The sequence below is a fragment of the Lolium perenne genome, chromosome 6 (genome assembly GCF_019359855.2).
Source record: "Lolium perenne isolate Kyuss_39 chromosome 6, Kyuss_2.0, whole genome shotgun sequence".
NCBI lineage: Eukaryota > Viridiplantae > Streptophyta > Magnoliopsida > Poales > Poaceae > Lolium > Lolium perenne.
The window spans coordinates 126218883-126289946 of NC_067249.2; the positions used below are offsets into that span (position 1 = coordinate 126218883).

The following is a 71064-nucleotide window of genomic DNA, read 5'->3' on the forward strand; positions in this document are numbered from 1 at the left end:
CCCCGTCCGGCAGCGTGCGGAACAGAGACTCCTGTCCCCCAGATCTTGGCGTCGCGATGGCGGCGGCTCCGGAAGGTTTCGTGGTTTTCGTCGAACGCCTGTGGTTTCGATCCAGGGGCTTTATATAGGCGAAGAGGCGGCGCAGAGGGCTTCGGGGCCCACACCATAGGGCGGCGCGGCCCCCTCTGGCCGCGCCGGTGTGGTGTGGGGCCCCAGGGCTCCCCTGGCGGCTCTCGGGTGTTCTGGATGGTTCCGGGGAAAATAGGAACCCGGGCGTTGATTTCGTCCGATTCCGAGAATATTTCGTTACTAGGATTTCTGAAACCAAAACAGCAGAAACAGAACTGGCACTTCGGCATCTTGTTAATAGGTTAGTTCCAGAAAATGCACGAATATGACATAAAGTGTGCATAAAACATGTAGATAACATCAATAATGTGGCATGGAACATAAGAAATTATCGATACGTCGGAGACGTATCAGTATACTTTGATGATATTCTGATTTATAGCAAATCTTTGGAGGAACATTTGGATCATTTACGTGCTGTTTTCAATGCTTTACGTGATGCACGTTTGTATGGTAATCTTGAGAAGTGCACCTTTTGCACCAATCGAGTTGCGTTTCTTGGCTATGTTGTTACCGCGAGGAATTGAAGTTGATCCAGCCAAGATTGAGGCAATTGAGAGTTGGCCGCAGCCAAAGACGGTCACACAAGTGAGGAGTTTTCTTGGCCTCGCTGGTTTCTATAGGCGCTTTGTGAAATATTTTGGATCCATTGCTGCGCCGCTGAATGAGCTTACAAAGAATGATGTGCCCTTTGTGTGGGGCGATGCACAACAAAACGCCTTCATGATTCTGAAAGATAAGTTAACACATGCTCCATTACTCCAACTTCCTGATTTCAATAAGACTTTTGAGCTTGAATGTGATGCTAGTGGAATTGGTTTGGGAGGTGTGTTATTACAAGAGGGCAAACCTGTTGCATATTTTAGTGAAAAATTGAGTGGGCCTAGTCTGAACTATTCTACTTATGATAAAGAATTATATGCGCTGGTTCGGACATTAGAAACTTGGTAACATTATTTATGGCCTAAAGAATTTGTTATACATTCTGATCATGAATCTTTGAAGCATATTCGTAGTCAAGCTAAGTTGAATCGTCGCCATGCAAAGTGGGTTGAGTTTATAGAGTCTTTTCCTTATGTTATCAAACACAAAAAGGGTAAAGATAATGTTATTGCTGATGCTTTGTCGCGCCGTTATACTATGCTATCTCAACTTGACTTCAAGATTTTTGGATTAGAAACCATAAAGGAACAATACTTGCTTGATGCTGATTTTAAAGATGTGTTGCTGAATTGTAAAGATGGTAGAACATGGAACAAATTCATCCTCAATGATGGATTTGTGTTCCGTGCTAACAAGCTATGCATCCCAGATGGTTCCGTTCGTCTTTTGTTGTTACAGGAGGCGCATGTAGGAGGATTGATGGGTCACTTCGGTGTGAAGAAGACGAAGGATGTACTTGCTGCACACTTCTTTTGGCCACGTACGCGTCGAGATGTTGAGAGATTTGTGGCACGCTGCACTACATGTCAAAAAGCTAAGTCTCGACTTAATCCACATGGTTTATATATGCCTCTTCCTGTTCCTAGTGTACCTTGGGAGGATATTTCTATGGATTTCGTTTTGGGTTTGCCTCGTACACAGAAGGGGAGGGATAGTATCTTTGTTGTTGTGGATAGGTTTTCTAAGATGGCACACTTTATTCCATGTCACAAAACTGATGATGCTACACATGTTCACTGCATTCTACCACTAAGATGTGCCCATTTGAGATTGTTTATGGTTTTGTACCACGTGCACCTATTGATTTGTTGCCTTTACCATCTTCTGTGCAAAATAATTTGGATGCTACAGACCATGCTGAATTGATACTAAAATTGCATGAAACTACTAAAGACAACATAGCACGCATGAATGCTAAGTATAAAATTGCTGGGGATAGAGGAAGAAAGCATGTTGTGTTTGATGTTGGTGATCTTGTTTGGTTGCATTTGCGCAAAGATCGTTTTCCTGAATTGCGCAAGTCTAAGCTAATGCCACGCGCTGCTGGTCCTTTTAAGGTGTTAGAGAAAATAAATGATAATGCATATAAACTTGAGCTTCCTGCAGAATTGGGTCCGGTTAGTCCTACATTTAACATTGCAGATTTGAAGCCTTACTTTGATGAAGAAGAGGAGCTTTCGTCGAGGACGACTTCAATTCAAGAAGGGGGCATGATGAGGACATCCCATCTCTTGATACAACCGTTGTACCTACAGCCACACAAATACAAGGACCAATCACTCGAGCTCGTGCCAAACAACTTAACTATCAGGTACTTTCGTTTCTTGGAACTATGCCTCACATACATGAGAATATGATGCTGCCTAAGTCAGATATGTTTGTTACTCTTAGGAATGATGGACCAAGCATGGATGAGGAGGACAAGCATTGGAGCATGATCACGCATGGAGGAGATGGCAGCAAGCGTTTGAGGATTGAAGATGACGCCGCAAGTGGAGATTTCAGAACTTTGAAGCCACCATAAGAAGAGATGAAGACATCCACGAAATATAGAGTTTCCCACTTCATAATTTCGTCCATAGCATGTTATGGTGATGCGTCACCTTTAGTTTTGGGCCAGGCCCATGTCATTTTCGCAGGAATTAAGTCAGCCACTTTTTAGAGTCCGTATTGAAGGGGGAAAGACCTTCTAGGGTTTGGTTCGACCACCATACGTATGGTTGGCCGAAACCCCACCTTTTCCTCCTTTAAATACCCCCATAGCCGTCACGTTTAGACTCGGATTTTGATTAGATTAAAAGTTAGCCATCGCTGCAACTCTCGTGTACTTCTTTTGAGGCCAACGCCCAGAACAAGACCGACTATTCGGAATCCCACCTTATTCAATAAAGCTTTCATCTTTCATCCGCAATATTCTGATTGCATCATTAGTTCTTACTTGTTCTCGATTTCAGGTAGGAATTAAGACCCTCGCTGGTTAGGCTGATCGTGCATCCGCAAGATCAGTAACTCCCGGAGATTGTCCTAGCGATTGCATTGGCGCACGAGCTTTGCACGTGTAGTCGGATCGTCAAGCACGAACTCTACCAACAAATCGATCTATCCACTTCTCATCTAAAGATCGGCCACCTTTGCCCAATCACCATACACCCAGCTTCTGGTGTCTTGGGAATAATATTCCCTCTCGTGTCTATTGACATAAAAGACATGTCGAGGTTTTGAACCAAGTGCTCTCTTTCTCCTTCAGGTATGTTTTGTAGCCTTGATCTTGCTCTGTTCCGAGCTTCCCTGTGGCTATCTCCCGAAGTTCCAGATTGTCGACTTAACTCTGCTCTTCGCCTGCTTGATGCAGAGGCTGCCTCCTTTTCTTCTGTTTAGAGCAGCTGTCTGTTTTTCCAATTCCCTTGCAGCTCGCGCGAGCCTATATTGATATGCTTGCAACTCTTCTGGCGTGGCTGTTGTGGCCATTGGTTCTGAGCCATCCATAGCTCTTGCGGCTCTATCCCATGCTGCTTGTGGGAGTTGAACCCTCACGCGAGGTGTAGGTCCGACATATTTGTTGCCTAGACCTCGTCGTAAATCAGAGGGATCGACGTATGGATTTCCCAAATCGTCGAAAGCCTCAGACGTTTCCTCCTGATCGCGGCTTGGCTCTCCGATGGCATAAATCTGATGGTATTTTGTATTCAGATCTGTGCTGGGTTTGGTGACACCATCATAAAGATTGGTGAAGACCTTGCCCACTGTAGTGGATTTGTCGATGAAGTTGAAGCTGTCGACACTGCTCGAGTCATCGCTTATATAGGAGTCCGCGGATGACTCGAAGGACATGTCGCTGAAGATCTTGGCGAGCTTTTCGCTTGCCCCGGTGCTGATGAATCGTGGCGATGAAGTCTCCTCTTCGCCTGACTCGATTGGCGATGTTGAGCTCGAAAAATCGGAATCGACCACCGACAATCCCGAGGAGATCGGAATTTCGAGACGATACGCTCCCTCTTTCTCGACGCGAAAGTGGAATCTTCCGAACGTCATCTCCATAGGCTCCTCCAGATACGCATATGCATCCAAACGGGAGGGCGGGTGAGGAACAAAATCGACAGGACCAATTGCGATCTGTTTACCTCGATCCATCGCGTTGCTTGCTGTTGACGAAGTCGACGATCTTGAACGTGCCATCGAGATCAGATCCTTGACGCCTCTAGTTCCCACAGACGGCGCGAATTGACAAGGGATTAACTTGTCAATGCCTACGGGTTGTAGACTAGGGTTTAGTTAGAAGTAGAGGGCAAGTAGATCTCGAAGGTTTCAGCCGAAAAGTACTCGACGATGTGAAAACTAGGGTTTGTGAGACAATGATTCGATTCTTTCTTTGTCCCTCGACTCCCCCTTATATAGGAGGTGGAGCCAAGGGATTCGTATTGTACAAGTTACAGAGTCCGGGGGGGTTTCCAACTCATCCCGCAAGATTACAAATATTATCTCCTAATACAACTCTAGCTTTCCTTAATAACAACTTGGGCTTGCGATTCTTCTTATTCTTCGAGTCGTGGGCCTTCAGTAAACCCCGGGTACTATCTTTGGCAGGCCTATTGGAGATGCCTATGTCAGACGTCAATATTAAGGACCCGATATGGCATACCCATGTCAACCGTAGCCTTAAACTGAGCCGTTGTGGTCTCAGGCAACACAGCCACAACTATGAATCGCCACCACCTGGGCCGAGATTAGCCGATTGAAGCCAAAGTGCTGCCAATGTAGTGTATAACGACCGGTGTGTCGTTCTCTATGTAATTTGATAACTAGCTAGTGTAGCTGTTTGGAGAACCCGAATGACATGCAAGTCGACATCTGGCAGCCTGGAGTAAGGCGACGCGTGGCAAGAGTTGTTCGCATTTCCACTTACAACTTTGTGGACATAGATATCACTATGAAGAGACCTATACCACTTCACATATTAATATGATTATTTGTGTTATGTCTTTGCTTTTACCTCTATTAGATAGACGGTAAAAATTAATCCCTCAAAGAAAGTCTATTCAATTTTCCCGCGAGTGGTTGACTCATTACAAGTCGAATGTTCTTGGTAGTATAGGCTCATAAAATTTGGTTGTTGATTCTTTTTTACTAGGTGGGCTCGAGTTGTACTTTTACAAAGGAAGCACACGAGAGTCGAGGCATTTGATGCCACCTGACCAACAAGAGTCGTAAGAGATGCGATTGACAAGGAGTTTTCTAACTAGATCACTTGGCAGTTAGCGGTGATGCTAAAGCTCACTAGCCTACTTGCTTATTCCGGTCCAGCTCCCTTACACAAGATGCGAGCGGTGCCGTCGGAGAACATGTCGTCGCCCCACAACATGTTTGAAGAAACGACTGCGGCCTGCCTGACGATGGATGATACGTCTCCGACGTATCGATAATTTCTTATGTTCCATGCCACATTATTGATGATTTCTACATGTTTTATGCACACTTTATGTCATATTCGTGCATTTTCTGGAACTAACCTATTAACAAGATGCCGAAGTGCCAGTTCCTGTTTTCTGCTGTTTTTGGTTTCAGAAATCCTAGTAACGAAATATTCTCGAAATCGGACGAAATCAACGCCCATGTTCCTATTTTTCCCGGAACCATCCAGAACACCCGAGAGCCGCCAGAGGGGAGCCCTGGGGGCCCCACACCACACCCTGGCGCGGCCAGAGGGGGGGCCGCGCCGCCCTATGGTGTGGGCCCCCCAGAAGCCCTCCTGCGCCGCCTCTTCGCCTATATAAAGCCTCCGTCGCGAAAACCCTGATGCGTACGGCGAAAACCACAGAAACCTTCCAGAGCCGCCGCCATCGCGAGGCCAAGATCTGGGGGACAGGAGTCTCTGTTCCGGCACGCTGCCGGAGCGGGGAAGTGCCCCCGGAAGGCTCCTCCATCGACACCGCTGCCATCTCCACCGCCATCTTCATCACCGCTGCTGCTCCCATGAGGAGGGAGTAGTTCTCCATCGAGGCTCGGGGCTGTACCGGTAGCTATGTGGTTAATCTCTCTCCTATGTACCTCAATACAATGATCTCATGAGCTGCTTTACATGATTGAGATTCATATGAGTTTTGTATCACTACTATCTATGTGCTACTCTAGCAAAGTTATTAAAGTAGTTCTATTCCTCCTGCACGTGTGTAAAGGTGACAGTGTGTGCACCGTGTTAGTACTTGGTTTATGCTATGATCATGATCTCTTGTATATTGATAATTTAAGGATTGGTATGATAATATTGATGTGATCTATTCCTCCTACATATGCATGAAGGTGACAGTGTGCATGCTATGTTAGTACTTGGTTTAGTCTGTTGATCTATCTTACACTATAAGGTTACTAAAATATGAACAGTAATTGTAGAGCTTGTTAACTCCGGCATTGAGGGTTCGTGTAATCCTACGCAATGTGTTCATCATCCAACAAAAGTGTAGAGTATGCATTTATCTATTCTGTTATGTGATCAATGTTGAGAGTGTCCACTAGTGAAAGTGTAATCCCTAGGCCTTGTTCCTAAATATCGCTATCGCTTGTTTCTTGTTTCTCTGTGTTACTATCGCTGCAATACTATCACCATCAACTACACGCCAGCAAGCTATTTTCTGCACCGTTGCTCTTGCTCATATATATTCATACCACCTGTATTTCACTATCTCTTCGCCGAACTAGTGCACCTATTAGGTGTGTTGGGGACACAAGAGACTTCTTGCTTTGTGGTTGCAGGGTTGCATGAGAGGGATATCTTTGACCTCTTCCTCCTTGAGTTCGATAAACCTTGGGTGATCCACTTAAGGGAAAACTTGCTGCTGTTCTACAAACCTCTGCTCTTGGAGGCCCAACACCATCTCTGAGAAAGGAGGGGGAACGTAGACATCAAGCTATTTTCTGGCGCCGTTGCCGGGGAGGAAAGGTAAAAGGTACTCACACTCCGGATCTCGGCTACTAAGCTATTTCCCGGCGCCGTAAGTACTCGAAGCTATTTCCTTTAGATCCTGCAATTGCAACTTTTTGTTTCTTGTTTACACTAGTTTGGCATAATGGACAAGAATGATCTTCTTACTCTATTTCCTGATTTAAAACATGGATTGTTTGATGCGAAAATTAAAAAACCTATGGAATCTTATTTGCATGCTGGTAGTAATATTAGTATGAACGCTTTGAACACCATTGTTGATAATAATATAGAAAGTTCTAAGCTTGGGGAAGCTGGTTTTCATGATCTTTTTAGTCCCCCAAGCATTGAGGAGAAAATTTTCTTTGATGATACTTTGCCTCCTATTTATGATGATTATAATGATAGTGGTCTTTTGGTACCACCTACTATGGAGAGTGAATTTTGTTATGATTATACTATGCCTCATACACTTGATGAGAATAATAATGATAGCTACTTTGTTGAATTTGCTCCCACTAGTACTAATAAAATTGATTATGCTTATGTGGGTAGTAATAATTTTATGCATGAGACTCATGATAAGAATGCTTTATGTGATAGTTATATTGTTGAGTTTGCTCATGTTGCTACTGAAAGTTATTATGAGAGAGGAAAATATGGTTGTAGAAATTTTCATGTTACTAAAACACCTCTCTATGTGCTGAAATTTTTCAAGCTACACTTGTTTTATCTTCCTATGCTTGTTACTTTGCTCTTCATGAACTTGTTTATTTACAAGGTTCCTTTGCATAGGAAGCATGTTAGACTTAAATGTGTTTTGAATTTGCCTCTTGATGCTCTCTTTTGCTTCAAATACTATTTCTTGCGAGTGCATCATTGAAACTGCTGAGCCCATCTTAATGGCTATAGAGAAAAGAACTTCTTGGGAGATAACCCATGTGTTATTTTGCTACAGTACCTTGTTTTTATTTTGTGTCTTGGAAGTTGTTTACTACTGTAGCAACCTCTCCTTATCTTAGTTTTGTGTTTTGTTGTGCCAAGTGAAGCCTCTAATCGAAGGTTGATACTAGATTTGGATTTCTGCGCAGAAACAGATTTCTATCTGTCACGAATCTGGGATTTTCTCTCTGTAGAAAAATCAGAAAAATATGCCAATTTACGTGCGTGTTCCTCAGATATGTACGCAACTTTCATTAGTTTTGAGTTTTCTGATCTGAGCAACGGAAGTATTTATTAGAAATTCGTCTTTACGGACTGTTCTGTTTTGACAGATTCTGCCTTTTATTTCGCATTGCTTCTTTCGCTGTGTTGGGTGGATTTCTTTGTTCCATTACCTTCCAGTAGCTTTGAGCAATGTCCAGAAGTGTTAAGAATGATTGTGTCACCTCTGAACATGTGAGTTTTTGATTATGTACTAACCCCTCTAATGAAGTTTATGAGAAGTTTGGTGTGAAGGAAGTTTTCAAGGGTCAAGAGAGGAGTATGATATACTATGATCAAGAAGAGTGAAAGCTCTAAGCTTGGGGATGCCCCGGTGGTTCACCCCTGCATATATCAAGAAGACTCAAGCGTCTAAGCTTGGGGATGCCCAAGGCATCCCCTTCTTCATCGACAACATTATCAGGTTCCTCCCCTGAAACTATATTTTTATTCCGTCACATCTTATGTGCTTTACTTGGAGCGTCTGTATGCTTTTGTTTTTGTTTGTGTTTGAATAAATTGGATTACATCATGCTTGTGTGGGAGAGAGACACGCTCCTCTGGTTCGTATGAACACATGTGTTCTTAGCTCATAGTATTCATGGCGAAGTTTCTTCTTCGTTAAATTGTTATATGGTTGGAATTGGAAAATGATACATGTAGTAATTGCTATAATGTCTTGGGTAATGTGATACTTGGCAATTGTTGTGCTCATGTTTAAGCTCTTGCATCATATGCTTTGCACCCATTAATGAAGAAATACATAGAGCATGCTAAAATTTGGTTTGCATATTTGGTTTCTCTAAGGTCTAGATAATTTCTAGTATTGAGTTTGAACAACAAGGAAGACGGTGTAGAGTCTTATAATGTTTTCAATATGTCTTTTATGTGAGTTTTGCTGCACCGGTTCATCCTTGTGTTTGTTTCAAATAAGCCTTGCTAGCCTAAACCTTGTATCGAGAGGGAATACTTCTCATGCATCCAAAATACTTGAGCCAACCACTATGCCATTTGTGTCCACCATACCTACCTACTACATGGTATTTTCCGCCATTCCAAAGTAAATTGCTTGAGTGCTACCTTTAAAATTCCATCATTCACCTTTGCAATATATAGCTCATGGGACAAATAGCTTAAAAACTATTGTGGTATTGAATATGTAATTATGCACTTTATCTCTTATTAAGTTGCTTGTTGTGCGATAACCATGTTTACTGGGGACGCCATCAACTACTCTTTGTTGAATTTCATGTGAGTTGCTATGCATGTTCGTCTTGTCTGAAGTAAGAGAGATCTACCACCTTATGGTTAAGCATGCATATTGTTAGAGAAGAACATTGGGCCGCTAACTAAAGCCATGATCCATGGTGGAAGTTTCAGTTTTGGACATATATCCTCAATCTCATATGAGAAAATTATTAATTGTTGTTACATGCTTATGCATAAAAGAGGAGTCCATTATCTGTTGTCTATGTTGTCCCGGTATGGATGTCTAAGTTGAGAATAATCAATAGCGAGAAATCCAATGCGAGCTTTCTCCTTAGACCTTTGTACAAAGGCATAGAGGTACCCCTTTGTGACACTTGGTTAAAACATGTGCATTGTGATGATCCGGTAGTCCAAGCTAATTAGGACAAGGTGCGGGCACTATTAGTATACTATGCATGAGGCTTGCAACTTATAAGATATAATTTACATGATGCATATGCTTTATCACTACCGTTGACAAAATTGTTTCATGTTTTCAAAATCAAAGCTCTAGCACAAATATAGCAATCGATGCTTTCCTCTATGGAGGACCATTCTTTTACTTTCAATGTTGAGTCAGTTCACCTATTTCTCTCCACCTCAAGAAGCAAACACTTGTGTGAACTGTGCATTGATTCCTACATACTTGCTTATTGCACTTATTATATTACTCTATGTTGACAATATCCATGAGATATACATGTTACAAGTTGAAAGCAACCGCTGAAACTTAATCTTCTTTTGTGTTGCTTCAATGCCTTTACTTTGAATTATTGCTTTATGAGTTAACTCTTATGCAAGACTTATTGATGCTTGTCTTGAAGTGCTATTCATGAAAAGTCTTTGCTTTATGATTCACTTGTTTACTCATGTCATATACATTGTTTTGATCGCTGCATTCACTACATATGCTTTACAAATAGTTTGATCAAGTTTATGATGGCATGTCACTCCAGAAATTATCTGTGTTATCGTTTTACCTGCTCGGGACGAGCAGAACTAAGCTTGGGGATGCTGATACGTCTCCGACGTATCGATAATTTCTTATGTTCCATGCCACATTATTGATGATTTCTACATGTTTTATGCACACTTTATGTCATATTCGTGCATTTTCTGGAACTAACCTATTAACAAGATGCCGAAGTGCCGGTTCTGTCATTGCTGTTTTGGTTTCGAAATCCTAGTAACGAAATATTCTCGGAATCGGACGAAATCAACGCCAGTGTTCCTATTTTTCCCGGAACCATCCAGAACACCCGAGAGCCGCCGGAGGGGAGCCACGGGGCCCCACACCACACCCTGGCGCGGCCGTAGGGGGCCGCGCCGCCCTATGGTGTGGGCCCCCCAGAAGCCCTCCTGCGCCGCCTCTTCGCCTATATAAAGCCTCCGTCGCGAAAACCCTGATGCGTACGGCGAAAACCACAGAAACCTTCCAGAGCCGCCGCCATCGCGAGGCCAAGATCTGGGGGACAGGATTCTCTGTTCCGGCACGCTGCCGGAGCGGGGAAGTGCCCCCGGAAGGCTCCTCCATCGACACCGCTGCCATCTCCACCGCCATCTTCATCACCGCTGCTGCTCCCATGAGGAGGGAGTAGTTCTCCATCGAGGCTCGGGGCTGTACCGGTAGCTATGTGGTTAATCTCTCTCCTATGTACCTCAATACAATGATCTCATGAGCTGCTTTACATGATTGAGATTCATATGAGTTTTGTATCACTACTATCTATGTGCTACTCTAGCAAAGTTATTAAAGTAGTTCTATTCCTCCTGCACGTGTGTAAAGGTGATAGTGTGTGCACCGTGTTAGTACTTGGTTTATGCTATGATCATGATCTCTTGTAGATTGCGAAGTTAACTATTGCTATGATAATATTGATGTGATCTATTCCTCCTACATATGCATGAAGGTGACAGTGTGCATGCTATGTTAGTACTTGGTTTAGTCTGTTGATCTATCTTACACTATAAGGTTACTAAAATATGAACAGTAATTGTGGAGCTTGTTAACTCCGGCATTGAGGGTTCGTGTAATCCTACGCAATGTGTTCATCATCCAACAAAAGTGTAGAGTATGCATTTATCTATTCTGTTATGTGATCAATGTTGAGAGTGTCCACTAGTGAAAGTGTAATCCCTAGGCCTTGTTCCTAAATACTGCTATCGCTGCTTGTTTATCGTTTCTTGTGTTACTATCGTCTGCAATACTACCACCATCAACTACACGCCAAAGAAGCTATTTTCTCGCACCGTTACTCGCTCATATATATTCATACCACCTGTATTTCACTATCTCTTCGCCGAACTAGTGCACCTATTAGGTGTGTTGGGGACACAAGAGACTTCTTGCTTTGTGGTTGCAGGGTTGCATGAGAGGGATATCTTTGACCTCTTCCTCCCTGAGTTCGATAAACCTTGGGTGATCCACTTAAGGGAAAACTTGCTGCTGTTCTACAAACCTCTGCTCTTGGAGGCCCAACACTGTCTACAGGAAAGGAGGGGGAACGTAGACATCAATGGACGATCCAGTACACTCTCGATCTCACCGCCCCGTGTCCTTTATCATGCACCGTCATCGTCTAAACGCTCGTAGGCCTACCGGGAGACGCGAAACGAGGCATAAATTCAGGCGATAATCTAGGGCGGTGGCTTCGTCATCGAGTCAGAGACATAGGATCCCGCAGCGAAGACGAAGCAGCCATGGACGGAGACAGATCATCACTGCATGCAGACAGACATCGAGCGCGGCCCGTTGTTCTACACCGCCAACGGTCGTGTACCATGACGATGAGGAGGGCGAGGATATGTTGGGGCTTGATCAAGCCGTGTCTACCGATGCTGGCGATGGCGGTTGCAAGAAGAAGGGAGATACCCATAGGACCGCCGGCTTCACCGACAGGGAGGATGAACTGCTCTGTGTCTCTTGGTTGCCTGTTAGCCAAGACGTAATAAATGGTGCCCAACAAAAAGTCATGGTGTATTGGTGCAAGGTCAGCCAAGATTACAATGAGAGGAAGTTTCACAAGCCCTTTAATTAACATTATCAACAATCGCAATATTGAATCCATTAAAAAAAGATGAGCCTATATAAAGAAAGAGATGCACAAGTTCTGCGCTGCGATCGACAATGTCGCTCTCCACCCGGAGAGTGGCACATGCGTCATTCAAGTGGTAAGGGCACGGGCACTGTCACTTACATCAATGTATACAATTTGTCAAATCCTAACAATTTGCATTTGCCCGTGCTTATGGCCTTGGATTTTTTTTCAAGGTCAAGCACAAAAAGGGCTTCCACATGGTCCATTGTAGAATCGGTTGAAGGAGACTCCCAAGTGGAAGATGGGCTATGCGGCCCACAAGGAAGCCCTCAAGAATGGCACGACTGCGGTCCTTGTCGATGACGGAGATGATGCCCTTGGCCAGAATGCGCTTCCATTTCGTCCTAGGGGCAAAAAAGCCACCAAGGCCGATCTCGCCCGCCAAGCCCCATCCATTGTTTTCAACGAAAGGTTGGAGAAGATGTTGGTCGCGTCTCAAAACGCCATGGCCAAGCAGGACGAGATGAAATGGCTAGAGAAGGAGGCATCGGCTGCCATCTACATCAACCTCAACAAAGAGGCCATAAAGGTAAAAAGGCTAGACGCCGAGGCCAAAAGACTTGACGCTGAGGCCAAGTGTCGAGCGGAGGACAACATGATCATGCTTGCCGACTTGAGCAACATAGATGCCCACCATCGCGCATGGTTCGGGAAGAAGCGAGCCGAGATCTGGCTCCGTGACTCCTGATCACTCTTACCTACATCATGAGCACTATGTCCTCTTTCTACACTTCGTACTCTTGGCCCTCTGCCCTTTTGGTTTAACTTCTACTGTATTGTGTACTGAACTACATTAGACGCAATTTGTGGCACTCATTCCGCGGTTTGAATCATCTAAATATGGATTGAATTAAGGCTACAAACGATCGATTTGACTAGAAAACATCCTGAGCCAGACGAAATACGTCCCACCGTTGAGTTCACCTCGAGACTCAACGGCCATTACCAGCCCAACGACCATTTCGGCGTCCACGGCCGAACGTAAATGTAGTTATTTATTGCATCGGGCCGAAGGTGTTGTCTTCATGCACGGGGGAGTTGGGCAGGAGTGAAGAGCCCTGCTCAGCTGCTCCTCCCCAAAGGAAGTTGAGGGGTTATATTCGGGTTTTTCCTACCTTAGGCCCGCCGAAACCTATATTCAACTCATGTATATTGGTCCCATCTCTATACATACGGACATATGATATCTATACGATGCGTTAGAAAAAAGAGGTCACATGACCAGGTAACGATTCCAGTTGCCTAACTACCGTTCCATATTGTGCATGCTTGGTTTTGAAATCTGTTGGCTGCGTACGCATCTGCTAGGATCCGACGACGGCGTCGTCGGACGACGGAATCGCTACGCCGTCGGGATCTTGCTAATTAAGGGTGCTACGTGCGCCGGTCATCTCCACCATCGCCGTGATATCGTGACCGCTCCAGATCAGCCAGTCCGTCGACGGAGGGTACCCTCGTATAAGACAACGCGGATATACGAGCCACTACAAATCTCCACCATCCTTATTTTTATGGCGGAGAGAGTTTTGTCGAGGGGAGCACTGGAGCATAAGAGCATCTCCAACAGGCGCGCTAAATTTTGGCGCTGTAAAAGCGCGCTCTATCCATGTTTTGTGCGTGAGGGTATATTCACCTCCAGCAGAAGCTCTAAACCTTGGAGCTGTAAAAATTTGTACTGCTTTCGCAACGGATACTGTAGCGCTTCTTTCAAATAGCGGTAGATATAGTGCACGACATAGCGCTTTTGCCCCAAGTTGTATTTTACAGCGCGGGATAGAGCACCTGTTGGAGCATAATTTTACGCCCGCGTGCTAAACCAGCCGCTTTTTTTGATACAGCACGGGATAGAGCGCCTGTTGGAGATGCTCTAAATGAGGAGTGAAAGCTTTCTCCAGAAAATCTGGTGTGGTGAAGCGGAAAATCTGTGTGATGAAGCAGGAAGCACACGTCGGGAAGGAACCGCCCCTTCTCCACTCCCTTTCCGACTCATTACCACCACAAGCCTACGAGGACACCACAATTCGCTGCCGCCGAGCCGAAACCACTCAAAATGGCATTCCCCTGCTCCTACACCGTGCGGCCGCCGCGCGCCGTCCGACCCCGAGGCCAACGCCCCCGTGGTTCGCGCCCCGCGCTGACGGTCGTGGCCGCTGGCGCCCGCGCCAGCGGCGCCGAGGCACGTTCATCCCTGGTGCTGGCTCTCGCCTCACAGGCCCTCGCCGCCTCGCAGCGCCGCGCCGTCGACCTCGTCACCGAGGCCACCAAGTACGCCTTCCCTTCTAGCCGCTTCGAGCCGCGGACGCTCGAGGAGGCCCTCATGTCTTGTCAGTGGTGATTTTATCACCAGGCCCAAATGCCTTTCTTTTTCTTGTCCCAAAACTCAACTCCTGGGTTTTAGCACTTGCTTACCGAATCCAGCGTTTTCGCAGTTCCGGATCTCGAGACGGTCCCGTTCCGCCTACTGAAGCGCGAGGTGGAGTACGAGATCAGAGAAGTGGAGGTGATTGATTATTTTGTTATCCAGCGAATTTCTCTTTTCTACTACTGTAGTAGGAATTGAATTATGCATTGGAAGAAGTGAGATCAGTTCTGTACTTTATGACTACTACCCTCTTATGTTGTATATTCTGATCAGTCGTATTATGTTGCCGAGACGGTGATGCCTGGAAGATCTGGATTTGATTTCAATGGATCGTCTCAGTCATTCAACGTGCTGGCCTCTTACTTATTTGGTAAGGTAATATATATAAATGTTTCCTCTTTGTGATGTGCCAGGAATTCATTTGCGTGTTTCATTGTGTAATGAACTGCTTAGACTGAAGATGGTGGTATGCTTCCTTTCAGAACACGAGGTCCGAGCAAATGGAAATGACAACCCCTGTTTTTACTCGGAAGGGTGAAACGGGCGGTGAAAAGATGGACATGACTACCCCAGTTATAACAAAGAAGGCATGCTCCATACGACTTCCTCACGAGCCATATTCTTCTGGGATGTCTCTATTTTCTTGATTAGTATTCGATGTGCTTACGGGTTAGCACATCTTGAAAATTACCGCATTGAATTTTGATTCATATATGTCTGTCACCTGCAGTCAGCTGATGACAATAAGTGGAAGATGTCCTTTGTGATGCCATCAAAATATGGTCCGGACACGCCTCAGGCAAAAGACCCATCTGTGACTATTAAGGAGGTGCCCAGCAAAATCATAGCAGTTGTCGCCTTTCCAGGTTCCATCTAATAACCTTTTTACTCCATTTCCAGTTATCAATTTTATATGAACTTTGAGGAGGTGTTTGGTTGCCTTGTATATTTTATCAAGCAAGATTGTATTTAAATTTTGCAGCAAGTTGATGGTTATTAGCGCAATCTTTCTCGCAACTGTGACATTACTCCATTTTTTAACATCTCTACTTTATTTCCAAATTTACATATTTATTTCAACTTGGAGGATGTATTTGATTGCTTTGTCTTTGATCGAGCAAGAATATGTTCAAATTTTGAAGCAAGTTGGTGGTTATTGGGGCAATGCTTCTCCCTGTTTAGTTCATTACAATTCCATGTTCTGTCCTTGTATTTCTTTGCTAAGCAGATGATATATTCCCTGAGGGTCTTGCATGTGTGATTCCATCGGATATAACTTACGAAGATTCGAACTGTCGCTGCTTCTTGAATCCTGAGCTCTGAATCTGTACCAAGTACTAGTCACCAGCAATAGCAAGATTTTGATATGGGCTTATTTCCATGACATCACAAAAGAAACCTCCAAGCTGTCTGAAGTAGTCAGTTCAAAAGAAGGTCCACCTGGTTAATTTTTCTAACTTAGCAGATCATTGCATAAAAGATACAACAAATTCAGTATTACTACTCCATCTTTCAACTTCAGTCCTCGATAGAGAAATTTAAGATGGTTTATCTCAACCTATAAAGTCAACACTCTCCTAAATTTATGTGAGATATTCAAACTCTCAAATGTTTTGGAAGTCATTACATTTGAAGGAAGGTAGTAACAAAGACCTACCTTCATTCTTTATTAATTTTGTACTTCCGTATGGAATGCCTAGTTATAAAATCCTATCTGTATTGCAATCATTTTGCACCACACTAACAGTCATTTATAAATTTGGTAAAACAGGCTTGGTTTCAGACGATGACATAAGCAAGAGGGAGTCCAGACTACGGGAAGTTCTTCAGAAAGATACCCAATACAGAGTGAAAGAGAATTCAGTGGTGGAAGTTGCGCAGGTAAAGGTTGTTTTGGTAGTCCTAGATAACAAAGTCTGATCCATATTTTGATGTATAGATTAACAAATATTGATAATATCCTGATCCTGTTTTTTATGAATATACAGTATAATCCCCCTTTCACACTTCCTTTCACAAGACATAATGAAGTAGCGCTTGAGGTCGAGCGGCTTGGTGGAATCTCCTGATGTCCAACATTGACAAATAAGTTGTTAAAATTTCAGTGTGTATGCAAACACACTTTGCCCGTAATGTATATACATATAATTTTGTTGTTTCTAGTGCAGAATGTATAGTATATGTACATATCTCATTTATCACGTATAATAGTGAACGGTAAAATCTTACAGGCTAAACTTTGGTCTCTTTATTTGTTTTATGAATGTATGATAGCATCCGTTTAGAAGACTGTTGTATCTTATGATTTCTTTGTCCACACTCAATTTTAGTGTGTTTTTCAATACAATTTAAACCTCCATGGAGCCTTTTACGGTTGACACAGTTCTAGCAAAGTTTTCAGTTGCCCTATTCTTATGTGCTTTATATTCTCGACATTGATGGATCACTTTTTGCACCCAACTGAAACAGCAGTTGGTGCGAGCATGCTAACAGTAGCACTTGTGAGTTGTGACTTGTGATGATATGTATGAAGGCATGGAGCTCGTATAGGCGTGCACGTGTTATATCTCTGTTAAATGATTTGGCTTGTCACTTACAGTTGCAGATTTATAGGTGACATATTCCTCTAGAAGGGTCTTAGATGCCAAAGATTTGTGTATGAGACAAGATTAAAACATTCTGGATTATAATTAAACTGATGAATAGGGCTAACAAAATTAATTTCATAATTTCATTCAAGAAGATACCATTATAAGAAGATGGGATTCAGCTCTTACAATTTAAACTTGCCGTTAAAAAAAGAAAAAAAAACCTCCAGAATAAGTCCGTCCACTGTTTATGTTCATAGTTGTGAGTTGTGACCTCAGTCTTAGTAGCCTTTAGTGACAAAATGAAAAGTGGCTCATTTTGGAGATAAACCTTGTATGTGTTCCCTCAAATTTGGTCTTTCAGCACACAAACAGCACGCGAGTAATATATATATATATATTCGCTAATTTAACTTGTGGAGAAGTTTGGATTTTCGTGGTAGTTTATATGTCCTCTTTTTTCATTCACAACTGTTCGTTTGTCCCTAATTGCCAACATATAATCTTATAGAACTGGTTTTTAATGTACAGTGGCAAAAGGTCATGCAACGTAGCTCTACCCGTCATGTGCATGACTATGAATAAGATGCTTTCGCCTGGCGTAGTTTCATATGATGCCAAATTTTGTGTGTGAACAGCATAAAGTTATTTTCAGGTGTTGTTGCCATCATATCTGATGTCAATTTCTATTCTAGAGGGCAAACTGTAAAGGCATCGCTCTGACAACTGTAGGATTCTTTTTATAGCACAAATAAAGTTTTGTCTTACTCTACATCTGGTTAAGCTGGCACTGCAGTAGACTGAGAAATTGATGCAACCATCCAGCGGTTCTGCAAGGAAGGCCTTGTAAGTTTCAGCTACGTAAACAACAAGGACACCATATTGGGTTACCGGCCAAAACATCAATATTACCGAATTGACCGGTTCATCATCTAGGGTGATCATGGCTCATAATATATGGACACACTTCCTATATGTATGTGCCTTCTGCAGTTGTGCTTACAATGCGAACTCAATTCCTTCACATTTCCCTGCATCTATAAGCGGAGCTTATATTTCTCAAAGAGGACGAAGGCAAGATGTTGACTTCTGAGAAAAGTGCAATTTTTATTGCGCTGCTGTATATGAGCTTTCTTGTGACCCATGCATGTGACACTGGTAAGTGTTCTATGGTCCTGCATTCCCCAATGTGAGTTCCTCCCAAGCTAGTTTATTTCTTCTGTTGCATAGTAAGTACTCCAGTTGATTTATTGTGAACCGTCCATATGACTCTGGCACAAGTTTTGTCTTCCATTGTACATTCTTTTCAACCTTTTCAAGACTCTCAGTTTGGTTCTTAAGGTTCTTAAGCTGCTTGTAATTCAGCTGCTTTTGTAATGGTCCTTTTCTGACCTAGTAAAAAGATCATCTGCCTACTATTTATGCTAAAACATAAAACCTGTAAGGTCCTTGCTATAATTCTGGTTTCTTTTCATACTTCTACTGAATGGTTTTTCACTGTCAGTATGCCCCTCTTTTTATTGTCAACATGCCACTCTTTTCATTCTTGTGTTGAATGGATCAGTAGAGCCTAAAATTGAACAAAGTAATACAATCTCTTATAAAAAAATAGTACTCCTCCATCAGGAAAAGGATGTCGCACGGGGTTAGACCAGTAGTACTTTTTTTTGCAACACATACATCGCGACATCCTTTTCCGGACGGAGGGAGTACTAAAACACATATGCTTGTTCCATCATCCAGTTTATAATCATTGCAGGATATATTCAGAGCAACATTTTGTACTAGAATCCCACAAAACCAATCAATAAGAAACGAGAATGTTGGGAATAAATATGATGTAGCCACCTCAGGAATTTATCAAGTGAAAAAAAATCTAGCAAGCCACAGAACTGCGGAAACGTTGGAAAATATGCAAATCAGGGAGTTAATATTTGACTAGTGCTGACATATATTGCACGAAATTCCTTGATGATATATGATTTCTGACCTACCCTTTCTGCCTTGAAGCAACTGGTGTGAGATTTGGTTACAGTGGGAAAACTGGTCCGAAGCATTGGGGGAGCTTAAGTCCTAATTTCACACTTTGCTCAAAAGGAATCTACCAGTCTCCAATCGACATTGTGAAAGATTTTGCGGTCCACAACCCGAAAATGGAGCCCCTCGAAAGGGATTATACTGCTGCAAATGTTACAATGGTTGACAACGTCTTCAACATTGCGGTTTGCTCTGAGCCTCTGAACCAGACAGTTATTTATGTTAACGAACAGAAAATCCATAATAAAAGAATGACAAGACGTGAGTTAATATCATGCTCTTAATAACTTAGATAATGCATATTATTTAACCTGCTCCACATATTGTAGTTTTTGCTATAAACTATGTAGGTGTAACCATAATAATCAGTTAATAAAAAAAGAAATGGAAATACACATTCTGTTACGTACATGTAGTGAATTATGAAATCATTGGGTTCATTGATTGATGTAGCTGAGATATAATGACACTTCTGGGGCTGTCAAGGTTGACGGAAAGAAGTATAAACTGAAGCAATTGCATTGGCACTCTCCCTCAGAGCACACGATCAATGGCCAAAGGTTCCCATATGTACAACCTTTGACAATTGGAAAACAGGAAAAACATGCATTCTATGTTGTACTAACTGTGTCCACCACTCTCTTACCCTGATAGATTTGCGGTGGAGCTCCACATGGTTCACTACGCTGATGATGGCAATGTAACTGTTGTGTCAATCCTTTATCGGTACGGGAAACCAGATCCGTTCCTTTTCCAGGTAAATCGTTGTGATACGTTAGAAGGGCTGTATTATATCGTTACTGCATTGTAGAACACTGCACAGTGCAATTTTCAATCATGACCAACCTGAGGATATGATTCATATAAACCCGAGTATGAGTTTTAGATCTACCTCCATCAGGCCATGCTGTTTTTGATGGCAAGATAGTACGGATCTGAACTATAATGACCTCAATACCTAACGTCAATATGATGCTACAGTCATTGAAATGGCATTAACCTTAGTTAGTCAATTTAGTGTAGTTAATGACAGGCTCTGTTTTATTGAAATAGGCAAAGATAATTTGACCGGTTCAAGAACTGGATAACATGTATATCGGACTTGAACCAGATCACTAGGACACTGCTAGTACTGTCGCATGCTTTGTCTACAAGTATATATGACTACTTCTGCTTCGTGCTTACAGATAAACGATACGCTAGCTGAATTAACTGCGGAGGGATGCAAAGCTGAGAAAGGTGATCCTCTCCCTGTTGGGGTGGTGAACATGAAGGAACTAAGGCAGGGTGCACATAGGTATTTCAGATATCTCGGGTCTCTTAGCGCACCTCCATGCACGGAAGGTGTGATCTGGAACATTCTTGGCGAGGTATTCCCACATGGAAAACAGTGTGCAAACTCTAATTTCGCATGATGTTTATGCATTGGAAATTACTGAAATATTTTGAGATGTCTCGCAGATTTCTCCTATAAATGATGCTAGACTACCCAGCCAGCCAGGCCACCTGAGAGGGGCAAAACAATCTGAACCGTCCGTTTCGCTAGCTACAGTAAATTCCAATCCCGCTTTTCACCACAGCCGTCGGATATGGTAATTTTTTTTCCACCAGCCTCTGCTTGTTCTGAGTGCATGACTCTTGGGACCGTGCGTGTGTGGGACCGTTTATTTGAGAGAGTGAGGGTACGTGCTCGCGTCGCTTGAAAAATGAAAACCGTGAAAACCCTAACTTTACCGAGAGCTTCCTCTCCCCAATCCCGTGCCTCCCTCTCCTCCACCAATCCAGTCCTCCTTTTTTCGTCCCCAATCCGCGGCGCCGGAGAAGAAGCGGCCAGCCCGAGCAATGGAGGTGCTTGCAGCAGTCAGCACGGCTTGGGCACGGCCGGAGACGGTCCGGCGCGTGGCGGATCCGCGGCGTCTACCGCAGGCGCCGGGCGCGGCCGGAGACGGGCTGGCATGGGGCGGATCCGCGGCAGCGGCGACCGGAGGCGCCAGGCGCGGCCGGAGACGGTCCGGCGAGTGGCGGATCCGCGGCAGCGGCGACCGGAGGCGCCAGGCGCGGCCGGAGACGGTCCGGCGAGTGGCGGATCCGCGGCGGCGGTCAAGGAGATGCAGCTGATCTTTGCAACTGCGGTTTTATGATTCATATTTTCGGGAACTGAAAGTTTCCTCATGACCTCAAGGGTATTGTTGCAGCAACCGTGAGCTCGCTATGCACGACTCAGCTCAGTCAGCTGGGAAGCGATGCCAGAAATAGTCCAGGCCCCTTGCGTTGGTGGTGGATGCCTGCATAAAAGTTGCTCATGATGTGTGGAACCACAGCTCCGTCAATCACTAGGTGATCTATTCCCCTGAATAAATTTCGTTTTTTTCTTGATTTGGTAGAAAACCTGCTCATCTTTGAGCAGCGTTTCTTGTTGGATTTCCGTTGAGGAAAAGCTTACGGTTCTCATGACTACTGCGTATATACACGAGCATGCTTGTTTTTAGCGAGTCTAAAAGAAATAGCAGGGTTAAATAGTAATGTTCTTATGTAATATATTCCTAATTTCCTTCGGAAGTAGTGAAGGGCAGGTGAGCTGGTCGGTGCTGCTAAACCCCCTCCTCTTTCTAGATCCCCATGATTTGTACTCCTCTATTTCGATTTGAGATGAAGATTTTTATCGGTGCTGCTGCTTCCGGGTTTGTGCAGGATTGGATACAACATGGTCATTTATGTGGTGGAGAGGGAGTCCTGGAGGTCATCGTCAACCAGAGATTGCTAATGGTATTGCTGTAATTTCTGCCTATCTCTATATTTATCTTTCTTTTTCATGTCCATCATGTTGTGTTAAAATTAGTGCCACATTTTCCTTGCAACTAAGTTACAACTGAGAAAGAGCCTTTGTGTCACATTTGCCTACAGAGGAAGCGACCCAGACAAAAATAAGTACTGTCTTTCTGGGCATTCTTGAATTTATTGGTATCTATACCAACATGCTAATTATTTTTCCAATGATTTTTTACCTTGAAATAGCAAGAAATCATATGCTATGGTAATCTTTGTATAATATACTACCAAGTGATTTAAGTAGGTGTACTCGTATTCAAGTTTCTACTAACTGGATTCTTTACTTTCAACATGTTTCAGTTCTTTCCTGAGGCAAATGAGGTTACTATTGCAAGACATACAACCTTTGTGCCATTGTTTATATTTGTAAGTGGATGTATCCCTTTGTTAGAGCTCATGCTCCATTGGTTACCTTTAATGGGGAGCTAGAAACTCTTATCCTGTAATTCCATATTTGTAGATTTGACAATTGATTAGACTTCTATATTGGACGTTGCAAGAGGGATTATTTTCCTTCCGTAGTATTGTTCGACTCATATCTTTTTATTTTACATTTTTCAGCATTTTTTGCTTAATCTTTGTCATTTTTGGATCTTGGTAAGGTTTGGAGCGTATCAAACCTTTGCATTTATGGTAACCCTTTTAATTACTAAAAATAATGGAGTTTTCCATTCTGTGAGTTTCTATTTTTATTTCCCTGGATGTCGAGTTAGTTTTGGTGAGGCCGGTTCAGGCCCGATCCATTGCCTCCTTCATGCTCCAGACCAAGCTCTCCATCAAGGTATATAAAATATCCCTCTTGAGAATACTATAGTGAGTTTGAGATTGGTTAGTAATGTATTGAAATACAGCCAACCTGTTTTTATTATGGTGGCTTTACTATTTCACACTGTAATATTTATCCCTCATTTTGGTCGTGCTGCAATGTTTTTAAAATCTTCATTATGCGTGATCACAAGTGATCATATTTCTTATAAATTAAACTATTGCCAGGCGTGTCCTACATCCTGATACTTATGCATATAATGGAAAGTTCATTGCTGCTGGGCTGTGATGTCTTTATAATTCCTGAACTGTGCACTATTTTTCTCACCCACAGCCAAGTGGCGGGTGAAGCTGGAGCCAGAGCGCACGCCAAGTGACGGCGACAGCCGGACGCGGCAGCGGCGGTAGGCAGCGTGCGCCAAGTGACGGGGCGGGTGGATGCTGCAGCAGCAGCTCCCCCTCCCCCTTCTCTTCATCTCTCTAATGGGTAAGTCGATCCCTCCTATTGTCCATATTGGAAATGCCATATATACACCTCGCAGGAAGCTGCTGCACCACATACTGTCTACCTTGTGTGTTAATGCTCAAGGTTTTACATGCTACCCAGTGCTAGAGTAGTTCTTGCTTGTGTATTGTTCTTTTTATGCATCTCAAAGCAATGTGAAACTGGTATCTTTTGCTGATATACATCTTCCTTAAACATAAAACATTAATTTGAAAGTTCAACAAGTGGCTATCTAAGCTTTTCTTCAGTTCTGAATGTTGTGGAGAAATATAGAGCAGCGATGGTATTATCTAGGTGGTCCAAGCACTTCATATTCATCCACTCACTCTGCACTAATTCTGTGACCTGTCACTTCCACTTAGATCAAAGCATCCATACAAATCACTTAGAGGTTAAGCAATGCAATCTCTACATAATACGCAGTACACAAAAAATTAGTTGATCAGCTTTTGAGCAGTTCTCGCATGAGGCAATAAATACAGTATTTTCAGTGGTCCTCTGGAATACCTTTTTAAATTCCTCTGCTAGAGTGTTTTGTTATGGCTTTTGGTTCTCTAACATATTTTAAAGTTTGTCATATTTCAGAAATATCAGAGCTTATACCTGGATAAAGGTATGAAGAATCTGATGGCAATTGATCCCCCGTTGGTGAGTAGGTCTACAGAAACATCAAATTTACTGTGTGCTATTTTTAGCTTTGCCTACAATACAATGCTCAAATAGTGATCATCTATATACATCCCGAGCAAAGACTGGATTGTGTTCTTGTTACCAAAATTTAACAGTACCTGTTGTGTTTATCAACATAATTGAAGTATGGAAGAAAAATACATATCATATACTCATTGTTTCCTAGAACCACTGGCCTGGCAAAGGACCTGCATAAAAAGTAGTATTGTTGCTTGATTTTCTGTACTAGAGAGTTTAATGCTCATCGTTTCCTAGAGCCACTGGCGTTCCCTCTAATATGGTTACGTGTTTAATGCTCATTTGTTACTAATTGTATGATCAGCAGTTCAACACTACCAATCTTCCCCAGATAAATTATTTACTTCATGATGTCCCTAAATCAAATTATCCGAGCCTATCCAAATATATAGTTTAGAAAATGAGTACGAGAATTGGAATACTTCTCTTCTTCCACTGCAGCTACAATTTATATGTACAAGTGATATTTACTAGCTGAATTTCTCATCACATGATCGATCCTCACATGTCAAATACAATTTCCTTACTTTTTCCATACAAGTAGTAGACTAAAATTTGACGAGTCTTGCTCCAAGCATTTGCTGCAGTATGGTTTTTTATATGGTTTAAGTTAAACGATGTGACAGTTTACAAACAGTTGGTGAGCACTGCTGGTTGTTAAGATTATTTGAGAGTTGGAGGATATTCTTCTTCAGGTAGCCTAATTGTTTTAGTTTGGTTGTCGATCCAGCTCCAGTAATGCTTGTTCATTATTCAGATCCAGCTTGGCTCTCGACAGAAAAAAACAGATCGAGAATGTTGTTTCTCTTTCCATGTGTAACAATAATGCATTAGAGCAGAACGATTTGCGCACTTTGCTAAATAAAGCAAATATAATGAGAAGTTTGGGCAGTCGCTTAAACACTGATCAAATTTGAAAAATCATTTAGAATCTGGAAAACTGCTCTAATATTGCTTTAGTTTTGAGAAGAAGTAAATGTTGATATGTGCTGCTACTTTGCTAAAATATAATGATATGAACTTACTTATTGTATTTAGACTGCATGTATCCAAAAATGCAAGATACGCTCGCTTGTTATCTTCTCTTGTTAGTTCAATAATACTAGGTTTAGGTGTTGTTGTTTTTATCAGTGCTCTGGATTTCTCACTGCAAGTCGCATTGATGTTGTCCGATATGTGCAAATCCTTGGTCTGCCATGATCGTTCATTGACTGAATCCACGCCCACTTCAGTCGACGAGGTTTTTGTCCTGGCGTGCAACGGTGGCTCTAGAAATGGAAACAGCGAGGGTGCTAAACTCCTCTCTTGTTTTTACCATCACGTCTATTCACTGCAAGATTTTCGATTTAGGTCTAGAATTTGCATATGGCACAACGTGCAGCCTCTATGCCAAATTATTTTAGGTTATCTGGAATGGATTTATAGAACCAGACGAAATAGAGAACCTGCTATTTTTAGTGTGTATACAATGTTCGAGCAGTATTCTAGAAATTGCCGCTATGCGCCTGCTGGGCCAATTTAGGTGCCACTTTATGTTAAACCAGCAATACTCGTCTGGCTTAGTTATTGCATTCCCAGTCAGTTTTATTTAAAACACCAGCTGAGCATGTGAGCTAAATGAATTGCTTTGGCCAACACTGAATATTAGAAACAACATTATAGGATGAACATAGTTTCGCCATTTCCCTTGCTGATCTACTTGAGTTACTACACTTGTTGCACTTTTAGCCTCTTCTATGAACGGCTCAGTTCATTTCCACGTTGTGATATAGTAGATTGTTAACTTCAAATGGCCAGTTGGTGTAAGTAGGACTTCTACTTAGTCTGGAGTTATATGTTTGGTTATCTGTGGTGTCAGATGCTTGCCATTTGTGCATATGTTTTAAATTAGCAAAATTCATTAGTACAACCAAATGCCAACGGTCTTGAAGATATACTACAAATATTTACTTTCTTGCCCACCAGGTCACCGCTGGTCGGGAGCGTCGCTGTGCGAAGAGCAGGTGGGGCCGCATCAGCCGTCGCCTTGGGTCCTGCCGCTCCTCCCCAATCTCCCGCCTCGACGTGTAGAGGGGTCGAAGCTGTGGGGGATGCAACATTGACGGGCGGGCATTCGCTGGAGGGGTGCGTCCTGGAGGAGGGTGGCGGCGTTCCAGTGAGAGGCCCTGGGTTGGGAGGAGAGGACGTGGGAGGAGGACGAGAAGGGGTGAGGGCGCTCGACCCCGCCGCCCAGCAACGCCGACGGCCAACATCTACAGTGACGCCGGTGACCAACACCTCCTCTTCTCCCTTCTTCCACCCCTCTCTGGATTTCCGCCTCTAATTTAATTTGGATTTTGCAGCTAGGGTTGGGCGACACCTCCATCGGAGATCCCTATCGAAGCTTGCACAGGCTCCGCGTAGCCGCCGCCAGCGCCTCCTCGTTCCTGTGGGCAGTGCCATCAAGGACATCTCCCCCAAGCGTGGTCTCCACCAGCAGCACCCCCTGGCGCTCGCACGGGAACCGGCCGGCACGTCCGTCTTCACCAGGCCAAGAAAGATTAGGTGAGCACAATGTCATCTCCTTCCTTATCCATGTGTATTAGTTTAGCCTCCATTCCTTAAGTCCATGCCTCCATTCCTAATTCCATGCCAAGATTTGATTCAGAAAATAGTCTGTTTCGGGAATGTGCAGTTGGAGAATTTGTTCAGATTGGTATGGTTGTTGTTCGTGCTCCACCTGAGCTTTTCTGCATTCTTCTCCCTTTATCATATTTCTGGCCCTCCCCACGCGAGCTTCCTCATCTGATTCCTCTAATTTAATTTTTATTTTGTATCTAGGGTTTGGGTGTCCAGGAGATTCACTGACAGCAGCACCAGCCATCATTGGTTTTTATGGACTCCATGGCTGTTGTAAGAGGTATGCTTATCCTACTAAGATATATTTCTCTCTCTCTCTCTCTCTCTCTCTCTCTCTCTCTCTCTCTCTCTCTTCCACGGTATCCAGCATCATTCAATATTTCTCGCTTTGTTGCTTGTCACTTTTTCTCCGGTGGAGGTGTTTGTTACAATTTTTTACTGCCTTAATGCTTTCCCGTCTTGATCGATCTAATAATGCATCTCTCTGTTTGGTGGAACAGGAATGGAGCAAAAGGGTGATTTTTTTTGGTGGGTCTGATCGTTGTTGTTCTGCTTGATTACCACAACAATAGGGTTGCTCCCTCCTGCAAAGTATCGACCACATCTATGCCTCCCTCCACATCCTCTCCTCCATTTATATCTACATATTTTTTTGTGTAAGAAGAAGAGCAGCAATTTTATCCAGAGAAATATATTTAAAGTCATAGATAATAGTGTTGATTGTAAAATTTCTTAATCCCCAGGCCATATAATAAAAGGTGAAGAGCGGCGCTAGGGAACCACGCCTAGGAGCATGCTCATGGTGGTACCTACATCGCAACAATGCATGGTTACGGATGTCCTCAGCCCGAGCTAGGCTTCCTTGTCGATGACTTGCCATCTACAGCATCTCTGCAGGTATACAAACTCTTTCTTGTCTCTTTGATTTTCAGTGATATCGCTTTGGTTTATGCTTGATTCGGTGTGCATTGTGATTTTTATCTTTTTAGGATTGTTGCTTGGTTGGATATAGAAACAAATGAAGATGTGGAAAGGTGCGGATTCGACAATGATATATAGCTGTTAATTTTTCTGCTTGGTGTTGTTCCCTACTAAAAAGAAAAGCTCTATATGATTGTGACATGATAATTGTGAGGATATGAGGCTTCAAGAAATAACCGTCAAATTAAGGCTGAAACTTTTGTCTACATCCCCAACTTAGTGTCATCTGTTTAAAAATTCTACAAGTTTGGTGATGAATTTTATCTCATTTGATAGTACTAGGTGCATCAATCACTGGCCTCTTCATCCCTCCTGTTTCCTTTGGATTCTAATCGTCTTGTCCATGTAGGATTCTTGAGGGGAACAGTTCATCACGGGGCGCTGTTTCCAGGGGCAAATTGCGGTGTTGGTGTTGCTTCACAGGTTTGGTGAGATACTTCAGGTGTTACTGTTATCATTGTTGTGCATTGCCCATGTTAAACTTTTGCTCTTTTACGCCGAGGGGTTGCCGTGGGAACCGCATCGGCTCTGTTTTCTGCTTATTGTGTGTGCTCTGTTGACCACATAGTGGCTGCTTCATTTCTTCTTCTGTTCCTTGACATGTGCGGTGATCGGTTTGCTTTGTGTGTTGTCCAATCTGTTCTAGCTATCAAGTTTGATTACCGGTGATATGTAATACCCAATTGGTCTATAGCCAAATCACTTGGGTGGGCACATGATATGTATGCCACCTAGCAACAGCCTGTATTGACACATCTTCACTGCTATTTTGGAATGTAATTATTGGTTTTTTGCTTTGCCGGATTGATCTCTACCTCTTATTCTCTGGACTTATATTATTTGAGATTTTTGGGATGCTAAATATTGCTTTTTTGCATTGCAAGATTGATTTATACCTCTTATGTTCCGAATCTATATTATTTAGGACTTACGATGTGGGTTTCTTATATTTGTTGTCTGTATTTTGGCACTTTCCTTACTCTGAAAGTGTATTCTGATATGTTGTGCATTTGTGCATAAAAGAGCCGACTTACAACAACATTTCGGGACAACATGCCACCATGGAACGAAATCATGGTTAAGTAGATGTATTGTGCAATTCTATAAGCCCGAAAAAAAAAGCTTCAAGCTTCGTTCAATCTAATATTCTACTTTAAATTTCTGTTCAGTAGTACACAAAGTAGGAGCAATCATTCTTGCCCATTCCAGAGTGTATATACTATCTGCTCTACAGAAAATTTGTTGGTTATCATCTCCTATATCTTTGACAGTGACCCTGCATATACTTCTTTTGCGAATACGCAAAATCCTTGTGTATCATTGCATTAAAAGAGAAACAGTTATAGAGAGTACATATAATATCTGAAGTATTGTAGTTTTTTTGGGTGTATCAGCTTTATTATTACAGCTGTTATGTCTGTCTATGGAGCCATTTGCAATTGATGCCAGTGATAGTAAAAAATTAAAGAGTCTACCACTGTTTTCATGGTCACATGATATACTACCTCTTTGTGTAAGCTCTATGCAGAATACATTTTGGAAGTTTAGACATGCATGGTTGGCTAATAATGTCTTTGGAAGTTTGATATACTTATTTGAACCTGTAGCTCTATGCAGAATACATTAGCATTGTGTAAAATTCTTTCTAAGCTCTCATTTCTTATATTAGCAGAATACATTTTGGAAGTGTAAACATGCATGGGTTATTTTTTTCTCGAATTTGGTAGCAAACCTGCATTATTGCAGTTCCATACAATAGCAAAGGTTATGCTAGCAAGAGTGTCAGTGTACCATAGTTTCTTATTTGATATTGATGAGCTGATATGCTCTTGATGGATGGTACTGTTTGTATTTATAGAGATGCTACTAGCTTAAGAAGTTTTTTTATTGCTTATCTCTGTTTCTTGCTGAATTACAGTGTTAAATCAAGTAGCAGTGACCCTTTTTGTATTCATTATCTTTGCTATTGTATGGAGCTGCCAGTACCGCATAAGTTAATGAGCAAGAGGTGGTTAAGAGGTGGTTGATCGCCGTCCTGTAGGTTAGCTTTGCAGGAGCTGCGGCCAGATGGACCGTGGACGCGCGTCCAGTGCACGAACATGGCCCAGGAGTGGCACCGGTGTGCTTGGCAGTGAGCCAGGTGAGTTTCCCTCTATCTTTCTTCCTCTTTGCACCTGGTCTCTCTCAAACAAATTTCTTGAAGCATATGTTTGTGAGGTAGTGAGGTGTGAACAGGTAGTGAGGTGTAAATACGTTCTCAAAGTTTCCTGAAGCTTATATTTGTGCATGATCTGTGGCACCTAACAAAGGTATTGGAGAACCGAGGTGGGGTCCAAACGTAACATGACCTCTATTTTATTAGCCTTTGGTGGTTTATACATGATTATTAGACTAATCTTTGGATCCATTTATTGTGCAGGGTATTGATTTGGATCAACATTTTGATTGCAAGATATTTTTTGCAAGTGGCCAATTGCGATCACACTTATTTGAAACCCATACGTCGGTGATGAAGGAGCTTACCACCATCGAATGTGTCAATGCTATATGGGCCATGCATGCGACAAACCAGGTATGACTAGGGCATTTCCCGTTATGTTTTTGGCACTTCTTTCCTATTCTGCATTTCTTAAGGAAAAATATAATGCAGTGGGCTTGATAATTTGAGTAACGAGTATTTAATCTGCTAAAATTTGATACAGAATTAAATTTTAGTGTGGTCATATTCTAAAACATAGCTCTAAATTTTTCATTAGAAAATATCTATATTCTAAAACACAGCTCTATATTTTTTCCGGCTAGGAAGGTCATTCTAGGTCATAAGCCCTTAATTACTACCAGACATATTGAAACTTGTCTATTGACCACCAGAAACTGCTTTCTTTCTCTGTGTGTTGGCCATTTCAGTGCAATTGTTTGATTGCTGCCAGTGGCTTTTCCCGTTCTTCTTTCTTCCTATTTAATTATGGCATTTAGCGTCACTGGACAGAGAAACGAGTATATATGCTTTCATTCTGGAGGAGGTTCTCTTCGGATGACCAACAAGTAGAGCTGATGATGATGTTAGAGCCTAAGGTGATCATGTTTGATAGTGATGACGATGATGTTAGGTCCTACATTGATATTCTCTTAGTGCTGCATTTATACTTAAGCCATTCGGTAGCCGCAATTGTTAATTCGAAATAGTGTGAGATATATTTTTTAGAGAAGTTCATATGTCGAGCCAACATTCGTGCAATCTACATGTTAATATGGGCCCAACTCCTAACGTAAGGCTTATAGTTTTGATGTGTTTATCTTCATTCTTTGTGCCGGTGGTGGCGTGGGCACTCTGCAGCAATGCCCACGGAGGATGGCAGCATTGAGGGCCGCCCGTGGGGAGAAGACGAGGAAGAGGGTAAGGCAGTGGGGCTGACGGAAGTGAGTTCGCTCGATGGATTTGATCCGATGGTCGTGCGCCCGGAGGACGCAATGCATGCGATCCCTCGGATGATTAGCAGTGTTTTCCATATATTTATTGGCTATCTTGACAGGGTAGCTTTTGCTCATATGGTGACAACATAGGGCTTCCTTGAATTGGATTTCTTTCATAGTCCCTGTCTGGTGCATTGTACATGTATTTTTTCATTTTCGCACTAATTGAGTTGTTGCCTTGAAATTTCTTGAGATTCTTTGTTCCAAAAGGGGGCCCTTATGTTAAGGCCAGTTTGCAGATCGCCTTTTCTTTGCTCACATTGTGCCATGATTTGTCTCCTTACTCCTCTTGCTTGTTCAATTTTTTGCAGTCTGCATTGCTCCAGCTTCCCTGATGATTCGGAGTCTCACACTCATGATTCGGGAGATGGAAGCATCAACAATGCTCTAGCATGTCCTTTAGCTATGATATTTACTTACTTTATTTATTTATATGGGCCACTATTGGTAATCGACATTTAGTTATCATCGGTGAATATGGGCTACTATGGTAATCGACATGTTGAGGAAACATGTTAGCTCTACCTTTTTCGTTGAGCTGGGCATGTCTTTTGAAGTGCACAAATATTAGATATGTTTTCAAAGGAACATATTGTCATGGTGTAGTGAAGGATGATTGCATTTTACTTTTTTTTGTTTCATTAAGTTATGGGTTCATGGAATGAAAAATGTAGGAGTTTCGTACATAACGGATTTTTTTCATTTAGTTATGATCTCATGTCAATTCTTTTTGTTCAAACTACTGATAACAATTAGATTCAGCTTGATCTCTTGAATCCTGCCAGTACGCCATATAAAGGGTTGTGCCATGGACAGCAATTTCACTAGAGCACTTGCATTTACACATATGGATTTATGCATCAATGTTTGTTTGACATGTAGTTTTGATGTTTCTCAATATGACGCCAATTTGTCTCCAGAACTGATGACATATCAACGGCATCAAGATTCAGAGACTTTAATATTGACAGTTCAGAAAGCATATCCTTGAGCGAACTAAAGAGAAAAGAGCCTGAACTTGAGAGGGAAACACCACCATCTCGAAAGCTGCCGAAGACCACATGTTTTGGGAACCACAAGTCAAACAAGCGGGGGAAGAAATCGAAATGAGCTGCAAGTTAGGCTAGACCTTGCTCCTATACTTCATATGTTCTTTGTATCTGATCAAATCTGTTCGTTGTTCCCTAGACTATTTTTGTGGTAGCATGTAGCGAGGTTGAACCCTGTAGTGCTATATCTGTTGCTTAACTTAGTGAGAGGCCTATTTCTGCATTTCATATCTTGCTCAGGGAGGTTTTTCTTCTTGCACTTTTTTTTCTTTTTTTTGGTGGTGTTTTTTCTACATTATTATTACTTTGCTGGAAGTTGTAAGATTTTGCAACTACTGTGAGCATTACACATTTGTTAATCTGTTTTGATATGCCGTGCATTATCGGCGATGCAGTTGCGTTTTGTCTGAATTTTTGACTGAATCTCGGGATCTTTGTGAGAACGAAAGCACCAGTCTCAAAAAAAGCCGAAGACCACTTGTTAGTGGTGGTCGTGTTCACAGAGCAATTATTATGGTTCTTGGAAGTTGAACAAGACAACGGAAATAGAAATGAGGTTCAAGTCATTAGCCAGAGTACCTCATATGCTTGCTCTGTATGTGATCAGCTATGTGTCTATGTGCTCTGTTCTCCCATCTGTTTTGTGCTATCTTGTTTTCCTTTCTATTTCCGTATGGGTATGTTGTCCTATCTATTTTGTGCACTATAGTTTAATTAGCAAATTTCTGTAAAATCTAAGAGCTTTAACTGTTTCAAAAGAACAACCTGATCCGTTCTCATCCTGGACTGTGTTATGGATATTGGCTAAATTCTATAGAGTGCACATAGGAATTTCACAACTTACCTTTTTCAATATACTCAGTGTTTCCATCCATCCATGTTGGAATATATGCTATACTTAATGTTTCTATTTATTCATACTCGAATTTATGCTGTAGGTAGCTAACGAGGGATCTATCAGAATGGTTACAATATTATCTCGCTTTTTCTCCACATTTTGTTTCGTGTGCATACCTACAGAAACATGGAGCTTTTGTGCTATCTGATCACGAACTCACTTGATTTACCCACTAACCGATTTGCTATATCTTACTTACCTTTCAGCTTTAGTACCATTGTTGTATTCTTACACTTTCATAGATTAAGATACCATGTAGAGATAACTGTACCATTGATTGATAGAGGTCTTAAATTGTTGTACAGTTAACATAAATTCGGCTGAGGACGGCTGCACCATCACGGTTGCCAAGTGCATCTAAGGGGTCGAAAGAGGAAAAGGAGGGCGTACAAGGGGCAGAAGGAGCCGTGGCATGGGAGCAAAATGAGTAGCCAAAGGAAGGTGGAGGGACCATCGAGGACATTTTCTCCAACTCACGCCATCGGATGATGTTATAGCTCGCTTGAACGGCCACCCGACCCGAATGCCCTCCCTTTACCACTACGGTGACGACAACGGCAAGAAAAGTAGAGCTCCGCTCCGAGCCTTCGATATTAAAATAAGCCAAAACTTATGCTTCAAATTCTGATTGAATTCTGCCATTTGCGCGATAGCGCAACGGGTCATCTAGTAAGAGAAATGACAAAGGAGCAGGCTGCTGCTTTGATGGCTCCTCTGGAGGGGAGTTACAGGCACAACTGCAGGCCGTTACAACCACTGAACGGACGCACCGTGCAGCTCTATGAGAGGTCACGAAAGCTCTAAATATTCTGTAGCCTGCTGGCGTTCGATTCACGGTGAGTTAGCTTGTCTGGGTGCTAATCCTGGAATATGTGTTAAGTATTTTTTGACTGTAAGAATATGTGTAAGTTGACACATCCATTGTAATAAAGTGTAGCTCGAGGAGTTGGTATTCTTTTGAGACGACTGTAAGAATATGTTTAAGTTAGCACATCGATTGTAATAAATTGTAGCTCGAGGAGTTGGTATTCTTTTGAGACCAGAAACTCTTTTACAATCATTATCGTTTTTTTCTTGTGGTATCGCTGGGTTGCTGGTCAGAAAATCAAACAAGAATATTACATTGAAATAGCTGTGTTATATATACTCCATCTGCTTCAAAATGCATGTCATATTTTGGTAAACTATTTGGCATCCTATATATTTTGACTTTGTTTATCATATATCTGAAAGAACTCCATGATACGCTAATTTGAATTTCTTGAAGGAACACAGAAATGGATTGAAGAAATTTGCATTCAGCCAAGATAACTTTTCCCAACTATAAATTCTGAGCAGTAGGCCAAGTTTTGCTTGCACCGCTCCCAAGATGACATGTAACTTCAAAATGGATGTTGAAAGCAACACACTTCACTCTCACCATCACTTTGACTAGCTGCTTAAATACCAGGAACCGGCTCCTCTAGGGCTCACAAGGAAAGTCAGGGAAACAATGAAGGAAGTGTGCTCCATAATTAAAGACAATAGCTTGGTGTTATTCCAATTTACTTGAGGATGATTAGTCATGTATTGTAAGGGCAGAGATCAAATATTCCGACCTCAATACACCGACAACAGGAATAAGTGAGTGAAAAAATAAGCAAGTATTGAGAAAAACAAACATTACTACCAGAATATAAGTAGAATTGTCGCGAAACGTACCCCCTTCATCCACAAATAAATGTACTTTGAACTTTTGTTCTAGGTCGAGCTTTTGAAAGTTTGATTATCTTAAATATAGAAAAGACTAACGACATATATGATGTCAAATTGATACAGTATTGGCAAACTATATGTAAAAATGAATCTAGTGATACTAATTTAGTGTCATAAATGCTTGAAACTTTTCCTATAAAGTTTGTAAGACTTCTAATGTTTTCACTTATGACAAAACTAGAAGTACGGTTATTGGTGTATGGAGGGAGTAGCTAAAAAACTGTTGTCGAAAGCAACATGTTTCAGTCCACGATTAGACTATACTAGCTACGTAAATTTCAAGGTGGGCTGGATAATTAAATACAACAATATGGTGTTATTCTAATTTAGCCACGATGCCTAGTTATTATGGTAAGGGCCAAAAATAAAATACACTGACCTTAATTAGTCGAAACATGAATAACAAAGTGAATAAAAGAAAAGCAAACTTTAAGGGGGAAAGAAGCACTACTAGCATATCTCTGCATTTCATAAATAAGTGTATTTTCCACATGCCTTGGGTGAAAATTTTACTATTAATATCATTTTAATTATATTAATTGATAGTTTAAAAACTGTATGTATAGATTTTTCTTGAATAGTATTTTCATAATATTTTAATTTGGTATACACATACATTTAGTAGAAATTAGTGGCCAAAGTTACTCTAGATGACTGTGTCTGAAGCTTTTTGTGATAGGTAGGGAATAAGTATAATTTTCTTGACATGTGACTTAAGAATGGCCGTCATAAGCCGCTCAAAATTTAACATCTCTTAGCTTTCCCTGACATATGATAGATTTTTAGAGATAACTGCCACAATGTATCGTATCTTAGATATGTTTGTTAAATATTACAGTAGGTACACTCTTATAAAAATCCTATGAATCTGATTGGGTGATAGTATGACATTTAATGACATATGTCTATATGATTGCATGTAGAGATTGCATATAAGATAAGATATTTCTTAATCTCCCCTTATAAATTAGACCCACACATAGAAAAAACCGATGAAAAAGAGAAACAGAGTTGCAAACTACAAAACAAAAGAAACAGTTTCTACCATGTATCATCTTGAAAAGGGAAAACCACTCTCTATTCTTAAAGTGTGTCATTTCCTTACCTTTGTAAAAATATCTTTACTTACCAAAGTGGTAATATTCTTGTTAAAGGATCCATAAAAATATCTATTAAGCACTGAATTATGGCTAGGTTGGGCTCGTTGACTGAATTTGTCATTACATATAAAATATACTCAATGAAACAAAATGTCTTGGCTAAGAGATGGTGCTACGGTGGAGCATTACTGCATTAGGAGCAGCCGCAAAAGACATATTTCATCCATGACCGGTCTTCCATTAGCTGCCTAAAATCCAAAGTGTATACTATATAATAATAAAATGTTATCCAAATTTAGTTGAGGATGTCTAGCCATTTATTGTTGGAGCCGATATCCGAAGAGTACTCAACGAAACAAAATGTCGCGGCTAGAGATAGCACCACGCTGGAGCATTAGGAGCAGTAGCAAAGCACATGTTTCATCCATGATCGATCCTCCACTAACCGCTTTAATTCCAAAAATTTAGTTTTTTTTACATTGTATCTGAGTCTAGTTGATGATGCCTAGTTATTGACTGTTGGACCCGAAATCACATACACACCGGCCTTAAATAATTAAATCAACAGAAAGAATAAAAAAATAAAGCAAGTTTCCAAAGTGTGTTGTATGATAACAAAATATTTAGTTTTTTCTGACATGCTATCTGAGTTTAGTTGATGATGCTTAGTTATTAATTGTCGGACCAAAAATCACATACACGCCAACCTTAAAGAATTAAATTAAGGGTAACGATAAAAAAACAAAGCAAGTTTTCAAAGTGTGTTATAATAACAAAATGGTATCTGAATTTAGTTTTTTTTACATGATATCTGAGTTTAGTTGATGATGCCTAGTTATTTATTGTTGGATCCAAAATCACATACACGTCAACTTTAAATAATTAATTCAACAGTAATAATAAAACGGAGCGAGTTCTCATGAAAAATGAGTAATCTCTAGAAGTTCCAAAGTGTATTATAATAACAAAAAAAAATCTGATTTTTTTACATGGTATCTGAGTTTAGTTGATGATGCCTAGTTATTTATTGTTGGACCCAAAATCACATACACTTTATTAATTCAACAGTAAGAATAAAAAAAGACCAAGTTCTGATGAAAAATAAGTAATCTCTAGAAGGGCCCATCCGGTAAGAATAAAAAGATAAGTAATTTAACTGTAAAACAGAGCAAGTTCGGAATTTAGTTTTTTATATGATACCGGAGTTTAGGTTATGATGCCTAGTTATTTTTTGTTGGACCTAAAATCACATACAAGCCAACCTCAAATAATTAATTCAACTGTAAGAATAAAAAACAGACCGAGTTCTAATGAAAAATAAGTAATCTCTAGAAGTTCCAAGCTGTATTATAATAACAAAATATTTTCTAAATTTTGTTTTTTACATGGTATCTGAATTTATTTGATGATGCCAGTTATTTATTGTTGGACCCAAAATCACACACACATAATTTATTCAACGGTAAGAATAAAAAAACTAACCGTGTTCTAATGAAAAATAAGTATTCTCTAGAAGTAATTAAACGGTAAGAATAAAAATTAATTAAACGGCAAGAATTAAAAAAATAGAGTGAGTTCCGATGAAAAATAAGTATTTCAACGATAGAAGGGCCCAAAATCACACACACATAATTAATTCACGGTAAGAATAAAAAGCCTGGCCGAGTTCTGATAAAAATAAGTAATCTCTAGAAGGGTCCATCCAGTAAAAATAAAGAAAATTATTTAAACGGTAAGAATAAAAAAAGAAACAAAGCGAGTTATGCAGAAAAATAAGTATTTCAACGGTAGAATGACCTAAAATCACACACACGTAATTAATTCAACGGTAAGAATAAAAACTAACCGAGCCTAATGAAAAATAGGTTATCTCTAGAAAGCTCATCCAGTAAAAGTGATAAAAAGGTAATTAAATGGTAAGAATAAAAATAAAAACAAAGCGAGTTCTGATTAAAAATTATTTAAACGGTAAGAATAAAAATAGAAACAAAGCGAGTTATGCAGAAAAATAAGTATTTCAACGGTAGAATGACCTAAAATCACACACACGTAATTAATTCAACGGTAAGAATAAAAACTAACCGAGCCTAATGAAAAATAGGTTATCTCTAGAAAGCTCATCCGGTAAAAGTGATAAAAAAGTAATTAAATGGTAAGAATAAAAATAAAAACAAAGCGAGTTCTGATTAAAAAATAAGTATTTCAACAGTAGAAGGGCCCATCCGGGTTCGAACCGGAGACCTATTGATCTGCAGTCAATTGCTCTACCACTGAGCTATGGACCCCTTATGATTTTCATTGTTAGAACATATTAATAGAATGATGAGTAGTTCGGCAATGCCATAGACGATGCCAAACCGCACCTCGCAACATGAGCTTCGTTCCCGACTTCGCCTACTACGAAAAGTAGGCTTCGTGCTGAATCTTTCTCAAGAAAAAGAAGATTTCAGACTTGATGCAGAGCATCGCATGACATACACAAGTGACGCGGAATGGATAAGACCGAAATTTTCAGCTTTCCAGAATAGCACATCCCGCAATTTTATACTGTCAACACGCTCAACCTCTTATTTATGTACTGTCCAGAAAATACATACAGTACAAACGCTCTGGTCGATAGAGCTTTCTGTTTTATGTACAATACAACACTTAGAAAACCAGCTTAGACAAAACAAGATTTCACAGCAGGGCATGCCATGGACGCGATTTAAAAAAAAGAAGAAATCAAAACACTACATTTGCAACACATACAACACCAGCGCCACCAACAGAGGATGTGATTGATCAGAGTAATCAGTTCGGACGAGGCCCCTCATCCTTCTGCAGTAATCAAGAACGAAATCATCAATCGCCGCACATGAAGCAACTTCGGCAAACAAAAGTCCGTAGAGATCGTTTGTTTGATAAGTTACCTTGTCCCCTTTGCCGGCGGCCGCCCTCTTAGCCGCGTCGGCCCTCTCCTGGTCCGCTTTCCTCCTCAGCTTTTCCAGTTTCTCCCTCTCCATCTTCTGCTTACGAAATCAATATCTTCAGCGCTTGTACAAGTTCATAATAGAAGCAAAAAAAAAAAAAAAAAAAAAAAAAAAATGAATGCTAGCAGCAGCTAAATCTGCAGTCACCTGTATGCACTGGCGGAGCTATGAAGGGGCCGAACCGGGCCACGGCCTGCCCAGGTTTTTGGCCAAAATAAAATCAACTACTATGCATCAGCTGTCCAGCCCAACAGCAGCCCACAAGATGACTAGAAGTGAGAAGTTCAGTCGTCCAGAACGCACACGATCCTTTCCTCTCTGCCTCGTTGACTCACTCGGCCACGACAGAAACAATGGAGGCGCGTGGGCGGAGCTAGGTTGGGGAAATCGGAAGGGGAAACCGGGGGCATGGAGGGGAGAAGGAGCAAGGCAGCACAGCAGCAGCAGCAGCAGTATGAAAATCATTAAAACGAGGTTGCGCAACAAAATGGAGGATGATTATCTTGCCAACAATCTGTTAGTCAACATAGAGGGTGAAATTTTGGAGACATACAGCTATGAAGATATCATTGCAGATTTTAGTGGCAAAAAAGATCGAAAAGCTGACTTGTAGTATAAGTATGTATGCCTGAACATCTCTGATCTAGCTCCTTAGGTAGCATCTTTTGGTAGCCTGTTTTGTTTATACTAATAGTATATATGTACGTGTCGGCTGATCTGTAACCAATGCACTTATGTTTAGTAAAAATGGTGTGTTTGAAAACAAATTTTCTATGCTTTTATCTAGCTGGCCCGCCCATAATTTTCTTCCTAGCTCCGCCAGTGCCTGTATGTAGACGTTCTCGGCGGCGCGCTCCTCCTCGCTGAGAACCTTGCCGGAGCGGATGCTGTCACCGAAGTAGCGTGGCGCGGGGCGGCTGCCACCGATGCCCTCCATCCTCCTCGTCACGGTCACCGCGACAGCCGACCACGAGGGCCGAGAGATCCTTGCCGCGGTCGCTCTTATACTAGCCATCTACCAAGGTTCAGCTTCTTGCTCCCCACGAATAGACTACCCACCCTCCGAGCTTCTTCTTGCTTCCCAAGTGTATACGATGACGTTAAGATGTTCGAGGTGCTGATAACTCAAGCCCCTTCTTCTTTTTATTGAAGTGAAAGAAGGATAAGGATGTGCTCGAAGTTGCTGGATAAAGGCAAAGGAAGCGGTTTCGAGAAACAGCAGCTTCTTTGCCGCCCCGCTTGTTGTTTTGGAGTATTATTTACCCCTGCTGTATATTAGTACCCCTCACTGGTATAGGATTTTTACTAACTTTTTTAGTAAATGCATATATCTAGATCACTAGATGCATTTTAGTGTATAGGCTCACTCATTTTGTTCCGTATTTAGTTAACTTGTTAAGTCTTACATTAGAAAACAGAAAAATATCTTTTTTAGAAACGGCAAAAAAGACAAGTATTTCTTTTTCACTACGGGCTTGAGAATCTTCGCGCGGATATGTTCAACAATACTCCTAGTTTGTCGGATACATGGTTGAGGTGAATACAAAAGGCATCGAGACATTGTGCAGGAACGAGATCTCTGCCGACATTTCCCGTGAGTCGCTGACGTGTCCCGCGATCTGTCACCGAGAGATTTGGTGATCAGGGTCGAAGAGGCACTTGTCCGTTCAATGACGAGGCCAAGCTTGTCGAAGAAGTGCCAAAGATACCAACATTGGCTAGGGCGGTGGTGAGCGCCTCTTGCGTGAGCATGAGCACAGCCTGGTGGCAGCTTAGGTGGCGATGGTGTTGGTGTTGGCACGAGCATGAAGGGTAGCGGCGCATTCGGCTTTGATCCGGGTAGTGGCTTCGACTTTGGCCACCCTTGCCTTACCCCTCTCACTCCGCCGGCGCGCTTCTTGGTCTCAAAAGTTAGTTGCGCCGGCTTGAGCTTTTTCTTTGGCTTGAGCACGTCCGGAGCGAAAACACGTCCTCCACCGCTCGCTAGGGCTTCAATTGCCTGTGCCGACATGTTTCATGAGAGAGAGAGGGAGAGTGTGCCTCCAAGAGAAGGGACAACAAACGTAAGAGTAAGAGAAGGACACTCATGACTAAATTTGAAATGAAAATGGTTTGCGAGCTCAATTCGTTCAGGATGCGCTGAAGTGTACTATCCCTGTCCGCGCGAAATTCGTTTGCGCTGGTGATACGTCTCCAACGTATCTATAATTTCTGATGTTCCATGCTAGTTTTATGACAGTACCTACATGTTTTGCTCACACTTTATAATGATTTTATGCATTTTCCGGAACTAACCTATTAACAAGATGCCGAAGCGCCAGTTCCTGTTTTCTGCTGTTTTTGGTTTCAGAAATCTTACACAGGAAATATTCTCGGAATTGGACGAAACAAAAGCCCACGATCTTATTTTTCACGGAAGGTTCCAGAGAGCCAGAGAAGTGCCGGAGGGGGGCCAAGGGGGCCCCACACCATAGGGGGGCGCGGGCCTCCACCCTGGCCGCGCCGCCATGTGGTGAGGGCACCCCCTGGACCCTCCGGCTCCGCCCTTTCGCCTATATAAAGCTCCGTCTCCGAAAACCCTACCAGAATAGACGATATTCCACGAAGAGTTCCGTAGCCGCCGCCATCGCGAAGACAAGTTTCGGGGGACAGAAGTCTCTGTTCCGGCACGTCGCCGGGACGGGGAATTGCCCCCGGAGTCACCTCCATCGACACCATCGCCATCTTCATCGCCATTGTTGTCTCCTATGATGAGGAAGGAGTAGTTCTCCCCCGAGGCTGAGGGCTCTACCGGTAGCTATGTGGTTCATCTCTCTCTCCCATGTGATCTTTATGTGATCATGAGCTTTGTATCACTATTAATCTATGTGCTACTCTAGTGATGTTATTAAAGTAGTTTATTCCTCCTCCATGATGTAATGTTGACAGTGTGTGCATCATGTAGTACTTGGTGTAGGTTATGATTGTAATCTCTTGTAGATTATGAAGTTAACTATTACTATGATAGTATTGATGCGATCTATTCCCCCTTTCATAGCTATTGTTGACAGTGTGTATGCTATGTTAGTACTCGGTCTAAATCGTAACGGTCTATTATGCACTCTAGAGGTTACTTTAATATGAACTTCGGATGTTGTGGAGCTTGTTTACTCCGGCTTGAGGTGTGCTTTTATAGCCCTACACAATGAATGATGTTTGTTATCCAACAAGAGAGTGTTTGAAGTAGCACAAGTGAAGAGAAGTTATTTATTTATGTGATCATTGTTGAGAGTGTCCACTAGTAAAAGTATGATCCCTAGGCCTTGTTTCTAAGCATTGAAACACCATTTCCAACAAGTTCTGCTACATGTTTGCTTGATGCCATCTTTATTTCAGATTCCAATTACTACTTATAATCATCCATATTACTTGTATTTCACTATCTCTTCGCCGAACTAGTGCACCTATACATCTGACAAGTGTATTAGGTGTGTTGGGGACACAAGAGACTTCTTGTATCTTAATTGCAGGGTTGCTTGAGAGGGATATCTTTGACCTCTACCTCCCTGAGTTCGATAAACCTTGGGTGATTCACTTAAGGGAAACTTGCTGCTGTTCTACAAACCTCTGCTCTTGGAGGCCCAACACTGTCTACAGGAATAGAAGCGTGCGTAGATAGATATCAAGCTATTTTCTGGCGCCGTTTCCGGGGAGGTAAGGTAAAAGGTATTCACATCCTCCGACTACTAAGCTATTTCCTAGCACTGTTGCCGGTGTGTGAGTGCTCGAAGCTATTTCCTTTAGATCCTGCAATTATATCTTTTTGTTTCTTGTTTTTATTTCACTAGTTAGGCTTAATGGAAAACAACAACAAAATTAGAGATCTTTATGAACTTTATATTGAATTAGGACATGATGTGTTTGAAGAGAGAATTAAAAAACCCATGGAACTTTGTTTGCAAAATAGTTGTAGCAATGTTATTAGCATGAACTCTTTGAACACTATTATTGCTAATGCTATGGAAGAATTTAAGCTTGGGGAAGCTGGTTGTGATATTTTTAGTCCCCCAAATTTTGAGGAGAAAATTTTCTTTGATGATACTTTGCCTCCCATTTATGATGATTATAATGATAGTGGTATTTTGGTGCCACCTACTATGGAGGATAAAGTTTATTATGATTATACCATGCCTGCAATTTATGATGATTACAATGATGGTTGTGATAGTTTTACTCCCACTATTACTAATAAAATTGATTATGCTTATGTGGAGAGTAATGATACTTTTATGCATGTGAATAAGAATGCTTTATGTGATAGTTATATTGTTGAGTTTGTTCATCATGCTATTGGAAATTATTATGAGAGAGGAAAATATGGTTGTAGAAATTTTCATTGTACTAAAACACCTCTCTACATGCTGAAAATTATGAAGTTACTCGTGTTTTATCTTCTAATGCTTGTCACTTTGATCTTCATGAATTTATTTGTGTACAAGATTCCTATGCATAGGAAGCGGGTTAGGCTTAAATTTGTTTCATACTTGCTTTTTGATGCTCTCTTTGCTTCAACTCTCATCCTTATGTGAGCATCATTAAAATTACTGAGCCCATCTTAATGGCTATAAAGAAAGCACTTCTTGAGAGATAACCCATGTTTTTATTTTGCTACTGTCTTGTTGTGTCTTGGAAGTTGCTACTACTGTAGAAACCTCTCCTTATCTTTATGTTATTGCATTGTTGTGCCAAGTAAAGTATTTGATAGAGAGTTGATACTAGATTTGGATTTCTGCGCAGAAACAGATTTCTTGCTATCACGAATTTGAGTAGATCTCTCTGTAGGTAACTCAGACAAATCTGCGAAAAATCATGAGTAATCCTCAGATATGTACGCAACTTTCATTCAATTTGAGCTTCTTCATCTGAGCATGTTAAGTGCCTCGAACAAAATCGTATTTACGGACTGTTCTGTTTTGATAGATTCTTCCTTTTATTTCACATTGCCTCTTTTGCTATGTTGAATAGATTTCTTTGCTCCATTAACTTTCAGTAGGTTTGGGCAATGTCCAGAAGTGTTAAGAATGATTATGTCACCTCTGAACATGTGAATTTTTTATTATGCACTAACCCTCTAATGAGATTATTTTGAGTTTGGTGTGAAAGAAGTTTTCAAGGATCAAGAGAGGAGGATGATATAATATGATCAAGAAGAGTGAAAAGTCTAAGCTTGGGGATGCCCCCGTGGTTAATTGATACGTCCATTTTGCATCACTATTTTATATCATAATTTACTGTTATTCATTGATATATTTCATATTTGGAGATGATACTTATGTTATTTCACCTATTTTGCATGTTTCATGATTATTGGAGAATCACTCACCGGAGTCGAGATTCTGCCGGAAAAAGCACCGTCAGAATGCAATATTTCTGAAGATCAGCAATTGACGGAAATTACACCGAAGTTCTTATTTCTCCCGAAGAAGAAGCCAGCCAAAAGGAGAGACCGAGGAGGGCCGCCATGGGCCCCCCCATAGGCCGGCGCGGGCCCCATCCTGGCCGCTCTGCCTTGTGGGGAGGGGGCTCACAGCCCCCTTCGGCCGCCTCTCCTTCGCGTACTTCTTCTACCCGAAAACCTAAGGTGCTGGGGATAATCGCGAAGAGTCACAGCCGCCTCTGCGGGGCGGAAAACACCAGAGAGAAAAGAGCTCTCCGGCATGCTGAAATCCGCCGGGGAAATTCCCTCCCGGAGGGGGAAATTGACGCCATCGTCACCGTCATCAAGCTAGACTTCATTGGGATCATCATCACCATCATCTCCACCGCCGTCACCGTCATCTCCACCGCTGCACCTCGTCACCGTTGTAACATCTAGGGTTGAATCTTGATTATTTCATAGGGGAAACTCTCCCGGTATTGATTACTAGTTGTTATTGATGCTATTGAGTGAAACCATTGAACCAAAGTTTATGTTCAGATTGTTATTCATCATCATATCACCTCTGATCATGTTCTATATGATGTCTCGTGAGTAGTTCGTTTAGTTCTTGAGGACATGGGTGAAGTCTAAATGTTAGTAGTGAATTATATTGAGTAATATTTAATGGTTTGATATTTAAGTTGTGGTGATATTCTTCTAGTGGTGTCATGTGAACGTCGACTACATGATACTTCACCTTTATGGGCCTAGGGGAATACATATTGTATTCGTTTTCCAATTGTGGGGTTGCCGGAGTGACATCAACCTGAACCCCCGTTGGTATATCGATGCAGGAGGGATAGCAGGATCTCAGAGTTTAAGGCTTTGGTTAGATTTATCTTAATTACTTTCTTGTATTTGCGGATGCTTGCAAGGGGTATAATCACAAGTATGTATTATTCCTAGGAAGGGAGGTGCATTAGCATAGGTTCACCCACACAACACTTATCAAAACAATGAAGATTAATCAACTATATGAAGCGAAAGCACTAGACTAAATTCCCGTGTGTCCTCAAGAACGTTTGGTCATTATAACTAAACAAACCGGCTTGTCCTTTGTGCTAAAAAGGATTGGGCCACTCGCTGCAATTATTACACTCGCATTTTACTTACTTGTACTTTATTTATCTGCTATATCAAAACCCCCTGAATACTTGTCTGTGAGCATTTACAGTGAATCCTTCATCGAAACTGCTTGTCAACACCTTCTGCTCCTCGTTGGGTTCGACACTCTTATTTATCGAAAGTACTACGATACACCCCCTATACTTGTGGGTCATCAAGACTATTTTCTGGCGCCGTTGCCGGGGAGTGAAGCGCTATTGGTAAGTGGAATTGGTAAGGGAAACTTTTACTGTACGTGCTGATTTTATTTCTACCTGCTGCTATAATTTATTATGGAGAGATATTCTCTTGAATTTCTATTTGGAAAATCTACTACTACTGCAAAGGTAGTGGATGAGGCGCCAGGTGAGAAAGAGGTTCCATACAAAATACCTATGAAAATTATTGAACGTGTTGTGGATAACCGCTATGAAGGGGATGGAACCGTCCATCCTGGAGATCATTTTCTGTTTTTACATGAATTATGCGGGTTATTCAAGTGTGCAGGTATTGCTATGGATGAAGTTAGGAAGAAACTATTATCTATATCGCTGTCTGGTAAAGCGGCGCATTGGTATAAATTGCTGAAGAATGGGGATTCTCTTGATTGGAAGGATATTGTACCTCTATTTTATTCTAAATTTTATCCTCCAAGTGAAATTCACAAACACCGGAACCACATATATAATTTCTGGCCTCATGATAGAGAGAGTATTGCCCAAGCATGGGGGAGATTGAAGTCTTTAATGCTCAAATGCCCCATTCATGAGCTTCCTGGTAATATCATCATTGATAATTTCTATGCAAGAATTTCTTTTTAAGATAAAACCTTGATGGATACTACTTGTTCTGGATCATTCACACGCAACAAAGAAGAGTTTAAAAGGGACCTTCTTGATCGGATTCAGGAGAATACTGAAGGATGGGAGAACGACAAAGATAGAGAGTCGGGTATAAATTATGATTATGAATGCATTGAAACTTTTATGGATACTGATAAATTTCGTAATATGAGTGCTACTTATGGTCTTGACTCTCAAGTTGTTGCAAATTTTTATAAAGCTTTTGTTTCTCATTTTGAATTGCCTACGAAGAATTTTGATAAGTATCATGAACCTTACAAAGATAAAACTGATTCACCTATAGATTATGTTGAAATTAAAACTGTTGATCATATTCTTCCTGAAGCTTATATTGAAAAAACTCCTTTTCCTACCAAAATGAAGGAGTATTCTGTTATAACTAGTGCGGTTAATAAAAGTGCAAAGAAACCTATAGAACCTGAAGAGCAAATAAAGGTTGAACCTGCTATTGCAATAGTTAAAGATCTTGTGACTGAAAATGTAGAAGATGGTCATATTATTTTCTGTGAAGATGCTTCTAATATTGTTTCACATCCTAATAAGTCTAGGAAAGCCAGTGTTCCTATGCTCTCTGTTAGAATTGGTGATCATTGTTATTATGGTTTATGCGACATTGGTGCAAGTATTAGTGCCATTCCTTATGAGCTTTACACGGAAATCATGCATGAAATTGGTTCTTGTGAACTTGAGGATATTGATGTGGTTATTCGGCTAGCTAATAGAGAAACTATCTCTCCTATTGGTATTGTTCGAGATGTGGAAGTTCTATGTGGTAAGATTAAATATCCTGCTGACTTTTTAGTACTTGGTTCTGCTGCTAGTAAGTCTTGTCCTATTATTTTTGGTAGACCTTTACTAAACACTTGTGGAGCTGTTATAGATTGCCAGAAGCAGAAAATTGTAACTAAATTCGCTGGTGAATCTTATGAGTTTAATTTCTCTAAATTTGCCAAAACTCCTTATAAAGCTGATTTGCCTAATAATGATTTTAGAGTTGAACAGTGTGCATCTATTGCTCTAGCTCCTAAAAATCCTTTGCAGCAACATTTGGAGGATAGTGAGAGTGAAGTCTTTAGGGAAGAAAGGAATGATCTTGATGAAATTTTCCTTCGTCAACCTATTCTTAAACATGACTTGCCGGTTGAAGATCTAGGTACAACACCACCACCAAAGGAAGATCCTGTTTTTGATTTAAAACCATTGCCTGATAATCTTAAGTATGCTCATATTGATGATAAGAAAATATATCCTGTTATTATTAGTTCTAAGCTTTCAGATTTTGAGGAAGAAAGGTTATTGGAAATATTGAAGAAACACCGAGGAGCTATTGGCTACACTCTTGATGACTTGAAGGGGATTTCTCCCTCTATTTTCCAACATGCCATTAACATGGAAGATGATGCAAAGCCTGTTGTTGAACATCGGCGTCGTCTAATTCCCGAGATGAAGGATGTGGTAAGGAATGAGGTATTAAAACTTCTTGAAGCTGGTATTATATATCACATTGCTGATAGTAGATGGGTTAGTCTTGTGCATTGTGTTCCTAAGAAAGGAGGAATAATTTTTGTACCTAATGATAATGATGAGCTCATCCCTCAAAGAGTAGTTGTAGGGTATAGAATGTGCATTGATTATCGAAAAGTTAATAAAGTGACTAAGAAAGATCATTACCCTTTACCTTTTATTGATCAAATGTTGGAAAGGTTATCTAAAAATACTCATTTTTGCTTTCTTGATGGTTATTCTGGGTTTTCACAAATTCTGTTAAAACTAAAGATCAAGAGCTTTCACTTGTCCCTATGGAACTTATGCTTACAGGCGTATGCTTTTTGGTTTATGTAATGCTGCTGCTACTTTTCAAAGATGCATGTCTGCTATTTTTCATGGCTTTTGTGAGAAGATTGTAGAGGTATTCATGGATGATTTTTCTGTCTATGGGAATTCTTTTGACAATTGCTTGCGGAACCTTGATAAAGTTTTGCAGAGATGTGAAGAAACTAACCTTGTTCTTAATTGGGAGAAATGCCACTTTATGGTTAATGAAGGAATTGTATTGGGACATAAAATTTCTGAGAGAGGTATTGAAGTTGATAGAGCTAAAGTTGAAGCAATTGAGAAGATGCCCTATCCTAGGGATGTTAAAGGTATTCGTAGTGTTCTTGGTCATGCTGGGTTTTATAGGAGATTTATTAAAGATTTCTCTAAGATTTCAAAGCCTCTTACTAATCTTCTTCAAAAAGATGTACCTTTTGTTTTTGATGATGATTGTAAGGAAGCTTTTGAAACTCTAAAGAAAGCCTTGACAACTGCTCATGTAGTTGAACCTCCTGATTGGAATTTACCTTTTGAAATCATGTGTGATGCTAGCGATTTTGCTGTAGGTGCTGTCCTTGGACAGTGAATAGATAAAAAATTGAATGTTATTCATTATGCTAGTAAAACTCTTGATGCTCCTCAAAGAAATTATGCTACAACTGAAAAAGAATTATTAGCTGTAGTCTTTGCTTGTGACAAGTTTAGACCTTATATTGTTGATTCAAAAGTTACAATTCATACTGATCATGCTGCAATTAGGTACCTTATGGAAAAGAAAGATGCTAAGCCAAGGCTTATTAGATGGGTGCTTCTTTTGCAAGAATTTGATTTACATATTATAGATAGGAAAGGTGCTGATAATCCTGTTGCTGATAATTTATCTAGATTGGAAAATATTGCTTATGATTCTGTTCCTGTTAATGATAGTTTTCCAAATGAACAATTGGCTGTAATAAAGGTGAGCTCGCGAGATAGTCCTTGGTATGCTGGTTATGCTAACTTTATTGTTTCCAAGTACTTACCTCCAACCTTTTCAGCTCAGCAAAGGAGGAAATTCTTTTATGACTTGAGGCATTATTTTTGGGATGACCCACACTTAGATAAAGAAGGAGTGGATGGTATTATGCGAAGATGTGTTCCCGAATATGAACAACAAGCGATATTGAGTAAGTGTCATGGTAGTGTTTATGGAGGACATCACGCCGGAGATAGAACCGCGCAAAGGGTTCTACAATCAGGTTTCTATTGGCCAACTCTCTTTAAAGATGCTAGAAAGTTCATTTTATCTTGTGATGAATGTCAAAGGGTTGGTAATATCTCCAGACGCAATGAAATGCCTATGAATTATACTCTTGTTATTGAACCATTCGATTGTTGGGGACTTGACTTCATCGGTCCTTTCCCTTCCTCAGAAGGTAACACTCATATACTTGTCGCTGTTGATTATGTTACTAAATGGGTGGAAGCCATACCCACAAAAAGTGTTGATGGTGAGACTTCTTTAAGAATGCTTTTAGATATTATTTTTTCTAGATTTGGAGTTCCTAGATATCTTATGACTGATGGAGGTTCTCATTTTATTCATGGTGGTTTTAGAAAAACTCTTGCTAAATATGGTATTAATCATAGGATTGCTTCCGCTTATCATCCTCAAACTAGTGGGCAAGTAGAATTATCAAATAGAGAGATTAAGTTATCTTGCAAAAGACTGTTAATAAATCTAGAAAGAACTGGGCTAGTAAGTTGAAGGAAGCACTATGGGCTTATAGAACTGCTTATAAAAATCCTATGGGTATGTCTCCTTATAAAATGGTTTATGGAAAAGCTTGTCATTTACCTTTAGAACTAGAGCACAAAGCTTATTGGGCTGTAAGAGAACTAAACAAAGATCCTAAACTTGCCGGTAAGAAGAGATTGCTACAATTGAGTTCTCTAGATGAATGGAGAAGTGAAGCTTATGAAAATGCTAAACTTTTTAAGGAGAAAGTTAAGAAATGGCATGATAGAAGAATTATCAAAAGAGAATTTAATGTTGGGGATAAAGTCCTATTGTATCGGTCTCGTCTCAGATTTTTTGCAGGGAAATTACTCTCAAAATGGGAAGGACCATATGTCATTGTGGAGGTGTATCGTTCAGGGGCAATTAAAATTAGTTCTCTGAAAGGTGATGCCACACAAGTGGTGAATGGACAAAGACTCAAGCATTATATTTTCTGGAGACTCTTATAATGAAGATGTTGATGTTATTCGAGTGGTGACTCCGGAAGCTTTCATCAAAGGGCAAATTGACAGTTTTGCAGAGTTCGACTTTGAATAGGTAACAGTTCTGGTAATAAAAAGTCTGCGTTTAACTTTCCGAACAATGTTTTCGCTACTTTTGGAAAATATGAAAAATTATGAGATCGAAACGGAGTGGAGGAGACGCACGAGGGCATGCCCCCATAGGCCGGCGCGGGCCCTACCCTAGCCGCGCCGCCCTATGAGGACGGCCCCTCGGTGTCTCTCTCCAACTCTGGTTCGACCTGGTACTTTCCTTCTGTCGTAAATTTTTTTGCTATATAATCCCCCGGACCCCTGGAGGTCCGTATATCGTTTTCTCGTCGTGTTTTGTTTCGAGCTGTTTTCTGCCAGGATCTAGAGCCAACATGTCTTCGTCGGGAACTCCGAAGGACAGCTTCTTTGAGGACGTCGTCAACCCGTACATGAATGAGCTGAAGATGCACCCCAAGGAATTGCTTCTCGTAGATGGAAAGTTGCAGATTGAAGATGTCCGGGGTCCTAAAGGAGAAGGAAGTTTGGAGGACAGGATGGAGAAACTAGAACAAGAGGTCTTCAACTACAAGAAGATGGCTGAGCGTGAAATGGACATCTTCCACAAAATTGTGTCTGAACTTATTGATGGACACAAGAAGGAGACTGCAAAGCTGTGGGACGCTATCCTCTCGCTTCACGACACTACCAACAAACTACAAGCTCAACGCTATGATGTTCAGAATCAAAACTGTGAGTATGAAAACAGGTTTAAACACATAAGCTATGCTGCTAGTTTCAGGATTCCTGAGACCAAGATGTCGTTTGTTGATGGAGAGCCTCTTCCTTGGAAGTCTGATGATGGGAAGAATTCATCACCACCACCGCCGAAGGAGTAATTCATCATTGGTATTGGCACCCCCTCGGTTTGTTCCAAGCTTGGGGGGAGTGTCGCGATATCACATCATCACTATCTTTTACCTTTTTACTATCAAGTAGTGTCATATCATGAGTATGGAAGTTATCATATAAGATGGTTGCAGTGTGGAAGTATCTCTCTTTTAGTTGGTTATCTATGTATCCCTTGGTGTGAGTTATCGTTATGGAATATTAATGAGAAGTTTTATCATTTATATATTGCACACCTTATTTTAGTTTGCAATCTCTACTATATGATTGATCTTGTTGTTAGTATTGGTATCACTTTGGGAGCATTGAGTAAATCTATTTGGTTTTGGCAAACTTAGCATTGGTCAATAGTAACAACACTTTGAGTTTAAGTAGAAAAGAGAAATACATGTAGATATGTTGTTTCATTATCTTTCTTTCTTGTTAGATCTTAGCTTATTATTCTGAAGTTAAAATTGTTTGTGCTTACAAGGAAGATGCATGATTGTTTCTATCACATGTGTATTTGTTTGTTTCCCTCAACTCTTATGCTTGCTAATCAACCTTGCTAGCCAAAGACCTATACTGAGAGGGAATGCTTCTCGTGCATCCAAACCTTAACCCAAACCTATGCCATCAGAGTCCACCATAACTACCTACTATGTGGTATTTCCCTGCCATTCCAAGTAAATACTTCATGTGCTACATTTAAACAATTCAAAAGTTATCATCCCTTATTTGTGTCAATGTTTTATAGCTCATGAGGAAGTATGTGGTGTTTTATCTTTCAATCTTGTTAGGCAGACTTTCACCAATGGACTAGTGGCACATCCGCTTATCCTATAATTTTGCAAAAAGAGCTGGCAACGGGGTTCCCAACCCCAATTAATTAACTTTCATTAATAACTCTCTTCACATGTTTTGCCCTGATTCATCAGTAAGCAACCTAATTTTGCAATAGACACTCCACCATGGTATGAGAAATGTTGGAAGGCACCCGAGGATTCGGTTAGCCATGGCTTGTGAAAGCAAAAGGTTGGGAGGAGTGTCATCCGTAAATAAAACTAAAGTACATGTGTAAACAAAAGAGAAGAGGGATGATCTACCTTGCTGGTAGAGATAACGTCCTTCATGGGAGCCGCTCTTTGGAAGTCTGTTTGGCAAGGGGGTTAGAGTACCCACTACCATTCGTTGACAACAACAAACACCTCTCAAAATTATACTTTTATGCTCTCTATATGATTTCAAAACTTAAAAAGCTCTAGCACATGATTTAATCCCTGCTTCCCTCTGCGAAGGGCCTATCTTTTACTTTATGTTGAGTCAGTAAACCTATTTCCCTCTATCTTAAGCAAGCAATTGAGTTGTTGTGATCAAACCATTTATATTGTGATCTACTTAATCATGCCTTTATTTCTTCCTTGTTTAGTACAAGTTTTATCCGAATGAATATAGCTTTGAAAGTTATCAATGATTATGAAGAGATTATTATGATTGAGTATGCAAGTTTTGCCATATAAGCTTTAATATAAGAGCACTGCTCGACAGAAAGGTACAATCTGTTAACTGTTCTTTGACCAAGAACAAAGTTTGCCATCACCAATTATGATTTCCTATGCACCTTTATTTGTGATTTCCTTCTACTTGTTTCAAGTTGAATTATATGAGGAAGTTGTTCACTAGAATGTCTTGTGTGAATTAATGTGATGCTTCTTGTCCGTATTTTATTTATCGACTCTTCACTCCATAAATATGTGGTCTTGTTTACTGAGTTCAGTTTCGCTTGGGGACAAGCGAGGTCTAAGCTTGGAGGGAGTTGATACGTCCATTTTGCATCACTATTTTATATCATAATTTACTGTTATTCATTGATATATTTCATATTTAGAGATGATACTTATGTTATTTCACCTATTTTGCATGTTTCATGATTATTGGAGAATCACTCACCGGAGTCAGGATTCTGCCGGAAAAAGCACCGTCAGAATGCAATATTTCTGAAGATCAGCAATTGACGGAAATTACACCGAAGTTCTTATTTCTCCCGAAGAAGAAGCCAGCCAAAAGGAGGGACCGAGGAGGGCCGCCATGGGCCCCCCCATAGGCCGGCGCGGGCCCCATCCTGGCCGCGCCGCCTTGTGGGGAGGGGGCTCACAGCCCCCTTCGGCCGCCTCTCCTTCGCGTACTTCTTCTACCCGAAAACCTAAGGTGTTGGGGATAATCGCGAAGAGTCACAGCCGCCTCTGCGGGGCAGAAAACACCAGAGAGAAAAGAGCTCTCCGGCAGGCTGAAATCCGCCGGGGAAATTCCCTCCCGGAGGGGGAAATCGACGCCATCGTCACCGTCATCGAGCTGGACTTCATTGGGATCATCATCACCATCATCTCCACCGCCGTCACCGTCATCTCCACCGCTGCACCTCGTCACCGCTGTAACATCTAGGGTTGAATCTTGATTATTTCATAGGGGAAACTCTCCCGGTATTGATTACTACTTGTCATTGATGCTATTGAGTGAAACCATTGAACCAAGGTTTATGTTCAGATTGTTATTCATCATCATATCACCTCTGATCATGTTCTATATGATGTCTCGTGAGTAGTTCGTTTAGTTCTTGAGGACATGGGTGAAGTCTAAATGTTAGTAGTGAATTATGTTGAGTAATATTTAATGGTTTAATATTTAAGTTGTGGTGATATTCTTCTAGTGGTGTCATGTGAACGTCGACTACATGATACTTCACGTTTATGGGCCTAGGGGAATACATCTTGTATTCGTTTGCCAATTGTGGGGTTGCCGGAGTGACATCAACCTGAACCCCCGTTGGTATATCGATGCAGGAGGGATAGCAGGATCTCAGAGTTTAAGGCTGTGGTTAGATTTATCTTAATTACTTTCTTGTATTTGCGGATGCTTGCAAGGGGTATAATCACAAGTATGTGTAGGGATTCGTAGCATAGAAAACAAAAAAATTCCTACCGCGAGAACGCAATCCAAGCCAAGATGCAATCTAGAAGACGGTAGCAACGAGGGGATGAACGAGACTAACCCTTGAAGAGTTCCAAAGCCTACGAGAGGAGGCTCTCGTTGTTGCAGAAGATGATCACTTGCCGCTTTCAAAAGCGCGTAGAAGATCTTGACGGTGCCACAATCGGGCAGCACCTCCGTACTCGGTCACACGTTCGGTGTTGATGAAGACGACGTCCTTCTCCCCGTTCCAGCGGGCAGCGGAAGTAGTAGCTCCTCCTTGAATCCGGCAGCACGACGGCGTGGTGGCGGTGGCGATGGAGATCTCCGGCGGAGCTTCGCTAAACGTTGCGGGAGAGAGGGAGGAGGTGGGGCGGCTAGGGTTTGGGAGAGGGGGTGGCCGGCCACTTGAGGGGTGCGGCCAAGCTATGGCTTTGGTGTGGCCAGCCCCCTCCCCTTGTCCCTCCTTTTATAGGTGGAACACCCAAGAGTTGGTCTACAAGTCTTCGAATAAGACCCCAAACCAAAACCTTCCATATGACATGAAACCTACCCAAGGTGGGATTCCCACTTGAGGTGGGATTCCCACCTTTCCTTGGGAGGGGGTGGCCGGCCACCTTAGGTGGAGTCCACCTGGGACTCTGATGACCCACAAGTATAGGGGATCGCAGCAGTCTTCGCGGGTAGTTGTTATCACCAGAATTTGACCGAGTCAGAGGTGGGCCGCGATCAAGATGGACTTGAAGAATATACATGGAAGAAATACGTGAATCGGCCTGTTATGCAAAGTTTGGGCTAGTTTGCCCGTGTATCTGTAATATAGTAGGATACGTGTCGGTTAGTTAGAATTTGTCTCGTGCACGGTTGGGATTATTCCCACGTTAGAAAGTCTACGGACTATAAATATGTATCTAGGGTTTATGAAATAAACAACAATCACGTTCATCACAAATCAATCTAGGCGCATCGCCAACTCCCTTGTCTCGAGGGTTTCTTCCGGGTAAGCATCATGCTGCCTAGATCGCATCTTGCGATCTAGGCAGTACAAGTTTATTCGTCGTTCATGCGTTGCTCGTACTGAAGCCTTTTTGATGGCGAGCAACGTAGTTATCTTAGATGTGTTAGGGTTAGCATTGTTCTTCGTATCATATGCTGTCGTAGTGCAACCCTTAGACATCTAGCCGCCCTTACGCCTATCTTAGGCGTAGGGGCGGCACCCCGCTTGATCATTATTTAGTAGATCCGATCCGTTATGGTTGCTCCTTGTTCTTCAAGGATTAGTTTAATATCTGCATAGTTAGGCCTTACAAAGGGTTGGAGGATCCAGCGGCGCGTAGGGTGTAGTTTGCTAGCCCTAGACAGGATGTTCCGGGGATCAACCTCGTGTTGGTTTTTAGGCCCTGTCTAGGATCGGCTTACGATCACCGTGCGCGGCCGCGAGGCCCAATCGTGAGTAGGACGTTCCGATTATGCGGTGAAAACCCTAAATCGTCGTAGATCGTTTTAGCTTTATCTTGATCAAGCAGGACCACCATATATTCGTACACCTCGTGCGAATCATGGGTGGATCGGCTCCTTGAGCCGATTCACAGGACAACCTGAGAGCCGATCGAGGCTCGTATTTAATGTTTACGTGTATGCCATGCAGGAAACTAAGCGAGGCATCTTCATCACCTTCCTGACCAGGTATAGGTCAGGTGGCACGCCCTTGCACCAGCATCGGACGTGCATGCCGGAGTCTTTGCGGGCCGTCGCTCGGAGGGACCAGGGCCAGCCGCAGCCCTAAGTTGCTCCCGGCTCTCCTGTGTTGCCCGTCGTTGCTCGCTGGTGGGTTTCTGACCGCAACACATTCTGGCACGCCCGGTGGGACAATCTTCGACATCAACCACATCGCCATCTACATCTGAGATGGCGGACGGCACTCCAGTCACGTACGAGGATCTGACCGAGGAGCTCAAGAAGAAGTATGACGAGGTCAAAGCAATCCTCGAAGCCGACCTCATCGGCTCTTTTCACAGAACCCGTTCACATGGCATCAGGTGGAAAGGGTTCTCGCCTGAAGGTGCACTCGATGGAATAGACCTGTCCGCCCCATCAGAAGAACGCACCAGGTCCCTGCGTCAGGAGATTAACTACATGGTGGCTCACTCGCTACACCGCCACTCTGAGAACCTGGTGAACACTTTGGAGCGTGTTGCTCTTCGGGTGATCCAGGAGATCATGAGGCACCAGTACTCTCCGTCAGGACCAGCTCTCGGGACATACCAAGGAGAGATGCCACTCTAGTCCCGTCCACCGCTGCCATTCGCGTTGGCAGCACCAGAAGTGCCGAATTCACCGGCATTCGTCGTCTACAAGATCGGTGGTGACCCTAGTGACTACCAGTTCTTGCACGAGGCGCCTAAGGAGATCCCTCATGGATACACGTGCACATACGTGCCAGACTGCGGTAACTGGGCGCTCACAAACTAGGCCGCAACAAAGAGGACTTCGGAAAGCCGGAGGAACGTCAGCGACCGATCTTGAGAAGCAGACGTGGCTAGCTAAGTATGCCACTCCGACAAACCTCCAGAGCTCAGCTCCTGCAGTTGGCTCAGAGCGGGCAAAGCAAGCATGGCTGGCTAAGTCTGCCACTCCGGCGAATCTTCAGAGTTCGACTCCTGCAGCCAGCACCGTGGATCAAATCAGTACGATCCTGAGAGACCAGTTCGGCATGGTGCCGAAAAGGAGGACAATCGGCTATTCCAAGCCGTACCCCGACGAGTACGAGTTGGTCCCGCTACCACCCAAATATCGGCTCCCTGATTTCTCCAAATTTAATGGATCAGATGGTTCTAGCTCCATCGAGCATGTGAGCCGATATTTGGCACAGCTAGGAACGGCCTCAGCATCGGATCCACTACGCGTGAGGTTCTTCGCACAGTCCCTCACGGGATCGGCTTTCGGGTGGTATACTTCGTTGCCACCGGACTCGATCCGGACTTGGAAGCAGTTGGAAGAACAGTTCCACATGCAGTTTCACTCAGAGGCTTCCGAGGCCGGCATTGCCGATCTAGCTCAAATACGTCAGAAGCGTGGAGAAACCGTGGCAGAATACGTCCAACGCTTTAGAAATCTAAGGAACCGATGTTATTCGGCTCGTGTGACTGAAAAAGAAGCAGTCGAGTTGGCAGTGGTGGGCCTTGCATCACCAATCAAGGACATGGCCTCCCAAGCAGACTACCCTTCACTGGCACACATGGTTCAGAAACTGTCGGCATATGAACAGCGCCACCCGGACTTGTACCAGGACAAATTCAAGCGTGCGGTAGTCCTGGTTGAGGCAGATGAAGACGAAGGCTCTGCGGGAGATCAAGAAGTAGCAGTGGCTGAATGGACTCGGGGGGCAACCCCCGTGTCCTGTAAATGGGTTAAGCCACCAGGTCCGCCCGGAGGGTTCGATTTTGACGTGACTAAAATCGAGCAAATCTTCGACCTCCTACTCAAGGAGAAGCGATTGAAGTTACCCGAAGGCCTCAAAGTCCCCACGGTACAGGAGCTGAACGGAAAGCCATACTGCAAATGGCATAACTCGTTCTCCCATGCCACCAACGACTGCAGGGTGTGGCGTCAGCAGATCCAAATGGCGATAGAACAAGGACGTCTGATTTTCAACCAGTACGCCATGAAGGTCGACACCCACCCCTTCCCCGCCGTTAACATGGTGGAGTGCACTTACCCTGAAGGTTGCCAGCCAGGATTCTCGTTCAACATCAATATGGTAGGACCTGGACACCACTCTGGCAAGGATGGAGACGAGGGCAGCTGCTCTCGTAGCAAGGACACAGAGGAGGACGCTCCATGCGATCGGCTCCGTCACGATGGCAGGCGCTACATCACAGAGGGAGAAGTGAAGAATGTAAGATATCAGCGACCTCTCTCCGATCACCTCCTCAACAAGTACGTGAGTCAATATAGCCAACGCCGACGATCCAGCGACGATGATGATAGAGACCGTCTGGCTAGGGACGCCAGGAGACATCGTCGGCATGATCACGATGAGGAGGAGTACGAGCGCCGTGCCAAGGAAAAATCGAGGGAGCAAGACGACAAGGATAGGCACTGGGACTGCCCCTTCTTCAGACACTGCTGGGATTCAGGAATGAGCCGATTGCCTACAATCGGCAACTGCCCAGAATGTAGACAGAAGAGGAAGGATGCAGCTAACATGTCCGTGTTCAAACGTCTAGGGCCTCTCCCACCTCGAAGCGAACACGCTGAGTCCCCTCGGGTGGAAGATCTCGAGGATTTGGAAGACGATGAAGAAGAAGAAGAAGACAGGTACCACCGGCCAAGGTGGTGCCCTGATGGACTCAGCCGTTCCCAAAAGCGTAGGGTTCAGCGACTGCGCGGCTTGGAGGAAGCCGAAAGGTTATACCTGCACACGCTAAGGAAAGCGCGGCCTGATCTGGCCGCGAAGGTCCAGCGAACCCTGGATGAAGAGGGTCGACCACAAAAAATGGAGTGGCGCCCCAAGCAAAGGAAAGCCGATGATGAAACATCGGCTGGCACAAACATGGTGTTCATCCTTCCTACGGAGTTCAGTGCTCCAGGATTAGACGAGGCACCTGTGGCACAATTTGACTGCGGCCCACGGCCGGTTATCTTTGAGAAGCCACGAGAAAGAAGCTACAGACATCTGAAGGCCCTGTACTTGCAAGGTTATATCGATGGGAGGCCTGTCAACAAGATGCTGGTGGACACCGGAGCGGCAGTCAACATTATGCCATACTCTATGCTACGTCGGTTGGGACGCTCTAGCTCAGATCTGATCAAGACCAACGTGACATTGAGCGATTTCAACGGCCAAGCGACTGACGCACAAGGTGTTCTGAACGTGGATCTGACCGTAGGAAGGAAAACTATCCCTACGACATTCTTCATCGTCGATAGCAAGAGCACCTATGCTGTTCTGCTAGGAAGAGATTGGATCCACGCCAACTGTTGCATTCCCTCCACGATGCACCAATGCGTAATACAGTGGGATGGAGATGAGGTAGAGGTCGTCCAGGCCGATGACTCAGCCGAGATTTCAACGGCTGGCATGAACGCTTGGGAAACAGCAGGCCAAGAGCCACTCTCAGGTATCAATTTGGACGACTGCGAGCGCATCGACGTGACGAAGGGCAGGGTTAGGCTGGTCTTATCCACCGGCCTGACCATGTAGCAAGAACAAACTGATGAGCAAACGTGGCGAGACCGATCCCTGGGATCGGCCCCAAAGATCTATGAAGGAACATTACAAAACCTTCATTGCGTGATTCAATATGGAGGCCGATTCCAGCAATCGCCAAAATTATCCTCACCACATGTTCTGCTTGTGTTCAACATCGATCTACTGGGCAGCGGTTTTACGTCGGCTGATGAGTTAGGAAAAATCAACATTGGTCCTACCGGAGCCGACGTGCAAATACAATGCTTTGGCTAAACCACAGAGCCGATATCTGCAGTTACCTGACAGATTCGGCTCGGGGGGCATCTAATCAGATGAACATGTGCAGATGAACATGTGTGCAGTAAAATGTTGGGGGCCGATAGAAAAATCGGCCAGTAAAAAAAAATCAGCATCATGATATATAGCCGATGCGCGGACATCGACTTTAGAACTAAACGAAGCCGGTTCATCTGTGAGGCCCTCTACTTCCTCGAGGGGGCAAACAATGAGAGCTTCCTCAGCTGCAAGGAGCCGATTGCAGCAGTACTGTCAGAAGTCAGTTTTGGCGTGCAAGGCGGCCTTTTGCTCGTTAAGCCGTTGGTGTTTCGGCTATAATATCGGCTTTCAACGGAGGAAGAGGCAGTCGATGGGGGCAAGTTCGGCTGGTTCGGCATGGTGGCTGTCTCAGAGTTACCTGAGTTCAAAGCCCGTGGTCTGATCTGTACATCCTCACCAATATTCTCGCCATGACTGAGGCTCGGGGGGCAGCTAGCCTGGTAGATGTTCTGTTTTTTAGAAGCTGATTGGAGTGTCATCGGCTGATCCTTCGTCGCAACCTTCTTCACAAAATGATGAGTGCTCGCAGAAGAGGATCTCTGGAGCTGGTGGGAGAAATTTAAGGGCTCTCTTGAAAACTCTACATCATCCACCAGATCTCAAGGACATCAGCTGAAGAATTGAAGGATGGTTTGTGAAGGACCGATGCGTTGCTATCGGCTCATTAAGCATTGGCTAAGTGGACACATCGGCAAAATCAGTATGGGGGGGAATCGGCTAAATTAGCTCAAGGGAAATCGGCAAAATAAAATTGGGGAAATTCTTCATTGATAAGCAAGATTTCTTACATAAGGAGCTGATTGCTCTCAAAAGGAAGTACTGGGGGATACATTGCCCCGTCTAATACTACTGATCCTATGCTAATGGTCCTATCTATGGGCCGTCGCTGCCCTCGTCATCGCCGTCGTCGCCGCTGTCGGCGCTACTCCCGGTGGGCTCGTCGTCGCTGCTCCAGCGGCCGCCGACCGGGCCTTCATTGTCCTCATCCTCCTCGTCAGCGTCGTCGTCGTCGCTGTCGAAGTCGCTGAGGTTCCCCGGCCAGGGACAGAAGCGCTTGGCCGGCGGCTCGTCGGAGGAGGTGTCATCCTCCTCCTCCTCCTCCTTCTCCTCCTCCTCCTCCTCGGGGGAGGTGAAGTCATCGCAGGAGAAGCGATCGTCATCGCTCTCCTCCTCCGTTTCCCCGTCGGCGAGGAAGCGGAGGTCACTTTCCCCGTCGGTCGAGGACTTGTCGTCCTCAGACCAGACGGAGAAGTCGTGGCTAGACTCCTCCCCGGCTTCGATGGCGCGGCGGATGTTGGCCGCGTGGACCTCCTCCGGGTTCGGCTCTGGCGTCGGCTCGCGGGAAGAGGAGGACTGGGTGGAAAGATCCAATGAAGCAGAGGAGGAAGAAGACATGGTGGCGCAGGAGGGCTTTTGGAGTGCTAATGCGAAGGGGATGCGGAAGTAAACTGTTTGGAGCGGTTAAATAAAAGGGGATATAGTGGAAATTCAATGCCACAGCAGTTTCCGAGGAAGTGGTGCCTAAAAAAAAACTGCCAGGTCACGCGGAGAAGTTGAGAAGGCAAGGCATCATGATGAAGGATACTGCGACGGTTCTGCTTTGCCACGACATGACCCGACGAAGAAAAAGCAGAGTGATTTTGGAATTATCAATTCCAAAACCAGGGGGGCATGTGTTATCACCAGAATTTGACCGAGTCAGAGGTGGGCCGCGATCAAGATGGACTTGAAGAATATACATGGAAGAAATACGTGAATCGGCCTGTTATGCAAAGTTTGGGCTAGTTTGCCCGTGTATCTGTAATATAGTAGGATACGTGTCGGTTAGTTAGAATTTGTCTCGTGCACGGTTGGGATTATTCCCACGTTAGAAAGTCTACGGACTATAAATATGTATCTAGGGTTTATGAAATAAACAACAATCACGTTCATCACAAATCAATCTAGGCGCATCGCCAACTCCCTTGTCTCGAGGGTTTCTTCCGGGTAAGCATCATGCTGCCTAGATCGCATCTTGCGATCTAGGCAGTACAAGTTTATTCGCCGTTCATGCGTTGCTCGTACTGAAGCCTTTTTGATGGCGAGCAACGTAGTTATCTTAGATGTGTTAGGGTTAGCATTGTTCTTCGTATCATATGCTGTCGTAGTGCAACCCTTAGACATCTAGCCGCCCTTACGCCTATCTTAGGCGTAGGGGCGGCACCCCGCTTGATCATTATTTAGTAGATCCGATCCGTTATGGTTGCTCCTTGTTCTTCAAGGATTAGTTTAATATCTGCATAGTTAGGCCTTACAAAGGGTTGGAGGATCCAGCGGCGCGTAGGGTGTAGTTTGCTAGCCCTAGACAGGATGTTCCGGGGATCAACCTCGTGTTGGTTTTTAGGCCCTGTCTAGGATCGGCTTACGATCACCGTGCGTGGCCGCGAGGCCCAATCGTGAGTAGGACGTTCCGATTATGCGGTGAAAACCCTAAATCGTCGTAGATCATTTTAGCTTTATCTTGATCAAGCAGGACCACCATATATTCGTACACCTCGTGCGAATCATGGGTGGATCGGCTCCTTGAGCCGATTCACAGGACAACCTGAGAGCCGATCGAGGCTCGTATTTAATGTTTACGTGTATGCCATGCAGGAAACTAAGCGAGGCATCTTCATCACCTTCCTGACCAGGTATAGGTCAGGTGGCACACCCTTGCACCAGCATCGGACGTGCGTGCCGGAGTCTTTGCGGGCCGTCGCTCGGAGGGACCAGGGCCAGCCGCAGCCCTAAGTTGCTCCCGGCTCTCCTGTGTTGCCCGTCGTTGCTCGCCGGTGGGTTTCTGACCGCAACAGTAGTATAACCCAATTTATTGATTCGACACAAGGGGAGACAAAGAACACTTGGAAGCCTTAACAGCGGAGTTGTCAATTCAGCTGCACCTGGAAACAGACTTGCTCGCAAGAGTTTATCAGTAGTAACAGTTTTATAGCAGTAGCAGTAGTGAAATAACAGCAGCAGAGTAACAAAGACAGTAGTAGTGATTATAGTAAACAGCAGGATTAAAATACTGTAGGCACGGGGACGGATGACGGGCGTTGCATGGATGAGAAAAACTCATGTAACAATCATAGCAGGGCATTTGCAGATAATAATAATACGGTGTCCAAGTACAAAGCAATCAATAGGCATGTGTTCCAATTATAGTCGTACGTGCTCGCAATGAGAAACTTGCACAACATCTTTTGTCCTACCAGCCGGTGGCAGCCGGGCCTCAAGGGAAACTACTGGATATTAAGGTACTCCTTTTAATAGAGTACCAGAGCAAAGCATTAACACTCCGTGAACACATGTGATCCTCACATCACTTCCATCCCCTCTGGTTGTCCCGATTTCTGTCACTTCCGGGCCATTGGTTCCGGACAGCGACATGTGTGTACAACTTGCAGGTAAGATCATAAAACAATGAATATCATGATGAAACAATAACATGTTCAGATCTGAGATCATGGCACTCGGGCCCTAGTGACAAGCATTAAGCATAGCAAGTTGCAACAATATCATCAAAGTACCAATTATGGACACTAGGCACTATGCCCTAACAATCTTATGCTATTACATGACCAATCTCATCCAATCCCTACCATCCCCTTCGGCCTACAGCGGGGGAATTACTCACACATGGATGGGGGAAACATGGCTGGTTGATGTAGAGGCGTTGGCGGTGATGATGGCGATGATCTCCTCCAATTCCCCGTCCCGGCGGAGTGCCAGAACGGAGACTTCTGGCTCCCGAGACGGAGTTTCGCGATGTGGCGGCGTTCTGGAGGGTTTCTGGCGACTTCGACTTCTCCTCCTGCGTTTTTAGGTCGAGGCCGATAAGTAGTCCGAAGGAGGGCATCGGAGGCCGGCCGAGGGGGCCACACCATAGGGCCGCGCGGGCCCCCCTAGGCCGCGCCGCCTTATGGTGTGGGGCCCTCGGGCCTCCACCTTACTTGTCCTTCTGGCTCCGTCAGTATTCTGAAAAAATAGGGCCTTCTGCATAAATTCCGAGGATTTTCCCGAAAGTTGGATTTCTGCACAAAAACGAGACACCAGAACAGTTCTGCTGAAAACAGCGTTAGTCCGTGTTAGTTGTATCCAAAATACACAAATTAGAGGCAAAACAATAGCAAAAGTGTTCGGGAAAGTAGATACGTTTTGGACGTATCAACTCCCCCCAAGCTTAGCTTATTGCTTGTCCTCAAGCAATTCAGTTAACAACTAAGCGATAAAAGAACTTTCACGAACACATTTGCTCATATGATGTATATATTCTCATGCTATGGCTAATACTTAAGCAGTTCATAATGAGATATATGCAAATAGGATCATCTAACAGCTATGTCAATCATGGAGAGGTACCAACAATTAATAATAAGCATCATGAATCATGTATATAAGCAGGATTGCAATGTTCATAAGAGAGTATGATAAAGTGGTATCTCGCTTGCCCGTATTTGATCGGCAAAACATAAATGCCCAGGCACCTCTGGAGTTCATAGAAAGACTAGAAGTAGTGATTGTCAAAGATAAAAGCATCAAAGTTATACCACAATCAATCATATTTTGAGACAAGCATATTATACTAAGAATGACAGTTGTGCTCTCAAGATAGTGCTCAAAGAAATAATGGAGACACAACATAAAAGTAAAAGATTGACCCTTCGCAGAGGGAAGCAGGGATTAACATGCGCTAGAGCTTTTCATTTTTGAAATCAGGAGTAAAATCATTTTGAGAGGTGTTTGTCGTTGTCAACGAATGGTAATGGGTACACTAACTACCTCGCCAACCGGACTTTCAAGAGCGGCTCCCATGAATTATTTGCATATTTATGTGGCACTCCTTCCAACCTTTCTTACACAAACCATGGCTAACCGAATCCTCGGGTGCCTGCCAACAATCTCATACCATGAAGGAGTGCCTTTTTATTTTAGTTTTATTATGATGATGACACTCCCCCAACCTTTGCTTACACAAGCCATGGCTAACCGAATCCTTCGGGTGCCGTCCATCAATCACAAACCATGGAGGAGTGTCTATTTAAGTTAATTAATTTGGGACTGGGAATCCCATTGCCAGCTCTTTTTGCAAAATTATTGGATAAGCGGATGTGCCACTAGTCCATATGAGGGTCCGTCAAAAGTAAATGACAAGGTTGAAAGCTAAACACCACATACTTCCTCATGAGCTATGAAACATAAACACAAATTGGGAAGCATTTTGAAGGTTTTAAAGGTAGCGCATGAGAATTTACTTGGAATGGTTTGAAATGCCATGCATAGGTATTTATGGTGGACACTCTGGAATAACTTGGTTTTCATGTGTTTGGAAGCACGAGCAGCGTTCCCGCTCAGTACAAGTGAAGGCTAGCAATAGACTAGGGAGCGACAAATCAAGAGAGCAGTAACTGTCATAATCATGCTTGCGGCAAAATAAATTAACGGAGGCATAAAAGTGATACAAGAACTCTGAAGCAATATAGATCATCGAGGCTTAATTGACTTTTTGTTCAGTCATATGCATGCGTGAGCATGTGCCAAGTCAATATAAATGAATTATTCAGAGGAGGATACCACAATGCCATACCTACTTATGAATAAAATAATGCAAGCAAACATCCATGACATGCTACTCATATTAATAGATTGGAGCTAAACATGAGAGATCATAAACTACTAGACTTTCTCAAATAACATATACCTCACATGAACCAACTAAGCATGCTCACATGGATGAGTATATGTACAAAAATGAAAACAAATAGAGTTCCTACCAGCCTCTCACCACAATCAGATTGTCGTAGATCGTCATTATTGCCTTTCACTTGTGTAGCTTGGATAATATGAAATGAAAACCACGCTCCAGCCACCGAAGACCATTGAACTCAAGATGAACTTTACAAACCAAAGAAGAACAGCAAATATTTTTGGTGTTTTTGAATTGCAAACAAGAACAAAAGGAAACAAGCAAACAAAGCAAAATCTTTTTGGGTTTTCTTATAGCAAACTAGCAATAGCAAATAAAGCGAAACAAATGCAAGAAACCAAAGCAAACAAATGGTGAAGAGAAACAACAGAAATATTTTTGGTCTTTTTATGTTTTGGGAAATAAACAAAGCAAAAACAAGAAATAGCAAACTAGAAGAAACACAGAAAAGCGAGATGGCAGAAATCTGCCAAAACCTGACAGCAGTACAGAAATCGATTTTTACAAAAATCTTACGTTGCTCAGCTCGAAACGTGTTCAACTAATGAAAGTTAGATAACAACCTGGGGAACCTGCACAAAAATTGGCAGCTCAAAATAATGTCCTGGCTGTGCGCACGAATTTTTCTAGTAACAGTCCAGAATCTGTTTTCAGGCAGCACTTCCCCAAATATCATCTCCCTCTCATTAGAAAACCACTCAAAAGGACTAAACAAGTATGTACAAGTATCCAGCAACCATAATATGCAAAGAATGAGTGATGCCGGTATACCTCCCCCCAAGCTTAGGCTTTTGGCCTAAGTGGAGTTCAATCCCATCGAGACCATGAGGTAGTATCTCCGTAGTACGACGAAGATGGATCATATTCCGGGCATGTGCTAGAAGAAGCACCCGGATACGTGACGGTGTAGTCGTGGGAGGCCTCGGCGTCCTCGGAGTCATGCTGCTGATGGAAGTCTTGTATCTTCATATGTTCGTCCACCTCCTCCTTAGTGCACGACCATGATTGCCTGTCAATACTGAACAAACCTGGTTGGGGAAGAGGGATTTCCTTCTCATCCCCGTCAGCAAACAACATTCTATAGACCATATTATCTAAAGTAGAATCAGTGGTAACAAAATGATGACTCTTCATAGCAACAATATCGAGTCTCCTAGGGGTCAATGGCACATCATTAGGATCAAGAGGAAGTCTTAAATATGTTAAAACGCGCAATGCAATAGTTCCTCCAAAAATAGGCCCCCTATTAGACAGGCGGCGAGCAATAAGAGAACCAAGGTGATAAGATGTCCGAACAGTAAGTGCAATATTCAAGAAAGCAAGATGGTAACTAGAAATATTGCTAGTGTTCTCCCTACCAAGAATGCTAGTAGCAATGTAATATGCAAAATACTTAATGGCGGGGAGTTGAATGTTCCTTATCTTGCCACGCTGAATGGTGCGACAATCATCATCGGTAATCCCTCGATAGAGCTCCAACAAGTCCCGGGGGTTGTCATCAATCCTACTTGCTATACCTACAGGGGCAATATCCAATGCACGACAAAAATCTTCCAATTCCATAGTAACAGGATTACCATAGATCTTGAATGCAACTATCGGCTCGTATTGCGTGTTGTTGAACCTGAAGCTCTCGACGAAAATTTTGGTGAGCATATAGTATTGCTCTCTTTCGTCTTCCACGTAGGTGGTTAAGCCCGCCCTATTGACAAGGGTGAAGAAATCATCCAATATCCCTGCATTTCTCAGAAAATCATAGCATGGAAAAGATGAAGCATTAGGAGCCCCGTTGTCCTCTTCGGGCGCGAAGCTAGGCGCGATGATATCCTCATTGTACGATCGCCTAAGCCGGGTGGCGGCCCTAGAAGGCCTCCCGGTGCTGGTTGTTCCTCTCTTGAACAATTCTCCAAAGTTGAACTTCTTCATCTCTCTTTTCTGAAATTTTTCAACAAGTGATATAAAACTTGATTTGGTGACATATAATCAAGGGGAACTACTATAGGAACTTGCTAGAGTACTAATCATGCATCAAAACTAGTTTATACAACTTAGAACAAGCATGCAAGCTCACTAAACATGTTACCTACAGCAGCAAAATATTCAAGATATACTCAACCAAACAAAATTCTACTTGGATAATCGGAGGAGTCACATACCGAAGAGCAAATGTGCCAAATTTCAGACAGAAATCTGGGCTGAGCAAAGAGATCGAGAAATCTGGAGTTCTTGAGCAAAAACGCGAGTGAGAGGAAGCTGGTTCGAGTTTTTTCGGGAGAGAGAAGATGCTGGGAGAAAGAGATGAGATAGTGGGGCAAGGAGGGGCCCACACCACAGGGTGGCGCGCCCCCCTCCTTGGCCGCGCCGGCCTGTGGTGTGGCACCCTGTGGTGCCCCACAGGTCATCCTCTGGTGCTCCCAGGTGCCTCGTCGAAAAATAGGACCAACGGTATAATTTTTGTGAATTTTTGAAAACTTTGAAAAATACACATTTCTGGGTATTAAGTTTATTATTACTGGCCAGGAAAATTTTGAAATCTCCAATTAACTAAGGAACTTTGCAAATTAAAAGTGCTACAGCAACTAGAGCAAGTGGAGGAAGAAAGAGATGTTGTTTACCTCCTCTATGCATATAAAAAAGTATTTGTTAACAAGGTTGATCAGGTCTTGCCACCAAATAAATTTTACATAGCATAAGAAGAAATAAACCTCAAATCAATCATGTTACCTTGAATTGTATTGATATGGATCCAATCACGAGAGTTTGATATTCTTCTTTAGGCTCATATATAGGACAATCAATAGTTCCCACTTTGATAGTTCTCACATTAGAAATAGTATTAACTCCACACGCTTTCTCAATCCTCTTGGGAAAATAAACGGTATGCTCCCTATCATCAACATTGAAAGTAACCTTTCCTTTATTGCAATCAATAACAGCCCCTGCGGTGTTAAGAAAAGGTCTCCCAAGAATAATAGACATATTATCATCTTCAGGCATTTCCAACACAACAAAATCAGTTAATATCAAGCAGTTAGTAGTAACTTGAACAGGAACATCCTCACATATACCAACAGGAATAGCAGTAGATTTATCAGCCATTTGCAAAGATATGTCAGTAGGTATCAACTTGTCTAAGTAAAGTCTCTTATAAAGAGAAAAAGGCATAACACTAACACCGGCTCCCAAGTCACATAGAGCAGTTTTAACATAATTATTCTTAATAGAACAAGGAATAGTAGGTATACCTGGGTCGCCCAACTTCTTTGGCACTTTGCCATTGAAAGAGTAATTAGCAAGCATAGTGGAAATTTCCTCATTGGGGATTTTCCTTTTGTTAGTAACAATATCTTTCATATACTTTGAATAAGGAGGCAATTTAATAGCATCAGTCAAAGGGATTTGCAAGAATAAAGGTTTCATCCAATCGCAAAATTTATTATAGTGTTCTTCTTCCTTTGATTTTAGTTTTTTAGCAGGAAAAGGCATTTGCTTTTGCACCCAAGGTTCTCTTTCATTACCATGTTTCTCAGCAATAAAATCTTCTTTAGTGTACTTTTTATTTTTAGCATGCTTTTCAGGTTCTTCTTCAACATCTTCTTTATCAGAAGCATCATTCTTATCATTATCTTTATCATGTTCATTACCAATTCAGTTTCAGCATCAGAAATAGAAATGCCATTAGGATCATTAACAGGTTCAGAGGATTCTACAACATTCTTATGTTTCTTTTTCTTTTTCTTAGATGGAGCACTAGTTTTAGTTCGTTGAGAATCTTGTTCAACTCTTTTGGGATGTCCCTCAGGATATAAAGGATCCTGAGTAGAAACACCACCTCTAGTTGTTACTTCATAAGCATGTTTTTCTTTAGAATTATTCCCCAACAAGTCATTTTGCACTTTAGTGAGTTGATCAATTTGAGTTTGAACCATATGAAAATGTTTAACAAGCATCTTAACATCATTGGAGGTTCTCTCTACAATATCATGCAATTCACTAATAGCTCGAGAATTTTCCATTAAATGATTCTCTACTCTCATATTAAAATTTTCTTGCTTAACAATATAATTATCAAACTCATCTAAGCATTGTGCAGGAGGTTTCGAATACGGAATATCTTCCCTAGTAAAGCGTTGAAGGGAGTTTACCTCAATCATGGATGAAGGGGGAATTATCTCACATATATCTTCTATGGGAGGAAGATTCTTCACATCTTCAGATTTAATACCTTTCTCCTTGAGAGACTTCTTGGCTTCCCTCATATCTTCATCATTCAATTTAATTAAACCCCTCTTCTTTAATATTGGCGTTGGAGTTGGTTCAGTCGTAGTCCAATCATCATGATTCAAGCCAATTTTATCCAATAATTCTTCAAATATTGCCCTGGAGTTCTTTTCTGAAAACACAACCAGCACAACTATCCAGGTATGCCCTAGACTCAATGGTTAGTCCACTATAAAATATATCAAGTAAATCATGCTTTTCCAAATCATGGTCAGGCCGAGCTCTAATAAGAGAGCAAAATCTCGCCCAAGCCTCAGGCAATTTCTCTCCATCTTCCTGGTCAAAATTATAAATTCTCTGCAAAGCAATATGTTGAGCACTAGCAGGAAAGTATTTACGGAAGAAAACATCAAGCAATTCTTTTGGACTTTTAATAGAATCAGGTGGCAAATTATTATACCAAGTTTTAGCGTCATCCTTTAATGAAAATGGAAAGATTTTAGCAACAAAGTAAGTACGCTTCTTAACATCATCAGAAAACAAGCTACTTAGAGTAGATAACTCAATCATGTGTTCAACAGCACTTTCTTTTTCAGTACCACAAAAGGGTGTTTTCTCAACAATAGCTATATGAGATAGATCAAGAGAAAAATCATAATCTTTATCCTTAATGTTTATAGGAGATGTGGCAAATTTAGGATCAGGAGACAGTTTATATCTAACAGCATGTTCTGCAAGCAACTTTTTAATTTTTCTTGCATCAGTAGTAGCATTGCATTTTTCAATAAAATCATCATTAAGCTCCACATAATCTTCATCAGGATCATCACTAAAATAATCAAGTTCAGGTGAATTAACAGGTGTAGTAGCATTTTCATTAGGAGTTTCAGTATTTTCAATTTGTCTAGACCTAGCAATTGTAGCATCTAGAAAAGATCCCAATGAACCACTATCATCAAGCACAGCAGAAATATTATCAATATTATGAGAGTTTTCAGATTCAGCAGAAGTACCCGCATGTGAAGCATGTGGCGGTGAAACAAGTTTATCAATCACAGATG

At 42.4% G+C, this 71064-nt stretch overlaps 4 protein-coding genes and 1 non-coding gene across 13 annotated transcripts; 3 read left to right on the forward strand and 2 right to left on the reverse strand.

The window, feature by feature from the left end:
* Window positions 1-14528: 14528 nt before the first annotated feature.
* Window positions 14529-17277, forward strand: LOC127334610 (heme-binding-like protein At3g10130, chloroplastic). Its single transcript, XM_051361109.2, has 7 exons — window positions 14529-14861; window positions 14967-15037; window positions 15173-15274; window positions 15382-15486; window positions 15630-15765; window positions 16671-16780; window positions 16888-17277. The coding sequence occupies exons 1-7, from the start codon at window positions 14588-14590 to the stop codon at window positions 16966-16968; spliced, it is 879 nt and encodes a 292-aa protein (XP_051217069.1). The 5' UTR covers window positions 14529-14587; the 3' UTR covers window positions 16969-17277.
* A 1246-nt stretch (window positions 17278-18523) lies between these two features.
* LOC139832789 (alpha carbonic anhydrase 1, chloroplastic-like) lies at window positions 18524-34313 on the forward strand. Its single transcript, XM_071822647.1, has 7 exons — window positions 18524-18645; window positions 19498-19709; window positions 19978-20084; window positions 20179-20281; window positions 20712-20894; window position 21200; window positions 34023-34313. Exons 1-7 carry the CDS (start codon window positions 18567-18569, stop codon window positions 34154-34156), a joined length of 819 nt encoding a protein of 272 aa, XP_071678748.1. The 5' UTR covers window positions 18524-18566; the 3' UTR covers window positions 34157-34313.
* LOC127334607 (uncharacterized) lies at window positions 21048-32848 on the forward strand. Of its 9 annotated transcripts, XM_071822651.1 has the most exons (17): window positions 21052-21861; window positions 22216-22290; window positions 22654-22719; window positions 22915-23134; window positions 23453-23605; window positions 24209-24271; window positions 26297-26597; window positions 26674-26875; window positions 27152-27230; window positions 27451-27606; window positions 27694-27847; window positions 27940-27984; window positions 28281-28359; window positions 29973-30071; window positions 30351-30503; window positions 31269-31328; window positions 31717-32031. In XM_071822651.1, the coding sequence occupies exons 11-17, from the start codon at window positions 27819-27821 to the stop codon at window positions 31738-31740; spliced, it is 489 nt and encodes a 162-aa protein (XP_071678752.1). In that variant the 5' UTR covers window positions 21052-21861; window positions 22216-22290; window positions 22654-22719; window positions 22915-23134; window positions 23453-23605; window positions 24209-24271; window positions 26297-26597; window positions 26674-26875; window positions 27152-27230; window positions 27451-27606; window positions 27694-27818; the 3' UTR covers window positions 31741-32031. The 9 variants fall into 9 exon arrangements, with proteins under 9 accessions (XP_071678753.1, XP_071678756.1, XP_071678755.1 ...); XM_071822655.1 differs by having other exon boundaries at window positions 21049-21861; window positions 22654-23134; window positions 29978-30071; XM_071822654.1 differs by having other exon boundaries at window positions 21049-21861; window positions 22654-23134; window positions 28281-28354.
* Window positions 34314-38420: 4107 nt separating the features above from the next.
* Window positions 38421-38492, reverse strand: TRNAC-GCA (transfer RNA cysteine (anticodon GCA)). The gene has a single exon. It is a non-coding gene; the product is annotated as a tRNA-Cys (tRNA).
* Window positions 38493-38920: 428 nt separating this feature from the next.
* LOC127334606 (uncharacterized) lies at window positions 38921-40312 on the reverse strand. Its single transcript, XM_051361106.2, has 3 exons — window positions 40006-40312; window positions 39120-39215; window positions 38921-39027 (listed from the first exon to the last, which is right to left on the reverse strand). Exons 1-3 carry the CDS (start codon window positions 40192-40194, stop codon window positions 39001-39003), a joined length of 312 nt encoding a protein of 103 aa, XP_051217066.1. The 5' UTR covers window positions 40195-40312; the 3' UTR covers window positions 38921-39000.
* Window positions 40313-71064: the final 30752 nt, after the last annotated feature.

Bases quoted from the DNA above. Each gene is read 5' to 3' on its own strand.
- LOC127334610 (XM_051361109.2), top strand. From the start codon at position 14,588: ATGGCATTCCCCTGCTCCTACACCGTGCGGCCGCCGCGCGCCGTCCGA. The intron at 15,038-15,172 runs GTGATTGATTAT...TATTCTGATCAG, and splicing joins ACGAGATCAGAGAAGTGGAG to TCGTATTATGTTGCCGAGAC. The intron at 16,781-16,887 runs GTAAAGGTTGTT...ATGAATATACAG, and splicing joins CAGTGGTGGAAGTTGCGCAG to TATAATCCCCCTTTCACACT.
- LOC139832789 (XM_071822647.1), top strand. From the start codon at position 18,567: ATGTTGACTTCTGAGAAAAGTGCAATTTTTATTGCGCTGCTGTATATG. The intron at 20,085-20,178 runs GTTCCCATATGT...TTACCCTGATAG, and splicing joins CACACGATCAATGGCCAAAG to ATTTGCGGTGGAGCTCCACA. The intron at 20,282-20,711 runs GTAAATCGTTGT...TCGTGCTTACAG, and splicing joins CAGATCCGTTCCTTTTCCAG to ATAAACGATACGCTAGCTGA.
- LOC127334607 (XM_071822649.1), top strand. From the start codon at position 27,819: ATGACTTGCCATCTACAGCATCTCTGCAG. The intron at 27,985-28,280 runs GTGCGGATTCGA...TTGTCCATGTAG, and splicing joins ACAAATGAAGATGTGGAAAG to GATTCTTGAGGGGAACAGTT. The intron at 31,329-31,716 runs GTAAGGCAGTGG...AATTTTTTGCAG, and splicing joins GGGAGAAGACGAGGAAGAGG to TCTGCATTGCTCCAGCTTCC.
- LOC127334606 (XM_051361106.2), bottom strand. From the start codon at position 40,194: ATGGCTAGTATAAGAGCGACCGCGGCAAGGATCTCTCGGCCCTCGTGG. The intron at 39,216-40,005 runs GCACTGGCGGAG...TTTCGTAAGCAG, and splicing joins CCGAGAACGTCTACATACAG to AAGATGGAGAGGGAGAAACT. The intron at 39,028-39,119 runs GTAACTTATCAA...TGATTACTGCAG, and splicing joins CCGCCGGCAAAGGGGACAAG to AAGGATGAGGGGCCTCGTCC.